The sequence below is a fragment of the Brassica napus genome, chromosome C2 (genome assembly GCF_020379485.1).
Source record: "Brassica napus cultivar Da-Ae chromosome C2, Da-Ae, whole genome shotgun sequence".
NCBI lineage: Eukaryota > Viridiplantae > Streptophyta > Magnoliopsida > Brassicales > Brassicaceae > Brassica > Brassica napus.
Genome location: NC_063445.1, coordinates 23,057,597 through 23,118,544, shown reverse-complemented (window position 1 = coordinate 23,118,544; position 60,948 = coordinate 23,057,597). Strand labels below are relative to the sequence as shown.

Here is a 60,948-nt window from a genome sequence, read left to right as displayed (position 1 = left end):
CTTAATCCGTTTGTCGAAACCTAAAACGACATTTATAATGAAACAGAGGGAGGGAGTAATAAACATGTACTATATGTTTATCAAATATTTTCAAATTCTTATTTTGACAAGTGGCATCTATGTAGACAAAACAAAATGTCATAGCTAGGAAAATACTATACATATAATGCAATAGTTTTTTGGGAGTTTTTTTCGGTTAATATAGACTAAATATAATATATTCTTCTTATATTATGTTATATATATATATATAGTTAGTGTTTTATTCGTGTGGGTAATTTATATTTTTGAGTTTTATAGAAATTAAACTTATGTACTAATCCAATATATATTATGTTAAATAAGTATTATTATCTCGTATGGTATATTATATTATATCATTCATGTTATCAATATTACTTAATACAATCTATTTTAAACTAAAAGATGTAATATTTGCCATAACAATAAATTAATTACTGTGCCAAAAAATATAGTTTTACAAAATTTATTTATGTAAATTTTTAAATCCGATTATAAAGATATAAAAGGAACAAAGGAAAAACAATGGCAAAAGAAGATACTACTAGTTTCGCCATTTATGTCCTCATCTCTCCTAGCTGTTATGCATCAATCGGTGGGTCATGCAATGCATCTATACGTTTCTCTATCTCACTCAATATATATACACGAACCTTCCTCGTTGTTTCCTCCCAAGAACATCTCAAAACATTTTCTATTCTTCATTCAATCTTAATTTTGACCCCCACACACTCATATAATCATATATATCCTCATAAACCCTAAACCCTACCTAGTTTCAACAACTCTCTTGTTCCAAATCCAAGAAAAAGGTTAGTTTCATAAGTAATTATGTCCAAAGTTGGGAAGCTGACAAAGCTCAAGTCGGTGATAAAGAAGTGGCCTTCCTTCGCCAAGAACCACCACCACTCATCCTCCTCGGCCGCTGTCTCCAATGAGCTCTCAGAGGACAACAATCTCCATGTTGTTTATGTTGGTCAGACTCGAAGACCTTACATGCTTAGACCCGACATCATCTCTCACCCACTCTTCCAAGAACTCGTGGATCGGTCGAGGTCCATGGAACAAGATCGTGAGATTGTTGTATCTTGTGAAGTTGTTTTGTTCGAGCACTTGTTGTGGATGCTCAAGACTGGTCAAGAAGGAGGATCCGTTGAAGAACTGGCTGAGTTCTATACTTATTGACATCGACCATTTGATTTCTACACATTTATTTTGTATAGTGTATACTATGTTTATTGGTCTTTTTGTTGTTGCTGCTGATTTGTAATTTGTTTCGATGCGGTGTGTGACTCAAGCGTGATCACGTAAATTTTATGATGATGATGAGCATATGTAGCTTCTTACTTTGTTACGACCAACAAATAATGATTTTTCTCTTCACAACAAATCTTTTTTTTTTGATAAAAAAAGGTTAAACCCGGATCTATTAAAAACACATACATACCCGGATAGAGGTACAGTCCACGGATAGACCCTCTACTGGACATTCAAATGAGCCGAAAGCAATAGCTCATATCCATGTGGCCAGCGGAATTCGAACCGGGGTTCGAACGAGGGTTCACCGTATTGGGTTTATTTCCTCAAGCGCCACTGGACTACAACCAGTGGTTAAATCTTTATATTTGCTTCTCAATATATATACTAATGTATATATCTCTTAATTGTTATAGACAACTGAACGAGGATGATAATTTTAGAGAAACTTAATCTATAAGGTCGCATTTGTGTATATTGTTTATTTTAGTGTCGCGGTTTTATAACTTGTGTTTCTATTTTTTTAACGGAATCTTTCTCCATGAGTCATGAGTCTCATGACAATAAAAAAGGACTGTAGCAATGCTTGAAATAGCTTGAATTAAAAAAAAATTAACAAAAAATTGGTTGAATGTGATGACTAGTCGAAATTAATTAGATTTTTTTTTAGCAACAATTAATTAGATTTTAAAGTCATATTTCTCTCTTTAAAAAATACTACTAAAAACATACAGATACATCAGCCTCAAAATGATTCAGAATTTTGAAAGATCCATTTTATATAAAAATCAATTTTAATGAATGCAAAAAGATACTAAAATACTTTGTGACTATTTAAAAGAAATACTATTGGTGTTTTTATAACGTTAATTAATAGTAAACCTCAATTTTTTTTTTATTTTTTTTAAAACGCTAAACTCCGCATATCTGAGACACGTTCCTCTGTGATATGTAATATGGTGTCCATTTCAAATATATATTTTTCTTTAACAAATAAACTAAGATTGTAATTTTTTTTATATTGGAAATGATAATGGTCGCTCTCATGACGCGTTGGTGACCTGGTCCCAATTTCATGGTCCTATTCTTCTTTCTAGTTTTCTATATTTTTTTCTGATAAATCCTATGGTCTCCGAGAAAAAATATTAGAGAATGAACCGGTTATCATAAAGTCTGACCCGAGTTTAGAATATCTTATGACTAATACTAGGAGTGGACTGATTTTTTTCTGTATTTAATGTTTATGAACTACCAGCCATATAAAACTTACTATTTATAAAAAAAAATAGTTTACTGATTAATTATTCAACATGACAACATGATAATATCATGGTTAATAATACTTGCTTACCATCAGTTTAACATACATTAGTACATGTATAAATTTTATAGCAAAAAAACTGTTAATTAAAAGCTGAATATGTCATGGACTCGTGACTATAATGGCGCACATAATATTATTAAAGAGTCTCGAAGACTTTATTTAAACAGAAAGCAATAAATAAGAGAAAATGATAAGTATATGTGCGTAAAACTTAGGATTGGAATCGGTTCTTATTTCATTAATTATAAAGTTTGCCTTTTATATAAAGAATTACAAGATAGATAAAAGGAAAAATTACAAATCATAAGGAAAAGGAAAAACAAAACACAAGGTAGCCGCCTCTCTCTCTTTGGCCACCTCTCTCTCCTCTCTCTCTCTCCTACGGATTGGGCCTCTAATGGATCAGGCCGGTTATGGACATCCATCACATGATTTATAACACTTTCCCTTGGATGTCATAACCATACAGAGTTCGTAATACACTTTGGATGCTGCCTCATTAAAACCTTATCAGGAAAATCCAGTGGGACAAAACCATGATAAAAGAAAAATAGTACAACACGTATTACTCCCCCTGATGTGAACCTCAGTGAAGGTCTTTCAGTTGACGCATCCCAATCTGATGCGTGAGCTTCCTGAATGTAGAAGTCGGGAGTGACTTAGTGAATAGGTCAGCTGAATTTTTGTTGGACTGTATCTGGACGACATGGACCTCGTCGGCTTTCTGAAGCTCGTGCGTGAAGAAGAACTTAGGCAATATGTGCTTCGTCATGTCTCCTTTGATGTAACCGTCTTTGAGCTGAGCAATGCACACATCATTGTCCTCATACATCACGGTTGGTTCCTTGCACTCGACCATCCCACAATCTGATCGGACATGTTGGGTCATCGACCTTAACCAGACAACCTCGCGGCTGGCCTCATGAATGGCCAATATTTCCGAGTGATTAGACGAAGTGGCCGCGATCGTCTGTTTCATGAAACGCCATGATATGGCCATACCTCCATGTGTAAAGACATATCATGTTTGTGATCGAACATTGTGTGGATCTGATAGATAGCCTGCATCAGCAAAGCCTACTAAACCATCTTTGTTATGGTTAGTATAAAATAGACCCAAGTCTTTCGTTCCTTGCAGGTAACGAAGAACATGTTTAATCATGTTCCAGTGCTTTTGGGTCGGACATGAGCTAAACCTAGATAGTAGGTTCACGGCAAAGCTTATATCAGGCCGTGTGTGAGTTTCCAATTACATTAAAGCTCCTATGGCACTGAGATATGACATTTCAGGACCTAGGACATCTTCATCGTCCATTTTGGGACGGAAGGGATCAGTGTCCAGGCCGAGTGACCTCACGACCATGGGGATGGACAAAGGGTGTGAGTCGGCCATGTTAAACCTCTTGAGTACTTTTTCTGTATATGACATTTGATACACAAGGATTCCATCATTTATGTACTCAAGTTGTAATCCCAAACAGAATTTCGTTTTCCCAAGATCTTTCATCTAGAATTCTTTCTTAAGGTATTCAACCGTTTGGAAAATCTCTCCAGAGGTTCCTAGGATATTCAGATCATCAACATATACTGCTATGATCATGAATCATTTGTTTTCGAATTTCTTAATGAAAATACATGGACTGATAGGGTCATTTCTATATCCCTTTTTCACTAGGTACTCACTTAGTCTATTGTACCACATTCGACTTGATTGTTTCAGTCCATAAAGAGATTTATTCAACTTAATACAATGTTGTTCTCGAGAACTCTCTTTGTTTTTCAATTCGATACCCTCTAGGACTTTCATGTAAATCTCATTATCCAGTGGACCATATAGGTATGCGGTTACAACATCCATTAACCGTAAATCTAGACCTTCTCTCACGGCCAGACTTATTAAAAATCTGAAGGTCGCAGCATCCACTACAGGGGAATATGTTTCCTCATAATCGATTCCTGGTCTCTGTGAGAATCCTTGTGCAACAAGCCGTGCCTTATATCTCACGACTTCACCATTTTCATTTCTTTTCCTCACAAAGACCCATTTGTATCCAACTGGTTTTACATCATATGGTGTTCGGATGATAGGGCCGAAAACACCTCTTTTTCTCAATGATTCTAACTCCACGTTTATGGCTTCTTTCCACTTAAGCCAATCTGGTCATTGCATGCATTCATATATAGACGTGGGTTCATGATCCTCATTATCCATAAGTTCAAGTGCTACTTCATAAGCAAATATATCATGCATGTCGACTTGTTTTCTGTTCCATCGTTTCCCATACAAGACATAGTTTATTGAGATCTCATTATTATCTGGACCATCAGTACCATGAAGCTTGGCGTCCCAAGCAACATTGTTAGGCACATCAGGGCCAGCCACATTAATGGAATCAGGTCCGGTTATGTCTAAACCCGGAGAGTCGGGTGCGGCCACATTACGGGCTGGATCGGCCGCGACCATGTCTGGTATCTTATCAACCTCGGTTTCATTTTCTGCACCTTTCTTTGTTTTCCGAGGGTTCTTATCTTTGGAACCTATTGGTCTACCACGTTTCACACGTTGTCTAGACACTGTAGCAACTTGATTGTATCCCTCTTGAGTATCAATTCTTATTGGTGCATTAGCAGCTGGTATGTATGACTTAGTCACACTTTTCGGGTCATCAAAGGAATCTGGCAATTGATTAGCTAGCTTTTGTAAAAGTATGATCTTTTGAACTTTTAGATCACATTCTTGAGTTCGAGGATCTTGCCAAGATATGGATGTTTGATTCCATGAAATTTGTTTTACCATTTTACTGCTATCTCCCCATAATGTTGGAAGTTCGGATTCATTGAAATGACAATCCGCGTATCTGGCCTTAAATAAATCACCCGTAGTTGGCTCAATATACTTTATAATGGTGGGAGAATCAAATCCAACATATATCCCCATCCTCCTTTGAGGTCCCATATTTGTTCTCTATGGTGGAGCAATTGGAACATAAACGGCACAGCCGAATGTCTTAACATGGGAAATGGCTGGCTCAAGACACGTAGGCAATTGTGATGGGGAATACTTATGTTCACTAGATGGCCTGATGCGTATGAGCTCGGCTGCGTGAAGGACGGCGTGTCCCCATGCAGAAACCAACAGCTTTGATTTCATAAGCAACGGTCTAGCAATGAGCTGTATGCGTTTTATAAATGATTCGGCTAAGCCGTTATGTGTATGTACATGTGCCACAGAGTGTTCCACAGTTACCCCCATGGACATACAGTAATCATTAAACGCTTGGAAAGTAAACTCACCAGCATTGTCAAGACGTATAGTTTTCAAAGGAAAATCTGGAAAATAAGCTCGTAATCGAATTATCTGAGCAAGTAACCTGGCAAATGCCAAGTTTCTGGTCGAGAGGAGACAGACATGCGACCATCTAGTGGACGCATCTATGAGGACCATGAAATATCGAAATGTCCCAGTAGGTGGGTGAATTGGTCCATAGATGTCTCCTTGAATTCTTTCCAGAAAGTATATCATTTCCTTAGTGACTTTAACTGGTGATGGCCTAGAAATGAGTTTCCCTTGGGAACAAGCAACACACGATAGGTGCTTAGGGATAATTCGTTTCTCTTTAAGGATATGGCCGTTAGTGTTCAGGATCAGTTTACGCATCATGGTCGAACCGGGATGACCAAGCCGGTCGTGCCATAAAGTGAAGTTGTCGATTGCCTCTTTATTAAAAGTGGCATTGGCCTCGATCATACTGACTTTAGCATGGTAAAGACCAGTAGATAGTGCGGGTATGGATTCTAAAACTTTCTTATTGCCATGGACAATTTCAATGATCTGAAGAGATTCTTTGTTTCCTTCGCCTGTGGTTTCAATATGAAAGTCATTCATTCGAATGTCTTTAAAGCTTAATAGAGTTCTCTTAGATTTGGGTGAATACAAGGCATCTGATATCTCAAGATGTGTACCCATAGGCAACAGGATGTTGGCCTGGCCGTGACCCTCTATGAGATTAGCTATACCCGCAATGGTGGAGATGTTGGCGTTTTTCAGAGTTAGGTTTATGAAGTATCTCTTGTCTTTTAAGATCGTGTGGCTTGACTCACTATCCACAACGAGTACATCCTTGTTCTCGTTCATTTCTAAAACAAGATTCAAAAGGATGTTACTTAGAGACTTCATATATAAAAACCATTCATTTATTATTAAGTTTTAAGTTCAAAGGAATGACAACATAGAAATGAAAAACACCAAATCAAAGAACACCAAAATTTAGATTACAAATGTCGAAATCAATCTTCAGTCTTTAAGACAATCTGAAGTTTCATAGTCCATAGGATCGTCTTTTTCATGATGTTCATCATCTTGATAGGTCATATGGGCTTCTGGATTCTTCCCTTTCAAACTCTCTTGATAGAGGTCAACTAGATGCTTGGGAGTCCTACAATTCTTAGCCCAATGATTACTCATTCCACACCTATGGCACACGGATTTATCTGATTTGGTCGAGTGTTGGGGTTTGAATGAAGATCCACGGCCGCGACCATGACCTCTTCCAAATGAGCCACGGTCACGCCCATGGTCTCTACCATGTTGATTCCCTCGCCCGCGGCCAAAGGAGCTTCGGCCACGTCCACGTCCGTTCCACTTTCCTCAACCACGGCCATGATGGCCTTTTCCTTGGACGTGGTTGGACTCTTTATTGTCCTCTGTCGTGTGTACTTCAGGTAGTGGAGCTGATCCAAGAGGTCTCATCTGACTGTTTCTCATCAATAATTCATTGTTCTGCTCAGCGAGCAAGAGACAAGAAATAAGATTAGCATAGGTCTTGAAACCTTTCTCACGGTATTGTTGTTGTAACATTACATTGCTTGCATGGAAAGAGGAAAATATTTTCTCAAGCATATCCTGATCCGTAATACTTTCACCACACAGTTTCAATTTAGAAACAATCTTAAACAGTGCAGAGTTATACTCGTCCACAGACTTATAGTCTTGGATCCTGAGATTCGTCTAATCAAACCGAGCTTTTGGTAAGATCACCGTTCTCTGGTGATCATATCTCGATTTGAATTCTGTCCAAAGATCTAGTGGATTCTTAATGGTTAGATACTGAACCTTGAGACTCTTAGCTAGATGATGACGAATGATCAAGATGGCTCTGTATCGATCTTTCTCATTAGCATTATTGTTCTTGGTGATACATTCACCGAGTCCCTTGGATTTCAGGATGATCTTAGCATCAAGCGCCCACTGAAGGTAATTATCTCTAGAGAGATTTAGGGCAGCAAAATCAAGGTTGTTGATTTTCGACATCTGAAATCATAGATTAATATTTTTTTAGGTCTTTTAGGAATAGTTTCAATGTTTTAAACGAACAGGTTTTAAGTTTAAACAATCAATCAAGTCTCACAGCCAAGATCTATGCCTTACGCCCAAGTTAAGCCACACGGCAATGGATGCAATCGGTTCAATCTTATACATTTAGTTTATCATGTAATTGCAATCCTAACATATATTGTTTCTATCAGTTCATACGATGCAATCAATACAAACAAAACTCCCAGCCAAGCAAAAGAACAAGCCACAAGGCTACTTGATTTTAATTCAATACCATTCCTAGAATAATGTTCTAAGTGTAATTTGCAATCAATCAATTGTGATCAATTAGGGTATGAATGCAACAAGGCCACACGGCCACGAGGTATGATCTAGAACAATTAACCTAGCATGTAGTTTCAGATTCGATTTTAAAACAATCTAGACTAGGTTATTAGGGTTTCAGTCTAAACAAGCCAAACAATCATAATTTATTCAGATTCGAGTTTAAACAATCTTTAGAAACAGTTCTAGGGGATCAAATCAATCAATCAATATTCAAATTTAAACAATCAAAACCAATTCTTTCAAATTAGGGTTTTAGGGTTTCGATTTGATCTTAGATCAAAGGGGTTTGATTTGAGATTCAAAACCATTAAAGCTTTGATTTTAATTAATCAATATATCAATCTCGATTTTAGGGTTTGGGATCAAACTTTTAGAGCTTCGATTTACTCATTAGGGTTTGATCTATTATCCTATGGCTTTTATCATAAAGATTATATTTTATGGTTTCATTCTTTATCAATCAACCCAATTCGATTCATATGTTCTTAGAATTCGAATTACCTTTAGCTTAGTTGTTTGATGAACCGGACCACCAAAGAATGAACCTCGAGCTGGACAGGAACGGGACGCGATCTGGCTGCTTCCTATTGAGTCGCGAACGGTATTGAGGCTGAGGTTGCGAGCGGCTGATCGGAGCGGCTCTGATGCGAACGGGACGCTTACTGTTCGGGATCGCGAGCTGTCCTGGTCAAGAGCTGAGGCTGAGTTCGTCTATGATCAGGAACGCCTTGGGGTTGGAGCTGATCGGATGAAGCTGAGACGGGAACGCTTGTAGGAACAAGAGACACGATCGGTTTAGGGTTAGACGCGATCGGATTAGGGTTCTTAGAATCGCCAGCTTAGGGTTAGGGTTTTTAGGGTTTATCGATTTTGGTTTTGGCTCAGGGTGTTTTAGAGTTTCGTGCTGATAACGTGTTATAAAACTTAGGGTTGGAATCAGTAAGTTCTTATTTCTTTAATTATAATGTGTGCCCTTTATATAGAGAATTACAAGATATATAAAAGGAAAAATTACAAATCATAAACACAAAAAGAAAAAGGAAAACACAAGGTAGCCGCCTCTCTCTTTTTGGCCGACTCTCTCCTCTCTCTCTCTCCTGCGGATTGGGCTTCTAATGGATCGGACCGATTATCGACATTCATCACATGATTTACAGCAGGATATGCTTTAAATCTATTATACAAGAGAAGTCTCGTTTATACAAGAGGAGAAGTTTGGTTGTTAAGTTTAATGAAGTTTATTAATTGCTTCCGACATGCTAATGATTGAGAAGTCAGTCGGTGTGTCCTTTCCGCAAACTTCATGGGGATTTCTACTTCTGTCTTGTTCGTTACATCTCTTCTGCTATATTTATGTCTATATCAGGTTGGTCTCTTTTTCTCAATAATTAGAAAGTGGACTGGGCCTAAATCTGATTAGTCGGCAAATATTTCATTCACTGAGTATGTTAACCAGTTTTAAACATAACATTACCCCTTAGTGGGCTAAACTAAACTATACTTGCTTACAATCAGTTTTGCTCAATTTTCCTTTGGGACTGTAGTCTTTGTTACCGGGTCTCTAAGTTGTGAGTATGATTTCATGATAAAATGTTAAAACTTCCAGCCATCGCATGACGTCTTATCAGCCTATTACTGTATAGGGAAATCATCTGAACAGTTAGTGCTACAAGAACATCAGAAGAATGTCACGGTTTAGACCATTGTGTCAAGCCTTGTGAATGGGTGATACATTGTATGAAAATCCAATAGTTAGAAGATAAATGAACCAAAAAAAGTTTTACAAATCTAGCATCAACAAAATCTCCAGATAGCATTACATATCAACAACCTAATAATAGCGGCTAGCATTTTCACTTGCAAAGCACAAAGGATTGTTTACTTTCTCTACAAGCACAAGCTTAATTAATTTATGTACACGCAAAACTTAAAACTGTGACACAAAAAACTTCAAATGCTTTGCCAGGTTCAATTACAACCCATGTTTTGAAGATAAAAGGGCTTTTCTTAAACTAATCATTATGTTTCTTGATTAGGGATTATTAGTACTAGCAGAGTTGTTCTTGGGACCTTGAAGCTCCATTGGGGAATTGGCGATGCTACCAACAGATCCATGTGTCTGAGAACTTAGCTGTGGACTTGCTGGACAAGCCTCCAGGTTGCTTGTGCTCATGGGGTGCATCGTACCCGAGCTTATCTGAGGACTCATAGGGGTTCTTTGACTCATTTGTTGCGGACTCATTGGAGTTCTTTGGTTCATTTGCTGGGGACTCATCGGAGTTCTCTGGCTCATTTGCTGGGGACTGGACTGTTGCAGCTGCTGCTGTGTAATTCCAGCTGATGGCGAACTTACTTGGGGTGGTGATAGCACAGACTGAAGAGGCGAGGCTGTTGCCTGTTGCTGCTGTTGCTGTTGTTGCTGAGGCAGCTCAAGTTGTTGTAGCTGCTGAGACTGAGCTTGCTGCTGAGACATAGGTTGCTGTAGCTGTTGCTGATGCTGCAACTGTTGCTGTTGGGGTTGCTGTTGATTCATGTAAGGATTCATTCCAGGCATCAGCTTAGGTGGGCCCATGTTACCCATAGCTCGCTGCAGGTTAGCTCGGTTTAATGTATTCGGATCCATCATAGATAGACCAGCAGAGCTGGGGTGCATCTGCCTGGCACCTGACACGCCACTCATCCCGGCTTGGGGAGCACCCATTACACCTCCTCGGTTCGCCAACCTAAGATTTGTAAACACATGTGGTGTTAAAGCACCAGATCGGAGTTGCTGGCTTATAACATTCAAATTTGACGCTGGATGATTCATTGGGTTCTGCCCCATGTTATTGATGCCAGGAAGAGACATTGACGATGTGATTCCGGTTCCTCCAAGCCCTCTTCCCGCCATATTCATTTGGTTGCCAAAAGCCCCAAGCGCAGCAATACTGTTGCCCATGCTTCCCATTCCCATATTCATGGCTACACCTGACCCCTGCTGCCCCATCATCATCTTCCTCTGAATCGCCGCGTGGTGCTGTAACATCTGCAGTTGATGAGGCGAATGGTTGTTGGTCATCTGACCACCCAGCGGCATGCCAGAGCTCTGGCTCATCGAGTTGATCGCTGATAGAGGATTTGTAGGCAACATCATAGATGCCGCTCTCTGCATTTGTGGATGCTGCTGCTGTGTAAACATGGACTGTTGATTTCTCTGTTGTAGCTGTGATAGCGGCGACTGTTGTGGGTCATGCTGTTGTGGTTGCATAGGCATGGAGACACCAGACAACAGTCCTTGAGACATTTGCAAGGCCTGAGAATTTGTCGGAGGAAGCATCCTTGCATTTGCAAGAACATTCTGGGTTGAGTTCATAGGTGCACTTCCAGCATTCCCTTGTTTCGATGCCTCATTGGGCGCTTGTCCAGCAACTGCATCCCCATACTGTTGCATTTCATTTGCAGAGTTGCCTCTTGGAACACCACCCGCAGAATTCTGTTGACTGCTGCTTAGACCAGCATCCCCGCGACTTGGCTTCTCCTGAATATGTTCATCTATGCGGTATCCTTCACGGACCATCTGCATAGGCATATATATCAATCTGTAAGTAGCTTTCCTCTTCGAACCAAGATCTTGACATAATCGATTCAGGATTCGAGAATTACCAGTGATTTAAATTGAGCAGCAAGTAGATCGGCGATGTGCTGTAACAAAGTGAGGAAAAATAAAGAAGTCGGCATAAGAGAAGAATTAATCATCCTTTGTCTACCCCCTTTTGATTATGGAAGATAAGTAGAAACAAACAGAAGCAACTAACAAGAGAGATGCATCCATAAACCAACCATGTTCAAAATTACACAAAGCGTTCAATGACCCAACAACCAATAAACAATGATGAATGTAATGTCAGCATTACATTTATTGTTAGTGCATGCAAGTTGAAGATATACTGCTGATCGGGAAAAAAATGCAGTGGGTGTCAAGTTTCCAGTGAACTTACAGTATTGGGCAATGCTAACATATGATCTTCAGCCGGAAAACCATCACCATCATCTATTTCCCCTTGATACCATGCTACTGTCCCGTCGATGGGCTTCTCTGACATCACCAGTCTTGTTACTATTTTAGGGACGGCGGCAGGCACATTACCTGAAAAGATGGAGTCGAGAGTCAATAAAAAAAAGAAAAAAGTATCAATCGCCAGGTATCTGGTTAGAGCAGAAAACCGACCTTGCATCACACGCTCCATCCGAAGGAAGTTTATGACTCTTGTCTTGCATGTATTCATGCTGCCACCAAGAATAGATTTTGACAAGGCTTTCTCTTCGTCTTTGAAGTCCTCGTTGTTAGACAAGCCCGAAAAACAAACCATCAGACGCTGAGGAACGTAAGAGCGAGGTCTTCGCGAGTACTCATCCACCTTATGCTTTTTGCAGTTTAGTTGGTACCTAGAAATAGACAAAAAAAAGTTCATAACATACGGCATTAAAAACTTGTTCATTCAGTAACAGTTCTTAATTTATATGGATGTATGTAATGAGATAAGGATGGTGGGACAATGCCGACAATGGTCTAATGTAAAGCCAAAATCAGAAGGAAAAGTATGATTATAAAAGGCTATTATTTCTATTACTTGTTTCTCAATCATAGCTGGCATATAGTTCAAAGCAAACCACTAGCCACATGAAGAAGAATTTAATGGGTATAACCTCAACAAAACAGGTTTTATAAGATTCATACCTTGCAGCAACTCGTTCAATCTTTGAGAATCTGTCGAGGATTGCGTGATCGCCAGTAGTTTGGTTTCCCACTGGAGGACCAACAGCATTGGCACTCACAGTATTGACACTAACAGGAGAACCAACAGTGTTTATAGCTTGTGTCATAGGATGAGAATTTGTCCTCCGTTTTGCAACCATTTGGTGTTGCCTTTGCTGCATAGCATCATTAGGACTAGAACCCACTGACTGAGTAGCACCAATAGCAGGAATAGAAGTAACAGCCTTGTCCTTTTGAGCTGCTGCAACTGCTCCATAGTGGTTTCCCATTGAACCACCAGAAAACTCACCAGACTTCGATGAAAGTGGCGACTGTGGCTGAGCGCCTGCTGATAAACGAGGACTTTGAGCCGATATCCTTCTACTGAACTGTTCTTCTTTTCTCAGATCTTTTTCAATCTTCTGGCCTGGGTTCACGTTCCAGGATGCTTGAGAGAAATTCGATCTTAACAATCCATTATGGGGCATCCTTGACTGCATACGCGGATCCACATTATTTGCATCGCTTCCCACCCCAGGCATATCATTTCTGATACTTCCATCAATTTTACTCTCAAATGGCTCCTCTTTCGAAGTGTAACGCATTGTCCCCTGTTGTGAAGCTGGAAACTGCATGGGACCACCTTCCTGATTCATTACTCCTTCAATTTGCTGTGGTGAAAACCTCTGAAGACTTGGATTTGGATATTGACTACTTCTGCCTAGTATATCTTGTTGTAGAACCGCATTTTTCCAATTTGTATCGGTTCCCTGAATGCCATCCATGCGTTGCCCCGGCTGTTGCTGTGGAACCCCATGAGGACCCATGTGTGAAACCCTTGTCCGCTTATTCGAACCAGGCATAGAAGACTCTTGCGCTTCTTGACTTTGTCTCTTTCTTTGGAAAGATGCACCTGGGTTCATACTATCAGAGCCATAAGGCAACATTGCATCTAAACCTCCAGAGACACTAGCAGAATTTGATCCTTGATCTTGCACGTTTCTAATATGTCCAGTTCCCAGGTACCTTTGTTGCTGAGGTGCTACCAAAGGCAGTGAGGAAGTTGACGCATCTTGCAAGGTCTGATTTCTTAATCCCACCAGCATATTAGTACCCGGATTTTGAATAGCCTGGTTGTTATGGGTTTGATGCATTAACAAATGTCCGGGCATATTTACACGCTCTGAACTTTCCGGAAGCCGATCAATGCAAACCTTTTTCCCATGACTCTTGTTCAGAAACATGACAGTCGCTTCTGTCATTTGCATCAGTCTCTTTCTCCGCAAAGTAGAAAGAGACAAATCAAGCTATGGAGCATAAACAAAACCTTTTTAGACATTATAAAAGCAAATGATAAGGGAAAGCACACGTAGAAATTTTAATGAGCTATTACCTTGGCGGTCTCAGGTTTTTTACTCAGCCTATCAAGTCTGGGTACAGGATCCAAACAAAGTTCAGGTTGTATGGCTTTTAATATTCTTGATTCCACTTCCTACAGTTAATGAAAGGATTAGTACAGAATAGTTTCAGTGCTCAGATATTCGACTTGTAATCCAAGAGTGACCGTGGTTACCATGAGATCACCATATGTCCATGAGCTGTCCGACATTGATGGAATATCTTTTACCACATTTTCAAGTGACATCTTAAGGCGTACTTTATTTATCACAGGAGAGGCTTGCTCTGGGGTACGTTTCCGATAGTCATGCACCTACAATATCATGTACCCAAATGTTTTTTTTTTAAAACATAATTTTATGTAAGATGACACTTCAGCAATGGAACAGAGATATGATAAAACTCATTTTATGTTTTCTTCTGATTCCAATTACTCCAGCGTGTTTCCAAAGCTCATATTAAACATAATAGGAGCAATCAACAGACAATCAAATAGCTGATCTGCCTCGAAAGGAAAAAAGAAGAAGGAAAGAATGAGTTTGGAAGTCAAACTCGCATGCACTTATAAATTTCTAGGCCTAACGTTCACTACAAAAAAAATATTTTATTTTATTTTTATCTCGATTAGTCAGAGATTAATAAAAGCCTTAGGAACCATGGTGATTGCAATTAATTTTAAACCTCAGGAAAAATTTCTTAGTTTTTGGGACGAAAATTTGGGACTTCTAATATACTTGGACTAGATGGCAGGCCAGGGAAGGCTTAGGTTCTATCCAAATAAATGACTGAAGATAACTCACCTCACATATGACTGCTCCATCCACAAATTTGCAAGGTATATCTTCCAAAATGTCAGTAGGAAGTCTGCCAGCCTCAATAGCCTATAAAAAGCAACCAGAGGAAGTAAAAACACTTACCCAGTAGAATGAGAACTTGAAAATGTATTTAACGAGAGCAAGTAGGGCGGCGAGATCAAAGTAGAGAAAATAAACATCAACCTCACTTATTCTAATTTACTACAGAAATTAGCATTCAGTGGCATAACATACCAACTGTTAGTGTTACAACTCCAAAATAAATTTTTGGAAACCGACGGGGCCATAATAGAGACTTGAGAAACTTTTGGAGCAAAACCTCAGCTCAACACTAAGAATACAGATCTAGTGGCTCCATTCAACAATAAAAATACAAAAAATATTATTTTCAAAAGTACTTTGAAGTCATTCACCGAAAGAGTAAGCAAGATTTTCGAATCAGGTAAAAATAATACTCTTCTTAATTCATACATGTGAAATACTTACTGAAAGTAGAGTCTCTGCTGCCCTACCATACGGATGTAAGGCCTTTGGAGCATCTCGAAAAGATGTCTGTTGCGCAACCTGGTTCTCAGAAACCAACAAAATTGTTAGATCGCTCGCTTATGTAACCATAAGAAAGGATATAAACTCAAATGCAAGAAACCACAAGAATAAAAAAAAACTGACATAGACTCTCAGCGCATACCTCAGAGGGGTTTCCTATAGAGTACCCATTGGGATAAAGGCTCAATACGAAGGAAACTTCATGATCTGCAAAGAGAAAGAAAATGCACTCAATTCAACAAAGCTCACAGGAGACTTATGCTTAGATGCTAACCTGGAGATATATCAGGCAAAGATGGCTGCACAGCATCAATGGCCTGAAGCAAGAATAAAAAAAAAAAAAAAAAAAAAGAAGAAAGAATAAAATTTACCTCAAGCGCTCAAAATTTAGAAACTTTTCTCAGTAGAAAGTACCTTTGATTTGCCTGATAGAATCGGATTCAGAGGCCCTGGAGAGTCAGGAGCAGGCGTTTCAGTAGAAACCCTCTGCCGGAACTTTCTACCGATCTTCGAAATCTTAAACGTGACACCCATGGATCAAGCTCAACCCGTCCGTCTGAGTGCTGCCAAAAAAGAACTATGAGAGACCCAGAATTGAAGAAACGTAGGAAACATTTCGCATCGGAGTGTGAAATTGAAACCTTATGAGCTCGTTCCGGAGAAGATCGGAAAACAACTCGATCGGAGAGAAAGGGAGAGGAATCGAAGACCTACAGGTCGGCGAATTCAGAAACGGCGATGGACTTTCAAGCACAGTAGAGGAGATCGGAAGAGAAAGGGTAGAGAAATCATTAGGGTTCTAACAACGTCTGCAGGAAGAAAACAAAAATAAAAAAACGAAGTCTGATATAGGGAGATCTTTTGCTGACAAGTTTATTATGCACACTTGGAGTTCGGTTTAACCGGAAACTGAACCAGTAATTTTTGGTTAAGTTCGTTTTAATTAATTCCCGGTTTGTGTTAATTAAAGGTCGAGGGTAAAATGGGCTTTTAACGCATTAGGGTTTTGGTTGAGATATATTGGTGTCTCCCTCCCTCGCGGCTCCCTATTGGCCTCTCTCTCGTGTGATTTGATTTATAAAACTGCAAAAGCTTATCTCGGCGGTTAGGTCTCTGAGAGAATGGCGACTAACGGATCTGCTACCACGGGACAGCTTTCCCAGAAGGAAGCTGACATCAAGATGATGTGTGCTGCTGAAGTTCACCTCGGAACCAAGAACTGTAACTACCAAATGGAACGTTACGTCTTCAAGAGACGCAACGACGGTAACACTCTCTCCTCTTCTAAATGTTCACTTTATGTCCTTGTATATAGATGATTCTGTGTTGGCATGCTCCATTTATGAGTCGTTTATTTCTTAACGTAGAGCTTACCCGCCACCATGGATCTAAAGTAGTAGCTATTTCTATCATCGTTTCTTGTAATATTAAGTCTATAAGATCAACAACAAAAGTTCTGTTCTTTTGTGTGTTTCTGTCTGTCTGTATGAAGTAACGAGTTGGACATTGGTTTCATTTCTTAAATAAGATTCTAAGCTTATGAATTGGAAAATTGTGTCTCAACGGAAGCTAGCCCTGTTTGACTTCTTCAACTGATGTTTTGTTTTAAAAAAAAAAATATTTTTGAAGTAATTTTCTTACTTCTGTTTGTTTTAATTTGCTATGAACTATTAAACATAGCTTTGCATTCTTAAACTTGATTTTTTTTTTCCCTCTTGTCAGGTATTTACATCTTTAACCTGGGAAAAACATGGGAGAAGCTGCAAATGGCTGCACGAGTTATTGTTGCTATTGAGAACCCACAGGATATCATTGTCCAGTCAGCTAGGCCCTATGGTCAGAGAGCTGTCCTCAAGTTCGCTCAGTACACTGGAGCCAACGCCATTGCTGGAAGGCACACTCCTGGTACCTTCACCAATCAGATGCAGACCTCGTTCAGCGAGCCCAGGCTGTTGATTCTTACCGATCCACGTACCGACCACCAGGTAAAATTCTTTTATGAAAAAATTGTATTAACTGATGGTGTTTGTCTGAACATGGATCTTGTGCGTATGTGTGTTGCAGCCCATCAAGGAAGGTGCTTTGGGAAACATTCCAATCATCGCCTTCTGTGACACTGACTCTCCCATGAGGTTTGTTGACATTGGTATCCCCGCCAACAACAAGGGAAAGCACAGCATTGGTTGTCTTTTCTGGCTTCTTGCTCGCATGGTCCTTCAGATGCGTGGAACCATCCGCCCTGCTCAGAAGTGGGATGTCATGGTAAGAGAATTAACATCTGTAATTTCATTTCTTCTGTTCTTGTTTGGTGTTTCACTTGTTTTATATGTTGTGTTGTACACAGGTTGACCTGTTCTTCTACAGGGAGCCTGAAGAGGCTAAGCCAGACGATGAGGATGAAGTTGCCCCTCAGGCGGAGTTTGGACTACCTGCTCCTGAGTATGGAGGTGGTGATCAGTGGACCACTGCTGCCATCCCTGATGCTGCATGGCCTGGAGAAGCCCAGGCACCAATCGCTGCTGCTCCTGCCGGTGCTTCATGGAACGAATCCGGTGGTGAGTAGTGACAGATACAACCTGAAACCATATTTTGGGTCTCTCTGGATGTTTATTTTCTTAATGGTTTGTTATTTTTGGTTTTCTTTCCAGCGGTTCCAGCAGCAGAAGGTGGATGGGACACGGCTGTGCCACCCACAAATGCTGCAGTTGGCGGTTGGGAGTAAAGTTGAGAAGCCTTTACAATGGTTATAGACGTTGTTTTTAGTTACTGTTGAGATTGAAGAGTTCTCAAACCGCAATTGTTTCTCTTTTTGCACTCTTTTCTTTCAAGACAAAAACACTTAGATTGGTTCTGTTTTGCGCTTTTTGTTTTGAATGAAATTTCTACTATATCTATCTCGTTGTCTTAATTCAGCTTCTGGTTCGTTTTATCAACATTTATAATTTATAATTTATTTAAAACATTGAAGCCGAGAAAAAGGGATTTAACCTTGCGGATCTATGATTTTCCATTGTTCCAGTAGCTATGGAGGGCAGAAACGGACTAGTTTAGGTGTTACTAGTTATGTCCTCCAAATGGTGTGATGGTAGATAGAGAGTTTACATGCTGTTTTTCCATTCCTTAAGATCATCACCTTGGAAGATGAGAGACTTCGAAGCTCTTTCCTTGGATGCTTTGGCTGCCGGCTATGGAAAACGAGAAATGAGCTCATCTAAAATGGCATGCAGTTTCTGCATGTGTAACAAATGAGAAGGCCGTGGAGCATATGGAATCATGAACAGCAAGCTCAGTGCGCCAGAAGGATCATGTGAATGTTCCTCTGCCCTAACCTTGGTTAACTAGTCTCCTCACACAGGTGATTGGTTGAGATGCAATGTTGTTGGGTCATGGAGAGATGTGCCACTCCCAAATCTAGAAACTGTCACTGACAAGAGAGAAGAACAACAGTTCAAGAGTAAAGACATTCGGTACACACAAGCAGAACGAGAACTCATTTGTACAAATAGAGCACCAAAGACTAGTTGTTAACCTCATACTGTAGGGTATGTCGTAGTTAGCTATGGCAATTAACTTTGAAACCACAAGTTGTCTTTAATACTGACTAATTGACCCAAGGTGTTCTCCACTGATCATTTTTCAAATCTAAATTGATCCATCAACCTTGCTTTTTTTTTGAGTGGTTAATTAATGGAGAACTTAACTGATATACTGAGCGAGGAAATTTAATTAAAACATAAATGAATTGAAATATGTGGATGAACCTTTCATTTGGACTCCCCTTTGTAATAAATGTTGATATGCATATATTCGATTGATTATATAGCATATGCATCATCTTTAATTAATTTTTTTTTTTTCTAAACAAACGGGCAAAATAGAATGTGGTAAGTATATCTCGTAAATCAGGGAAACTATATCACAAACTTAGATTAACAAAAAGCTAACTTTTGGTTTATATGAAAATATCCCATAATCAAGTTAAATTATTGAGACGTGCATTTAATATCACAAATAACATATACTCCCTCCGTTTCAAAATGTTACATATTTTAAACTTTTTACACATTTTAATAAAACACATTAAAAATCTAATAAGTGCAGTTAAGTTTTTTGAAGTTTACAATTAGTTAATAAAACATGCATTGAAAATGCAAAAATAGATCTTTTTGAAACAATTTTTTTCTCTAGAATATGTAACTTTACGAAATGGAGGAGTTATATGAAGTAGACTGAACTCCTCAAAGAAATTTTTTGATTTCATAATCATCTCTCATCATTCTTGTCGCAAAATATGCATGACGGAGAAGCCACACTGACAGCTTGCTTGCTTGCAACGGAATCAAAACCCATGAAAAACTTCAAGTTGACGGTGAAGCAACAGAAATAGAAAAAAATTGCAAAACCCTAAAACCATCAAAAGTCGACAGAAGATAGAGATCAAGGAGATCAAAAAGGAGAACCGAAGACAAGTAACATTTTCGAAACGCCGAACTGGTCTTTTCAAAAAGCGGCTGAACTAAGCGTCTTCTGCGCGCACTGATTGGTATAATAACGTTTTCACATTGCGATAGGGTCTACTCGTTTGGTAGCATGGACACACTAATCGAGAAGTACTTGCGTAAGGCTCCAGTGACACTAAGGTCACAATACAATAGTGATGATGTGGCAACCGGAGGAGGAGAGGAGAATGGTTCCATGTGTTGGGAGAAGGCGGTGGAGAGTGTACCGGAGGAAGATATGGAAGAGTACATTAAGGGATTGAGTGGTTTAAGGGATAATTTGTGGACGAGGATCTGTGAGTTGGGTGGTGATCCGACGGTGCAGATGAATGCGCTGGCGTTTCCAAGTCTGATGGCTCCGGTTGACTGGAAAATTATGGATGAAAATTTGACGATTAGGATCGATCAAGATGAAGCAGGTAACGGTGGATATGTGGACTTTGCGGTGATTCTGTTTCTGTCTCAAAACCGTAGGCAGTAAAGTGTTTTCCTTAATATATTTACACTTCGGTGTTATATATCTGTATGTTTATCTAAATTATTTACATTGGTTTAGCTAAACTAATTCATGGTTTTTTCACATTTAAGCTTTTAACATTGACTTATTATTTTATTCTATTACAAATATCTAGAAATGTTACATAAACAATTATACAATCGACAATTATAGTTGTCTTATGACGATTCATGTATAACGGTTCTACTTATAACATGCTCAATATCTCATGTAAACATTTCTCTTCACTAATTTGCATAATTGTATTATATATCGCTTTTTCTAGACTGAAAATTTGAATTTGTTGGTGTATTTATTGCTGAATTATTAGTCAAACTACTATACAAATTTGTTTTGATGGGCATTGAATCGATGTGGTTCTTATATATCTAGTACAAATTTATTAATCGTTATGAACAATGATTCTGAAATGTTGCCTTTAGTTTTCTTGTAAGTGCCACTATTAGATCAGAACATTAACTTTGAAAGGAATAAAGGTTAAAGTGGAAGCAAAATCCAAAAGTTATTGAAAAGATGTTAAAGCTTAAAGATAAGAGTTGAATAAGCTCATCACTAACTACAGAAAGAGAGAGAACACCAAGGTCAGTGAAGAGGAGTGTCAGTCTCGAGCCGACTTTTCTATTTCCACCTTTACCAGATCTTTACACAAACTATGGATGATGTGTCGTTTTGGTCGTGGGCTTAAAGAATATAAGTTGTCCCAAGACTAAGCCCGCAAGCTTATGAGCTCGTGCTGAGCTGGAAGAGAGGTTATTACGGTGGGTCCCGTTCGTAACAAACTTCGTCGTCCTTAATAAAGAAACAGAGGATTACAGAGAAGAGTCAGAGAACGTTAATTTGAGTTTACAGAGAGAGAGAGAGAGAGAGAGAGAGAGAAGATATCAAAGCGGAAATAGAAAGCCGATCGAGACTAGAGAGATCCAGTAGTGATCAGAGCTCTTGAGATCAAGGTGTTTTCTCCAGTTCATTCTGCATAGCCTCGTCGTCTGAGTTATCAGAGGCTGATAGAGAGTCATCTTCATCGCAATCACTTTGATAGTCTTCTCCAAACAACTCGCGGTATATTCTCTTGTAATACCTGCTTAAAACGATCAAGTGAGATCGATTATTATTGTATCAATCAGATCAATAGTGAAGGCATGAGAGTTTATTTCTCTCCCCAGTCAGTACGAAACGAAGACTGGGTAAACATTTCAAGTGTGTTCATTATTGCTTTAGATCGAACACTGACCAAATCGAATCAAGCGTAAACGAATTGAACTAGAAAGCTTAGATTCGATCGGAATTGAATCTCGGTTCTTAACAAGTGGTATCAGAGCCAGGTTGTCGGCTCTGGGATTTTGGATCTGATCTGTGGTGTTCTAGTTGTTTCCTGCGTGTGAGGTGTTGTGATTGTTGACAGATCGCAATGGAGTCAGATCGTACGAGATTCGAGATGGAGAAGTTCGATGGATCTGGTGATTTCGGGATGTGGAAGTTTAAGATGCTGATGCAACTTGAGCTTCAAGGTCTTGGTAACGTTATACACGAAGAAGTTATCATGGATACTAAGGTTGAAGAAGACTCGAGCTCTAAGACTGAAGAAGTGGCTAAGAAAGTTCCTCTTGCCAAGGAGAAGAATACTCGAGCTAGGAACTTGATATGTGCAAGCTTAACCAATATGGTTTTGTGAAAAGTCATGAAGGAAACAACAACTTTGGGAGTTTGGAAAGCTCTAGAAGGAGATTATCAAACGAAGACTCTACCTAACCGGATCTATTTGAAGCAAAGTTTTGCAAGTTATAAAATGGTGGAGAGTAAGAGTATTGAAGAAAATCTAGACACATTCCTAAAGCTGGTTGATGATCTTGCAAGCTTGAACATTCAGGTTTCCGATGAGGATCAAGCTATACAGATTCTTACGAGTCTTCCTCCACAATATGATTCTCATGTCCATACACTGAAGTATGGCAATGGAAAGGAGACATTAACAGTCAAAGAAGTGACTACGTCTGCTTATGCTAAAGAAGCCGAGTTGAAAGAGAAAGGCTTAACTGGGAGATCAAAATCAAACAGAGAAGGTCTGGTAGTTACTAGAGGAAGAAATGATAAACGTGGAAATAATGGAGGTTATGGAAATGGACGATCTAAGAGTAAAGATCACCGGTCAAAGTCAAGACCAAAGAACTCCGCAAAGGCCAAAGAATGCTAGATATATGGTAAAGAAGGACACTTCAAGCGTGATTGTCCAAACAGGAAAGACAAATCTTATGAGACAGCTAACGTTGCTCATGAGAAGGAACATCCTGTGATTTTTACTGCTAGCGTTCAAGAAACTAAAGAAGAGTGGGTCTTGGATTCAGGGTGTTCTTTTCATATCACTCCAAACAAGCACGTATTGTTTGATCTTGAAGAGTTGGAAGGAGGAAAAGTTCTTATGGGAAACAACACTACCAGTGAGGTCAAGGAATAGGAAAGCTCAAGATAGTAAACCCTGATCAGTCTACTGTGATCTTGACAGACGTCAGTTATATGCCTACTATGGGGAGAAATCTAATTTCCTATGGACAGCTAGAGAAGCATGGATGCAAATATGAAGGAAGTGGTTACAAGGTTACCTTCTTCAAACAAGGAAAGAAAGTTTTATCTGGTTGCTATAAAGATGGTTTATACTATCTTCAGGGAGTTGTTGTTAGTACTGAAGCTTCAGTAGCAAGAGCAGAAATAGATATGACAAATATCTGGCATTCAAGACTCGGGCATATGAGTTTAAAGAATATGAACTTGCTGGTTAAGAAGGGTTATCTTGATACAAAGGAAGTGCATACGTTAAGTTTTTGTGAAGAATGTGTTCTAGGGAAAGCTCATCGACAACCATTCCCTACCGCCAAACACAACTCAGAGTCCATTCTAGATTACGTTCACTCGGATCTTTGGGGATCACCTACAAATGAAGATAGTTTATCAGGTTGCAGATATTTCTTGACATTGATTGATGATTTCTCGAAGAAAATTGTGACAACCCGCCCCGTGGGAACTACCTGCCCCGTGGGCCCCAAGCTCACAGCGCTGCAGCGCACCGACCCCCAACCCCTCCATTATGAGTTTTTCTCTAACTCCATAATTAGGTTGTTGGTGAGCCTCGAACCCAAGACCTCACCCTTTAACAGCATTCCCATAGGACAAGCTGTCACCAATTGAACTGCAGATCAATTGGTGACACCTTGTCCTGTGGGAATGCTGTTAAAGGGTGAGGTCCTGGGTTCGAGGTTCACCAACAACCTAATTATGGAGTTAGAGAGAACTCATAATGGAGGGGTTGGGGTCGGTGCGCTGCAGCGCTGTGAGCCTGGGGCCCACGGGACAGGTAGTTCCCACGGGGCGGGTTGTCACAAAAATCTGGATAAGGTTCTTACGTACCAAAGATGAAGTATATGCGAATGTTGTTGAATGGAAAGCTCTAGTTGAGAATCAGACAGGCAAGAAGATTAAGTGTTTACGCATATATGTTGATGGACAAGTTGTGTAAAGAGTCTGGCATTAAGCGACACAAAACCTGTACCTATACCCCACAACAGAACAGTGTTGCAGAGAGAATGAATAGAACCATTGTAGATAAGATCAGGTGTATGCTTGCTGAATCAGGTTTGGAGAAGAAGTTTGGGCTGAAGCAGCTTCTACTGCAGTCTACTTAATCAACAGAACTCCTAGTTCGTCTATAGAGTTCAAGATACCAGAAAAAGTGTGGTCAGGAAGTAAAGTGAATTATAGCCATCTAAGAAGGTTTGGTTGTGTGACGTATGTGCATACAGTTCAAGACAAGATGAGTCCTAGAGCAGTGAGAGGTATTTTCATGGGTTATCCGCAAGACACAAAAGGTTATCGTGTGTGGCTTCTAGAAACAGGACAGTCAACAATCAGCAGAAACGTGGTGTTTGATGAAGACAAGCTTTATCAGAAATCGAAAGAAGAAAAACTGAAGGGTAAAAAGAAAGTTACGTTTAGTTCTGATTTGATTCAAGGACCTTCGAGCTCAGCTGAAGGTGGAGCTTCTTCATCATCCACAGAGTTTAGTGACAGTTCAGATTCTGAGTCTGAACAAGAGGTTGAGAAACATGAAGGTTCTTCATCTATTGAAAGTCTTGATGGATATCTTCTAGCACGTGACATAGTTAGAAGAACTTCCAAACTACCATCAATCTTTAAAAGTGGAGATTTTGTTGCTTATGCTTTAATTTGTGCTAAGGACATTGAAGTTACTGAGCCAAAGACTTACGCATAAGCTAGAATGAGCAAAGATTGGGATAAATGAATGCATCTATGGGAGATGAGAAGACTTCTTTGGATAAGAATGGTACGTGGGATGTTGTAGATCGACCTCAGAGACAGCGAGTAATTGGTTCCAAATGGGTTTATAAATACAATGAAGGAATCCCAGGGGTTGAAGATCCTAGATATAAATCTAGACTAGTTGCTAAAGGATTCACACAAGTGGAAGGTGTTGACTACAATGAGATCTTTGCTCCAATGGTTAAGCATGTATCCATTCGGATATTATTGTCGTTTGTTGTGAACTTTGACACTAAGCTAGAGCAAATGGATGTTAAGACAACGTTCTTACACAGAACTCTAGATGAAACTATCTACATGGAACAGCCAGAGGGATTCATAAAGAAGGGAGATGAGGAGAAGTTTGTCTGATGAAAAAGTGTCTTTATGGGTTGAAGCAGTCTCCTCGTCAATGGAATTTGAGGTTTGATGCTTTCATCAGAGATAAAAGTTTTACGAGGTGCATAAAGGATCCTTGTGTTTGTCTGAAAGGAAAAGGAGCTGAAGAAAGTATATATCTACTGCTTTATGTGGATGATATGCTTATCGCAGCTAAAGATAAGAAAAAAGTATCAAAGCTCAAGGATATTTTGAAGAAAGAATTTGAGATGAAGGAATTGGGACCAGCCACTCGGATACTAGGAATGGATATCACTAGAGACAGAGTAAAAGGAACTCTAAAGCTATCTCAAGAAAGGTACATTAAACAAGTTCTGAAGAGTTTTGGAATGGAAGAGAGCAAACCGGTGATAACACCAGTTGGAGCTCATTTCAAATTGAAGAGTCTGACACCAGAAGAGTGGGAAAACCAGAAACATTTAATGGATACAACTCCTTATGCAAGTGCAGTTGGGAGCTTGATGTATGCTATGATCGGAACTAGACCAGATTTGGGATTCACAGTTGGGCTAGTGAGCAGGTTTATGTCTAAGCCAAGTCGTGAGCATTGGGAGGCTGTTAAATGGGTTATGTGGTATCTTCAAGGAGCTTCAGAAGTTTGTCTACATTTCACTAAGAGTGATCAGTTTGAGGTGGAGGGCTTTTGTGATTATGATTATGCTACAGATCGTGATAAGAGAAGGTCAGTGACGGGCTATGTGTTTCAAGTTGGTGGTAATACCGTGAGATGGAGATCAGTACTGCAACATGTAGTAGCGCTTTCTACTACAGAGGCTGAGTACATGGCTTTATCTGAAGCTACTAGAGAGGGTTTGTGGTTGAGGGAATTTTGTTGTGAATTGGGGTTTAATTCTCAGTTCTTTAGGCTACATTGTGACTCACAAAGTGCAATATGTCTAGCTAAGAATGCAGTTCATCATGAGAGGACTAAACATGTCGCAAACAAAATTCATTTCATCAGAGACATAGTGGATTTCGGCCTAGTCAAGATTCACAAGATTCATACTACTCTAAATCCAGCTGATATGTTAACTAAAGGGTTACCTGGAAACGCGTTCGAGAAGTACCTCGAAACGTTGGGGTCACTGCCTGATCGTTCCAGAACGTACTTCGAGATGGTTCTGTTGTTTAAATCATCTCATCAGAGGAGTACATACATACACAGAGAGCAAAAGAGTTAGTATTTTGTTCCTGTATAAACAACAACCTAACTAACGAGTATGAAGAAGATGGGAGACTTACGTAGGGGTTACTGGCGTGTCTCCGAAAAGGTTCATGTGTTCGTTATGTGAAGACAAGTAACAGTGTCAGGTTCTTTGGCAATTTTCTCACAAGATTTGAGTAAATTGAAGAAGGTGGCTTACAGATTTCAAGAGGAGTATGTTGCTGTTGAGGTTCAACAAGATTCTCTGATAAGGTGTTTGTTTGATTCGGTTCGGTGGTACTTTGAGGAACAACTGGAGGATCTGGAAACTTAAAATTTTCAGGGAGAGTCAGAGTTGGAGATTGTGGCACATTAGGGTTGAAGATGAGAAGATCTGGACTGGGAAGTCGAGCTGGTTCAGGACTTGGGGATTTCAGTGGAGGAGGTAATGGTTCTTCGCTGGATCCGCATTGGCCAGTGGAGGTGTTGGAACTGTTTGATGGTGCTTTAGACATGATTCCGGGTTCTCGGAGCTACAGAGCTTTCGGCGGGATTCTTTGCATTTGACCTAAAACGTCAAGGTGGAGAATTGTGGATGCTGTGTCATTTTGGCCGTGGACTTAAAGAATATAAGTTGGCCCAAGACTAAGCCCGCAAGCTTATGAGCTCGTGCTGAGCTGGAAGAGAGGTTGTTACGATGGGTCCCGATTGTAACAACTTTCGTCATCCTTAATAAAGAAACAGAGGATCACAGAGAAGAGTCAGAGAGCATTAATCTGAGTTTACAGAGATTCGTTCAGAGAGAGAGAGAAGATATCAAAGCGGAAGGAGAAAGCCGATCGAGACTAGAGAGATCCAGTAGTGATTAGAGCTCTTGAGATCAAGGTGTTTTCTCCGGTTCACTATGTGTAGCCTCGTCGTCTGAGGTATCAGAGGCTGATAGAGAGTCATCTTCATCGCAGTCACTTTGATAGTCTTCTCCGAACAACTCGCGGTATATTCTCTTGTAATACCTGCGTAAAACGATCAAGTGAGATCGATTACGATCTGAGTGAAGGCATGAGAGTTTAGTTCTCTCCTCATTCAGTAGGAAACGAAGATTGGGTAAACATTTCAAATGTGTTCATTATTGCTTTAGATCGAACACTGACCAAATCGAATCAAGCGTAAACGAATTGAACTAGAAAGGTTAGATTCGATCGGAATTGAATCTCGGTTCTTAACAGAAACTCGATCAGTCTGTCCTTTAATTTGGTCTAAGGGTAAAGTTCTGATTGACTGGAAAATGATGGATGGAAATCTGATGGCTAGGAACGATCAAGGTCAAAACGGTAGACAACTGAAATGAAATGTTTTCTTTAATATATTTACACTTCAGTGTGTTATATATGTAAGTGTTATCTAAATTGGTTACATCCGTTCAGCTACATTAACTCATGGTTTTCATCTTTAAGATTGATACAAATGTGTTTTTGGGGAACACTGAATAGATATAAGTATGGTTCAAATTTATTAGTTATGAATTATGATACTGAAATGTTTTCTTAATTTTATTGGATGTGTGGAAACCATTTTAATTAATTTCAATGGTTTGATTGATAATTCATTAAAGTTTTTATATATCAATCTGATTTAATTTTTTGAAAAACAATATTACTAATAATTATGTAAATTAGAAATCATATATAAAATTTTGTAGTTTTTTTTTCCAATTCGAACCGTCAAACATAAAATTTTGATCTCTAGGTACAAATAAAACCCATCAAGCCTAGATCTTCATACAACAAATAGAATAATTTATTACAAACTACAAAAAAAGAACTCGTTGCATCACATGCCTGCCCCTTAAAGACCAAATAAGTGACACAAGAACGACCCAGGAACAAAAACAAATATGCCACATGTGTACCATTGTCAATCCAAAAACAAAAATAACGTTAATAGATCAAAACTTGAACTTTGAAAAGAACACAATCTAAGTGGAAGCAAAATAAAAAACTAATTAGGATGTTAAAACTTAGAGATAGAGTTGAATAAGCTCATCACTAACAACAGAGGGAGAGAGAACACCAAGGTCCGTGAAGAGTAGCGTTAAGTACTGAGGAGGAGTATAGTCTCGAGCCGACCTTTCTACTTCCACCTTTGCCGGAATCTTTACACCAAACTCGATCGGTCTCAGCGCCGGAGCCATGTCCTTTTGGTCTAACGGATAAAGCCTAGCAAACTGCAAATACGGAACAACAACTTCGTATCGTTAGTCATTAACTTGGATCTTTAAAAAGAGTTTTGGTTACCTTGTAACTCTCTGCGGCTACATAGACCGGTTTGTTCATGCTGTGAGCAACTAGTGCGATCTGGTAAGTACCCATCATGTTGATAATACCTCCACTTTCCACAACTCCATCTGCTCCCACAAACACCATGTCCACCTCGTCCATGCTATACGCCACAGCTGAATCAAGTAGCAGCTTCACCGGGATATCGAGCTTTGATAGCTCATTCGATAACAAAACACCTGTTCCATCCGGCCTTCCCTCTGTAATGTTTTCATTCAAAAAGGGTTCAGCAAGATGCTAATTAATGAGAACATTAGTAGGAACAAGAGAAGGCACCTGTGCAGAGAACTCGAAAGAGCTTGTTGTTTTGTGCAGCGGTCTTGAGTACTTCGAGAACAACTCTAGAGAGTCCATGAACCAATACGGTACAACCATCGAATATAAAGTCTTGACTAAGCATTGCGATTATCTTACGAGCCTGTGACAAAAGTGAACATTTTTTAGATCTTCTTCTATGTAGATGGATTTTCATGTAAGCGAGGGAGGACTCACAAACCTTGCAAGAGATTTCACCAAACTTCTCAGCACGTTCAAGGAGACGAGACTTAGCTGAATTGAAATCCTCGTATTCCAAAGCAGACGTTCTCGTCACGTATCTGATGAACAGATCGCATCCAGCAGTCAAGGAGATTGATGTTTTGTCCCATGACTGACATTACAACAAAACCTAAACAGAACGCACAAGTTAGTTTTCGTCACCAGAGAATGAATAGATGATAAAAGATATTAGATAGCATCTTTCCTACACTGAAGTCTTATGTTGCAAAGTTAGTTACAGTTTTGTCCCATGACTGAAACAGAACACACAAGTTATGTCCCTTTCCATCACTAGAGAATGAAGAGATGATAAAAGATTCAATCTTTTCTACACTGAAGTCTAAAATGGAAGTTAGTTACAGTTGTGTCCCATGACTGATAACAAAACCAAACCAAAACAGAACACACAAGTTTTGCCTTTTTTTCCATGAATAGATGATAAAAGATACAATCTATTCTACAGTGGTGTCTTAAGTTGCAAAGTTAGTTTCAGTCTTGTCCCATGACTGACAGCCAAACCAAAACAGAACACACAAAGTTTTGTCTTTTTTCCATTACCAGAGAACGAAGAGATGATGAAAGATACAATTTTTAGTACAGTGAGGTCTTAAGTTGGAAAGCTAGTTTCAGTTTTGTCCCAAGACTGACAACAACGCCGAAACAGAACATACAAGTTATCTTTTTTTTTTCCAATCACTAGAGCATGAGAATAGATGATAAAGATTCAATCTTTTCTTAACCTTGAGTGTATCAGAAGCCTTCTTAAGCTCAATCTCAAGCTCCATCATGGTGGTAGCCTCGCTTGCACGAATAACAGCAGCCATAGCTCGGATAGCTGCCACGGCTTCAGCCAAATCCGGCTGTTTTCTCCATCCGTTGAACTCATCGATCACATTAAACGACCTCTCAGCCCCGAGATCAGAGACTGATGAGTCAGGCTGCTCCACGGCGGCTTGAGCCTGGGCTAGCCAGTCGCTTGTGATGACGCCGTGATGCGCCGCTCGGGTTTGGTAGTAGGCGGAGATGGCGTCAGGGTTTTGAAAGGGGGTTTGAGTGGTGTCGGCCATGGGAGGTGAATTCGAGCTTCGGTCGAGGATAAACGACGCTGACCTTCGCCACATTGATTTTAGATTTTTTTTTCTTTTCAGTTGCTTTCTCGAGAAAATTCTTCGAAGATGAGTTTCCGTCGCTCTCTCGAGAAAATCCATGAGGCCCGTTAATAAGCCCAGTAAGCTCCTACTCAACCGCGAGGTCAGTGTGCGTGTAGCGGTCGTACGTAACGGTAATCTAACAGACCGCTAGACCCCTCAGAGCAAGTGCATCAATAGGACTTTTAGAATGGTCCTTAGAGTATTTAATTAGTTAATGTAGTTTAGGACTTTGGTTAAGAAATTTTGTTAAAATGTTGATTATGGGTGAGACTTTTGTTAAAATGTTGATTATGGGTGTCTAAAATGGCCAGCTTCGAGAACCTTTCCTTCTTCGCCAAATCCTCCATCTTGAGCTCATGGACGCTCTTAAAGTCCTCGACAGCCATCCCCTTCCTAGAATTCCTTCTTGCTTTCGCAGCTTTGATACCTTCGGGACGGGGTTCTTCCTCACCAACGTTACTGCTTGATGCTTGGGAACCAACCTCACCAGTCTTTCTCTTCTCACCGCCAGACTTTGGAGTGTTCAGGCTCAGCCACTTTTGTTCGTATCTCAGAAGACACCATGCATGGTCCAAGGTGAACTTGGAGCCGTGATCCGCAAAGTAGATCTCATGAGCTTTCTTCACTAAGTCGTTGTCATTCTGACCGCTACTTTGAAGCCTTTCCGCAGCTGCGTATGCTGCACAATACTTGTTTGTATCCCCATTGAGTTTATGCCATCTATGCTTACAATGCTCGACATCTCTCTTCTCATGATGAGCTGCTGAAAAGTAATCTCCTACGCGTTTCCAGAAATTCCGGCACTTCTGTTCAGTGCCGACAACAACATCTTTTGATGTGTTTAGCCAGGCACTGATCAGGACCTCGTCATCAACAGGATTCCATTTCTTTCTCACCATCCGCTCCACTGGTGTCTCCACTGGTGGGTTATCAGGCTAGGATGGAGCTTCAGTCTGTTGTGAACTGAAAGAGGGAATTTGAGAGGCTCCAAGGTTGAGACTATAAGGAAAACTTTTATAAGAAAAGTTTCCCTGAGCATTATTTCCTGAAACGCTATGAAGGAAATCTACATAACCAGGATACTGGCTACCTGGATTCATGGCAACAAGGACAGAGAAGAGACTGATACTACCACAGAGATTTTTTTTCGGAAAAAATTAAGAAAGAAGATTTGGAGATACTAAAGCTCAACCATATTCTATCTGATTAAATAGGACAAACATAACCAGGTAATAACTCCATAACACCTAACCATTATCTACCTAAGTCTAATCAACACTTATTACAAAACTACAAGTACATAGCTATTAACTCTAGTTCACAATGTCGAAATCAAGTTTCGTTAACTACACTACAAGCAGACCACGATATTTTAAAAGTTACTTCCTAACAGAACTACAAAACTATCAAGTTTCGTTAATGTTTTTATCAGAAATATAATACTTACTTCCTAACTGACCTAGAATATTGTTTTGAGACAAGTACAACCTATCAAGTTTGATGAGAAGCAATAAATGATAGCATCGTTCTCTAATGGCACACAAGAAACCATAGCATCACAATCTATCAACGAAACTATAGCAAGTAAAACAATGCAAAGGAACATTCAACTTAACCCACATTCGATACTTCATATTGACGATTCTTTGTTTCTCAAGAAACTATAGCAACTAAACACACATTCGATACTATATTGACGATTCTTTGTTCACAACACAGATTCAGAGGAGATACAACACGAAAACAAAACCCAATCATCCAAACAAAATCGATTGTTGGTCTAAACTAAACCCAGATTGTTGGTCTAAACTAAACCCAGATTTCGATTCAGACGGTTAGGTTCAGAGGAGGTACTAAACGAAATCAGGACTGATTTAATCTAACATGCAGATTCGATTGTTGGTCTAAACTAAACCCAGATTTTGATTCAGATATAAACTATAAACAGATTCGATTTAAGGATTACACACAACACAGATTCGAAATCGGGATCCTAACGAAGAAGATACATACCTTCTTCAAATGAATCTACGGAGAATCCGATGATATCGAAGCTGAACAGAGATTGGGGAGAGATTAGGGAGATATATAGAGAGATTCCGAGAGAAGTCGCCGTGATTGGAGAGAGATGTGCGACGAACCCTATCTCCAAATAAATCGTCGTCGAGAGAGGATCGGGAGAGGAAGAGCTCAGGTGTGTTGAAGAATATCGTGTTTTGCCCTAACCGTCTCGGACCCTTCTCACCGCGACACGTGCCACTAAGGACGCCCATCGAACAGATCTAAGTTAACATCCGTTTGTTTTGATTTTGGGCTTTTTGATTTATTTTTAAACCCAAAAACACTAAGGACGTCCAATAAGGACGTCGATGCTGATGCTCTAACATAAATGGTTCTCCACTTAAATAGACCCGACCCGAACATAAATCCGAAAACCCGACGCGGGGCACGACTTTCCCTCTCTCCCTCGTGTAAGATCACACCATGAGGATCACCATCTTCACACCACTCACACGCAAACACTCAAAATCTTCAATTCTTAACCAAATTTCGTCATTCTTCTTGTAATTGTCGGGTTTCTTGAGCTATATCATTATTTGCAATCTATTTTCCATATCATTAACCCAAGGAATGATTCTCAATCTCTTGAGTTTGGAAAAAAAAATTGAGTTTTTTTTTTTTTTTTTTTGTAACAATTGAGTTTTCTTTAAATTATAATTTTTTTTATTGAAACTTGTTACTAATGATACTCATGCTTACTAAGTTGATAATTTGTTGAAAACCAAGTGTAATTCGTCTTTGAGAATTGGAAACTTTCAAAAAAATTCAAGAAACTTGAAATTACTTGCATGAATGGATGTTATTCAGTGTCTTGATGATTCTTGCAAGAGACTACATGATTTGGAATACTTTCGCTTTGTAAAATTTTGAAAATCATGTCTGATTTCTAATGCTTTTTGAGATGAACTTTGATGACGAATTAATGATGGTTGAGTAAAGTTTTTTGTATTTCTTGGTTGATTATGTGTTAAACAATATGATACATGCTTAATTTCAACTTCTTGAATTAACTTTAAAATGCTTGTTTAGTCTCTTGAAAACAATTGTTGTGCTGAGGTCAATTCAAGAAGTGATCAAGTTGAAATTAAGCATGTATCATATTGTATAACATATAATCAACCAAGAATGCACAACAAGCTTCATTCAACCATCATCTATTCATCATCAATGTTTATGTGAAAAAAACTTTAAAACTTCATGGTTTTCAAAAAATTGTTAAGTGAAAGTGTGTCAAATCATGTAATCTTTTTCAAAAATTATCAATACACTCAGTAGCATCTATTCATGCAAGCTATTTCAAATTTATTGAAAAATTTCAGAAATCCTCAATTCTCAAGAACCATAATTTTTGAAAATTTCAATTCAATGACCTCAAGGGTGAATTTGATAACGATGAAACCGTTGCTATGATCGAATTGCCGTTCGTAAAACAGAAATCAGTAACTCAAACATAGAAGATCTTTTATAAATCCTCAAACGATATGAAGTGGAGTACAAATCGTAACCCAGAACAAAGTTAACATTATATTTTTCTGAATGAATTGAAAAGAAGTTGCAAAAGCTGTATTTAAACTCGTCGTCTCTCTTGTTCCTCAACTCACTGAGCTAACGTCTTGAGTCGACTCGTTTGTTACCCTCTTGCCAACTGTCTCCTTTTGATTGGCCATCCTTTATTCCCGTAACAACCAAATGCATACCTCCAACACCCACTCTCCTTATTCCACGTGTCTCTCACGCGTTTACTATATCAAATCTTCCCTCCAATGAAAACCTTGACCACAAGGTTTATGTTTGAAAATCTGGAAACTTCAGCTGAATATCGTATAAAAACTCCCAAGTGGCCTCATCTTCAGACTGATTCTTCCATTTTATCAACACCATCGTAGCTGCTCTATCTTGGCGCTTCACCATCTTGCGACCTAAGATACACTCTGGTAGTTTCTCCACTTCATCATCCAATACCGAAGGAAGCTGAGTACTAACTCCCGTAGAACCCACCAACTTCTTTAACCGAGACACATGAAACACTGGATGCACTTGTGAAGTTGCTGGTAACTCCAAACGGTAAGCGACCTTGCCATGCTTTTCGAGAATCTTATAAGGCCCATAGTACTTTGGTGCGATCTTTTGATTCCCTCGACGCACCACAGACTGTTGCCTATAAGGCTGTAACTTCACAAATACGTAATCTCCAATAGAAAATTCCCTCTCACTCCTATGTAAATCAGCCTGCTGCTTCATCATGTGTTGAGCTCGCATCAGATAGAACTTCAACAACAACAACATCTTCTCTCTATCCTCCAAACATTTCGCCACCACCTGCACCTTAGACTCCCCGGGTAAGTAAGGAAGATGCACAGGAGCTGGTTGACCATACACAATTTCATAGGGAGTTGATTGTGTCGCCGTATGGAAGTTGGTATTGTACCAGTACTCTGCTAGAGGAAGCCATTTACTCCACAAGTATGGCTTATCTCCTGTCATACACCGCAAATAAGTCTCAACACATCAGTTCACCACTTATGTCTGACCATCACTATGAGGGTGGTAAGCGGTTGACATGTTGAGTGAACAGCCCTGCAGTGAAAATAGCTCCTTCTAAAACTCGCTGTGGAAAACAACGTCTCTATCACTCACGATTGACATTGGAAATCCATGAAGCTTATAGACATTATCAAGAAAAGCCTGAGCCACTGATGCGGCTGTATAAGGGTGAGCCAGAGAGATGAAATGTGCCGCTTTACTCAGTCTATCAACCACAACCAAGATCACGGTTTTTCCATAAGACTTAGGCAATCCATCAATAAAGTCCATGGAAATATCGATCCAAACTGCTTCAGGAATGGGTAAAGGTTGAAGAAGGCCCGGTGAAGCAGCAGTATCATACTTACATCTTTGACAAACAGAACAACTGCGTAGATAATATTGAATGTCTTTAATCATCCTTTTCCAATAGAACAACCCTTTTACTCTCTGCATAGTCACATCTCTACCAGAATGGCCTCCTTGTCCCGAACAATGCAACCACTCTAACACTTTATCCTTCAAAGAGACCACATTAGGAACAACAATTTTACTCTTGCGTCTCAGAACACCTTGTACCCAAGATTAATGTTTAGTACCATTTGGTTTAAGAGTGAGGTCAGCAATTAACGTCTTACAACGATCATCAGTCTGATAAGCCTCTTTGATCAGTTGCATAAGATCACAGTCCAAGACTGTCATAGCCATATGCAAAATCTCAGATCCTTCCACTCTGGATAAGGCATCCACAGCGACGTTATCTTTGCCTTGACGGTACTGAATCTCATAATCAAACTCCAACAGCTTTGTAAGCCATTGTTGTTGGATTGGAGTATTCATTGTTCCAAAAGATAGTTCAAGCTCCTCTGATCTGCCTTTATGATGAAGTGACTTGTGAGTAAGTAATGTCGCCATTTCTGTACTGGAAAGACAACTGCAAGGAGTTCTTTCTCATAAATCGACAGATGCAGTTGTCTCCCCTTCAAATGATGGCTAATATAAGCTATAGGATGACCTTCCTGCATCAGTACTGCCCCAATGCCTTGCCCTGACGTATCAGTTTCAACTACAAACCCTTTATCAAAACGAGGTAAGGCCAAGACAGGTGTTGTACATAAAGCATGTTTCAACATCTTAAAGGCTCTTTGTGCTTCCTCATGCCAACATAATGAATCCTTCTTTGTTAAAGCCGTTAATGGACGAGCAATAGATCCAAAGCTTTTGACAAAACGTCTGTAATAACCTGAAATGCCCAAGAACCCTCTTAAAGCTTTCAAACTCTTCGGTTGTGGCCACTCTTGAATAGCTTTCACCTTCGCAGGGTCCGTAGAAACACATGCAGCTTCAATAAAATTCCCCAAGTATTCAACTTTACTTGTGGCAAAAACACATTTACTGCGTTTAGCGAATACGTTGTTCTCCTTCATCAACTCAAGCACCAATCTGAGGTGAACCAAATGCTCTTCCATTGAGGCGCTATAAACCAGAATATCATCGAAGAAGATGAGGACAAACTTCCAAAGATACTTCTGAAACACTGAATTCATAAGCCCTTGAAACGTTGTTGGCGCATTGGTTAGCCCAAATGGCATGACCAAATACTCAAAATGCTCGCTATGTGTTCGGAACGCAGTCTTATGTATATCAGTTGGCTCCATTCGTACCTGATGATATCCTGCCCGTAAATCAATCTTGGAATACACGACAGAACCTCCCAATTCATCCATTAGATCCTCAATTAAGGGTATAGGAAAGCGATCCTTAACAGTCATAGTATTAAGCTTGTGATAATCCACACAGAGACGCCATGAGTTATCTTTCTTCTTAACCAAGACTTCTGGAGAAGCATAAGGACTCGCGCTTGCCTGTATTGTTCCTGCAGCAAGTAACTCTTTAACCATCTTGTCTATTTCATTCTTTTGATGAACAGTGTAACGGTCAGGTTTCTGGTTCACAGGATTAGCTCCATCAACCAACTGAATATGATGGTTATGGTTGACTCGGAAAGGAGGCAGTTGTGTCAGCTCATCAAACACTGCTTTGAACTCCTCAAGTAACCCCTCAACTGGTTCACAACTTTGATCATTCTCCTGCACTTCAATCGCCTTCAACATCACTTCGTCAGACTCCTCTGCCTCATAAGCAAAAATCATGTGAAGTTAAATATCATTATCCTTCATATTCTCCAATCTTTTACCTTTAACTTCTCTAACAGAACCCTGCTTCAACCCATGGAGAGTGATATTCTTGTTATCCCATTTGAACTTCATCTCTAGCTTCTGAAAATCCCAAGTAATGGGTCCAAACTTCTTAAGTCACTGTACTCCCAAAACTATATCATGGCCCCCCAATGGAATAACCATCAAATCATCCTGAAACGCATGTTGCTGAAAATACCACTCAAATCCTTCAATTCTGCCCTCAATATCAATTTTACTTCCATCAGCGACAGAGACTTTAGAACGTTTAGATTGTTAAACTCGACATCCCAATAGCTTTGCAATCCTCTGGTCCATGAAGTTATGAGTGGACCCTGTATCTATCAGAATATATAATGATCTCTTCCCATGTGTTCCTCGAACTCGCATGGTAGTGTAATTAGTACTACCAGCCACTGCATTCATCGATATCTGCGCAATAGATGTAGTATCCAACACTTCATCAGTCAACTCCTCTATCAACTCCATTTGCTCGTCTTCCATCTCATCATACTCAAGTAAAAAAAGTTGAGTCTTCTTGTGCTTGAGATAATGCTCAGGTGTATAATTCTCATCACAATAATAGCATAATCCTTTAGCTCTCCTATCACTCATCTCTGCGCTTGTCAGAAACTTGCGCAAGGGTTGACTATTCTCCTTCTGTTTAATCACTCCTTGGTTATATATCTCCGTCTTTAGTTACTGAAGCAAAACCTTTAGTTACATGATTCCCTCCTTGATTCATTGCTCCAGACCAACCACTCGTAACCATTTTCCGAGGATGAGCTTGTTCATACAATCTTCCCAACACCAAGCACTGCCTTGTAGTCTGAGGACGGAACATACGGATATGCATCTGCGTGTCTAACCGCAACTCAGCTAGATAAGCACTCAGCAAATACTCCTCAGACATTTGTATTCTCGCACAAATCAGCTCAAACTTCGCATGATACTCCTTAATACCTTCAGTCTCCTTAAGATTTTTCAATTCTGCGATTGGATCGTCTAAGACTTCCTCAAAACGTTCAGTGATGAGTATCTTATAGATCTGCCAATTCCGCAACATTCCTCTACCTTCTTCTCCCTTAACCAAAGCTTGATGCCAAGCTGACGCCAAACCATCAAGGTGAAGAAACACTATTCCAACTTTCGATATCAATTTGAAAGAACTGCTCAGCCTTACTCAACCATTCTTCACCTTCTCACCATTGAATCGAGGAAAATCTATCCTAGATAGTATTGATCTACCATTATAATGATGATTTGTACCCGCGTGGTAAGGATGATGATGTTCTCGTTGAATATCCTGAGTCGACGCATGAATCGGTGAGCTTGTATCACGGATCTGTTCACCACTCGTCGTCGCTTCCATCACATCTTTGCCGTTAGACATCTTTTTCATGAACGCAAAGATCTCGGTGATATTGCTATCGATCTTCGCAACTTAAACTTCGAGAGCTTGAGTTCGCTACGTCACTTGCTTGAATCGAGTACTCAAAGCTTCCTCCGTCTCGCGAGCTACGCCTTTCAGTAACGCCTGCGCTCTCGTCTCCGCCATTGAATCCGGTAACCAAGGAATCGTCGAGCTCTGATACCACTGATAACGATGAAACCGTCGCTATGATCGAATTGCCGTTCGTAAAACAACAATCCGTAACTCAAACGTAGAAGATCTTTTATAAATCCTCAAACGATATGAATCGAAGTACAAATCGTAACCCAGAACAAAGTTAACAGAATATTTTTCTGAATGAATTGAAAAGAAGATGCAAAAGCTGTATTTAAACTCGTCGTCTCTCTCGTTCCTTAACTCACTGAGCTAACGTCTTGAGTCGACTCGTTTATTACCCTCTTGCCAGCTGTCTCCTTCTGATTAGCTATCCTTTATTCCCGTAACAACCAAATGTATACCTCCAACACCCACTTTCCTTATTCCACGTGTCTCTCACGCGTTTACTATATCAGAATTTCACTTGGTTCTAAACAATCTATCAATATTACAAGGTTTAGTACCAATATGAACAAGATTCAATTAAGAAATCCGAGTTTTAAAGAAATTCAAAATTTATCGAAACTCATGAAGTTGAAAAGTATACCTTGGGTTGATAAAATGGAAAACAGATTGGAAATAATGGTAGATAAAAAAAAACCTTTGCAAGAAGAATCACGAAGGTTCTGACTGAGTTGTTTATACTATAATAGTGGAGGTAACTAAGTTTAACCTCTGAGGCTCTGACTGAGTTGTTTATTATACTAAAATTGTGGTACATTGCAAATAACAACGGTTTATCCATGCAGTAATTATAGTGTTTACTTTCATTGGTTTTTACTTCCATGTTACGCTATTCATGCGCGTTCATAGTATCCCAACATTTGCTAAATTCTCAGGATCTACAGCCATACATAACAAGCTTAACTTTTATGAAAGCTGAGCATACGATTAAACAGCAAAAGATTCCAACGGAGGAAGTGTCATCGAGGCCTTTCTTACCTCAAATGCTGCTACAAAACAGAAGCGCCGACTAATTATAAAGTATGCATTGCGTCTTTATGTTATTTGTTTACTTGAGAATGTTAGGAAATATGCGGTCAAATTTTGCGGAAAACCGAATTTATGGGAGCGGGAAAAACACACACAAAATTGTTAACGGAGTTCGGCCAATGTTGTCTACGTCTCCGGACCTGCTACAGATCTTTTACTATCAACCCGGAAAATTTTTACAAGCTCTCAACTCACTCCCCAATCCCAAATACACTCAAAAATTACTCGTATTTTCTTAAAGAAGATTTTTTGTAAAAAAAAAAAAAAAAATTCTTCTTCTTCGATCTCTCTTTGTTCTCTCTCTGTGTTTTCTTGTTTTGGGATGGTTTGCTCTTCACCTTAAGTTGAGTATTTATAGAAGAAGCTTGAGGAGTAGGTGGGCGTAATTATTGACAAAAGACACAAGTAAGCACCTCTTTCAGCGTCCAACTTCACCGTCCATCACCGGTAACGTGTTCTTTAACTTACAATCTCCCACTTGAAGACTGATTTCAATCTGTCTTCACACCTTGATCAATGTAGTAGGTCTTCTCAGCTTGTTACTCCAACAAGCCAACTGAGGTTGCACCCAACCTTAGCTTATCATATGGCACGACTTTCGTTAACATGTCTGCCGGATTCTTGCTTCCTGGGATCTTCTCAAGCACCAACATTTCATTTTCCAACGCTGATCTGATGAAATGATACCGATGATGTATGTGCTTCGTCCGAGCATGGTAAACCGGATTCTTTGCCAAATCGATAGCACTTTTACTATCACAGTACAACACATTTTCCCTTGGTCATGGCCTATCTCTTCTAGAAAAGACTGTAGCCATATCATCTCTTTTGTTGCCTCTGTTACCGCAACATACTCAGCTTCACAGCTTGATAGAGATACGATTTTCTGCAACTTTGAATCCCAACAAATTGCAGTACCGCCAAAGGTGTAGACATACCCGGTTGTACTCTTCGTGTTGTCAACGTCACCTCCATTGTCAGCATCAACATATCCCTGCAATCCTATCTTAGACTTCGTGAAACATAGCGATAAACTTGGATTTACTTTTAGATATCTGAAAATCCACTTAACGGCTTTCCAATGTTCCTTTCCTGGATTGCTCATAAATCTACTGACGACTCCCACTGCATGTGAAATGTCTGGCCTTGTACATATCATTGCGTACATTAGGCTGCCTATAGCAGAAGCATATGGAACTTTATCCATATATGCCATATCTTCTTCTGTCTTTGGAGACTGTTCTCTGGGTAACCGAAAGTGACTTGCCAGGGGAGTACTAACTGGCTTCGCGTCATCCATGTTAAACCTCTTGAGGACTTTCTTCACATACTCCTCTTGTGATAACTTAAGACCTTCCTTGCCTCTACTGATTCTCATTCCTAGAATCTGTATTGTTTCTCCAAGGTCTTTCATTGCAAACTCTTCTGAGAGTTTCGTCTTCATGCTATTGATCTCGTGCAAGTCTGTTCCTACTATCAGCATGTCATCGACATATATGAGCAATATCAAGTATGACTCTTCAAGCCTCTTGAAGTAACAACAGTGGTCAGCTTCACACCTCAAGAAACCGACACCTTTAATAAAGTTGTCGAACCGTTTATACCACTGTCTTGGAGCTTGTTTTAAGCCGTACAAACTCCTTTTCATCTTGCAAACAAGGCTTTCCTTCCCTTTGATCTCAAAGCCTTCGGGTTGCTTCATATAAATTTCCTCATCGAAATCACCGTGAAGAAATGTCGTCTTCACATCCATCTGTTGAAGATGCAGATCTTCTTGTGCTACCAGCCCAAGAACCGTTCTGATGGTCACCATCATGAATACAGGAGAGAAGATTTCGGTGTAGCAACGCCTTCTTTTTGTTGGAATCCCTTCACAACAAGCCTCGCTTTATAGCGCTTACTCCCATCAGGTTCTTCTTTTATTCGGTAAACCCACTTGTTATGCAATGCCTTTTTCTCCTTAGGCAAATCTGCTAATTCCCACGTGTGATTGGATAACAACGAGTCCATCTCGTCGTTCATTGCAAGCTCCCACTTGATCGACTCATCAACTTGCATAGCTTCCTTCATAACATTCAGGCTCGCCTTGGTCTGTGAGCAGAATGTAGTTGAGTGATGGAGAAAATCTTACTGGCTTTATGATGATTCTGCTTGACCATCGTAGCTCCGTGACTGGTGTATATGGGACCACTTCAGAATCATCACTTTCTTCAGCTTCACCACTCTCGTCTTGAGAAATTTCTTCTTCTGCTGTTGTGGTATCCTGTGGCAACTCCGGTGTCAGGATATCTTCTAAGTCAACAGCTCCAGGCTCTTTCCTCTCCGAGCCTTATCCTAGCTTATCCTTGTACAACACTTCTTCGTTGAACACAACATTCTTGCTGCGGATGATCTTTCAATTTTCATCATCCCAAAATCGGTATCCAAACTCCGCGTTACCATAGCCGATGAAGTAACACTTCTTAGACTTTGAGTCAAGTTTACTTCTTGCAGCATCATCATTATGGACATAAGCTAAGCATCCGAGCACCTTTAGATAAGAAAGATTTACTTTCTTTCCGCTCCAAACTTTTTCAGGAATCTTAAATCCCAACGGTACAGACGGTCCTCTGTTTATTAAGAAGGCTGCGGTAATGATTGCATCTGCCCAAAACTTCTTTGGCAATCCACAGTGCAATCTCATGCTCCTTGCACGCTCATTCAAGGTTTGGTTCATCCATTCCGCTATTCCATTCTGTTGAGGCGTTCCAGGAATAGTCTTCTCCATCTTGATCCCATTATCAGCGCAATATCTCTTAAACTCGTCGCAGATGTACTCTCCGCCATTATCAGACCTTAAACACTTCAACTTGAGATTCGTCTCAATCTCAACCATGGCTTTCCATATTTTGAAAACTGAAAACACTTCATGCTTGTTCTTCATGAAGTAAACCCACACTTTTCTTGTGGAGTCGTCGATAAAGGTCACATAGTAGTATGAACCTTCCAGCGATGCGATAGGAGCGGGTCCCCACACGTCAGTGTGCACCAGCTCTAACTTCTCAGATTTTGGCTCTCTTCCTCCTTTAGAGAAACTAACCCGTTTCTGTTTTCCAAGGATGCAGCTTTCACACATCTGATGATCCACCGTCTTCAGATCCGGAAGGGCGCCATTTTCCACCATGAGTTTCATTCCTTTCTCACTCATGTGCCCCAACCTACAATGCCACAACTTGGTCTGTTTGGCATTCTCGACAACAGCAACAGTGTCTTGATAACTCGTCGTCATATAAAGAGTGCCTCTTTTATGACCTCTAGCCACCACCATGGAACCTTTCTTGACTCTCCAGGCTCTACCACCAAAATTAACATCGTGCCCCGTATAATCAAGTTGACCTACTGAGATCAGATTTCGCATCAACTTTGGCACATGTCTGACCTTCGTAATCTTCCACACACGCCCGTCTGACATCTTCAGGTTGATATCTCTAATACCAATTATGTCCAAAGGTAATCCATCAGCAAGATATTCCTTCCCGTAATTTCCCGCAACATAATTTTCCATGATGTTATGGTGCGGTGTGGTGTGGAATGATGCTCCTGAGTCAAGCACCCATGAATCGACTAGGCTATCGACATAGGAGATTGACGCTTTGGTGGTATTTGCAGTTGCATCACGAGCTTCAATTTTTCTCGGGGAATCAACAGACACTACCAATGCATCAGCGATTTCACGTGTCACTGCATTGGCTCTGCCTCTAGTGTTGTCTTCCTTCTTCGGTGGTGCTCGGCAATTCTTCTTAATGTGACCTGTCTTTCCATAATTCAAGCACTTTGCAGGCTGCCTGAACTTGGACTGACCCCGTCCATTCCTTGACTTTGATCTGCCATTACTCCGGTTAGTTCTATCTGGGTTTCTCCCTCTGTTTTCCACATTGAAAGCAGAGCTCGTTGATGCTTCCCCAGAGTCTATCCTTCGAACTTCCTCAGAAAGGATACGATCTGTAACATCATTGAACTTAAGCTTCTGAGTACCCACAGAATTACTAACCGCTGCCCTCATCGGCTCCCAACTATTTGGCAGAGAGGCCAATAGAATCAGTGCTCGCACTTCAGCGTCAAACTCGATTTCAACTGATGACAGTTGGTTGACAATCGTGTTGAACTCGTTCATATGTGCGGCAACCAGGCCACCTTCTTCCATCTTCAAATGAAAGAGTTTCTTCATGAGAAACACCTTATTGTTTGCCGAAGGTTTCTCATACATATCCGAGAGAACTTTCATTAGTCCTTCTGTGGTCTTCTCCTTCGCAACGTTGTGAGCAACGTTTTTCGACAGTGTTAACCTTATAACACCCAGAATTTGTCTGTCAAGGAGCTCCCACTCATCCTGATCCATCTTCTCAGGCTTCTTGCTCAATGGTTAATGAAGCTTCTTTCCGTACAGATAATCTTCAATTTGCATTCTCCAAAATGCATAATCTGTACCATCAAATTTCCCGATACTGTGCGCCGAACCATCTTCGCCTCCCATCGTTTCTGGAACCACCGTGTATTAGAACACCTTTGTCGACAAACCAATGTTACCGATAAAATTCACTATTCACGAATTACTGGTCACGTGAATAGTAACTCCGCAAAAAATTTGACCGATCACCGTAACTCAAGCTCTGATACCAGTTGTTAGGAAATATGCGGTCAAATTTTGCGGAAAACCGAATTTATGGGAGCGGGAAAAACACACACAAAATTGTTAACGGAGTTCGGCCAATGTTGCCTACGTCTCCGGACCTGCTATAGATCTTTTATTATCAACCCGGAAAATTTTTACAAGCTCTCAACTCATACCCCGATCCCAAATACACTCAAAAATTACTCGTATTTTCTTAAAGAAGATTTTTTGTAGAAAAAAATATATATATTTTTTTTCTTCTTCTTCGATCTCTCTTTGTTCTCTCTCTGTGTTTTCTTGTTTTGGGATGATTTGCTCTTCACCTTACGTTGAGTATTTATAGAAGAAGCTTGAGGAGTAGGTGGACGTAATTGTTGACAAAAAATACAAGTAAGCACCTCTTTCACCGTCCAACTTCACCGTCCATCAGCGGCCAACACAAAAAACGTGTTCTTTGACTTACAGAGAACGGAAGATTCCACATTGTAGCTTTGTTTATATGATTTACAATACACAAAACTGAAGCATATGGAGTATTGGGGATGTTAGAATCTTCTTGTATTATGTTTTTGCTTCTGTGTGTTTAGAATCCTCTTGTATTTTGTTTTTTTCTTTATTCAGTCTCTTGGTAACTTTTCAGTTTTCTTCAAGCAGTTGTTTCTTTTCACCGATGACTTCCTGGCAGGTTAGGTGGACATTTTGGCGAGCTCTCATTACCCACATCTGACTTATATACCGTTGAGAAGTGCTTTGATGCTTGTAACTTGAAACTAAGGGAAGCCATAGGAAATGAATTGTTGGATGTGAAAGCTGATCTTTCGTAAACAAAGCAAGGGTCTTTTCTGCTTAGGAAACTAGATACCGATGGGTAAGATCTTATTCACAAAACTTACTTTGGGATCTAATCACGTGATCCATCTAATCTTTTCTTGCTTGATCTTCCCTCACAAGAATGCTAATTAAAACAGTCTTTTCAATATTACGTACCAAAAAAACTTGTAGAGATCTAAGCCTGCTCTAGAGATTGTTAACAGTACAAAGCTTATAAGAAACTTTCTTATACTTCATTTACATTACATCATCCACTATTAAGTGTAAATACCCTATAGTACAGTACAAACAAAAAATTATAAAGATTCACGAGGGAAAAAAAAGTTATTACTATGGTTCTCTTGCGGCTATCTGCTGTTTTCTACTTCCTAAGGGACGTAGCTGGTACAAAAAATACAAAATCTTGGTGTCAATCATAAACTCTAGCAGAGGGATATATGAAAAGTGAAAACCATTTGAATAAAGATTGAAAATTGATGGGTGTGGTTTGTCTTTTACCTGTTGTGTATAGGGCTGGAGCCACTCCTTGGGATTCTTCTGAAGCTATTTTTTTCACCTGTTAGTGACTCCTCCTTCATCTCCTTGCTTATCTGCAAACCTCTCACTGCTTTACTTGAAGCTGGCGCCATGTGACGACCCTCTACATTATTCTTGCTGATATACAAAGCTAGAAGCAACAGAATCAGAGCGGCTAAGATCGACTCCCATGTATGGAATCTCTTCATTGTGAGTCCTCTTTTCTTATTTTGGAGCTCTTAGGTTCTTCTGTTCTTGAGACTGCAACTGAGAATTTTTTTTGAGTAGCTAGCTATGTTTGAGTTAAGAAGGAAGAAAGAGAGATTGGAACTCTTGCTGCTTTGTGGATTTTATTGTTGTCCTAAGTTACATTTTGGGATCTAATCACGTGATCTGGTTTGACTCATGTGCCAATAATGTTACCTTTTCCCAATTGTGTTTCAGATGGTGAGTGAGGATGTTTATCTTGGATCTGATGATTCCAGACCGTTCACTGATGATTGATTAGTCCTCACATATACATATTAGTTATTAATATAAGCATACTACATTTGTTTACACGTATTAGCCAAGAGAGTATATGTCATTGAGATGAGGATCATGTGAAAAGGCACGTGGTTACTGATGCTGTTTCTACTAGTATCAGTTAAGTCCACCTTCATGAGACTGCAGGTTAATAGAACATGTCTTTATAATAATCACCTACTGTGGTGTTCAAAAAAAAAAAAAAAATCACCTACTGTATTTTTTTAAAAATAAATTACAAGCTTTGATTCGTCTTTAACCAGCCGGTTGCTAGTTCTCCTGTCTCATTCATGGTAAGCTCATTGTTGGAGTTAATAATCTTTGAGCAACGTCTCATTTCATGCCTTGTTTTAGCTTAAGATCATATTGTTTTACATTAAAATATCTTTTGTTAGTGTAGTGTAGCTTCCTGCAATCATTTGATGACTACTAATCTCAGGAGTTAATTACAGAACAAAAGCTTTGGATATTTGGAATAGATACATGATATAACTTGGATAACAAAGAAAGGTCTCTCAAACACAAAGCCAAGCCCAGACCACTACACAGTTTGACATATACAGGCAATTTTTTTTTAACTCAACTCAGCTAATATAATCATAATCTTCAAGGATCAACAGAAAATGCAGCAGCATTGGAGCTGCCACTAGTGCTACTATTGCTGCAAGAGACTCTCTTGTCTCTGCTCAGATACCTCCTTAAAGACCTCAACCTCGTTGTCATTGGAGATTTTGGTTCTTCCTCTTCAACAATAAACCTCATTGATGATGATGATGATGATGTTGAAGACGGTACATTATGAGTACTAATTGTAGAATCATTGATATCCAGAACAACATCATCTTGACTCTGTGAAGCAGCATTACCAGTAGTACCATCTTCTTGAGACCCAACATTGGTGGTTCTGGTACTTACCTGGTCCTGACGACCCCATACCAAGACATTGGTGGGGAACTCGGGAGAAGAACTTGAAACAGAATTTGAAATTTGAGACAAGGCATCTACTGCATTGTCAGAAACTAGTTGGATTTGCTTTGAGATAGGTTGCTCAAGAGCAAGAACAGCGTTTCTACAAATGGGACAAGTTGAGTGAGACTGAAACCACATGTCAATACACTCAACGTGGAAGCTATGGTTACACTTTGGAAGCAGTCTGGCTTTGTCTCCTTTGACAAGACCAGACAAGCAGATAGCGCACTCCAAACCATCTTGTCTGAAAAAGACAATCGGTAATGAACTGAGCTCAAAAGGGGTAAGACCAGTGTTGGACAGAGAATCTTGCCCTGGAACGAAGATGAAACGGCGTCGTTGGCGGTGAGTGGTTACAGTTGGAGCTATGGAAGATTGGTCATCTTGTTCTTGTTCTTGTTCTTGCTGCTGTTGCTGTTGGAGCTGGTCTACTCGCCACCAGTAGAGTTTGGCGTAGAGATGGAGAACAAGAACGACAAGAACCGCCATGAAGAGAACAATGATTGCGGTGAGAATAACCTTGCTTGTGACCTCTTCGGTGGATAAGTTTCCGAACAGTGAGCTATGAGCAGATCCATCATCATCCATGGTTTCTTGAAAAGATCAAAGCTAAAGAGATGAGTTAAATGCAAGAGAAGAAAAGATCTGGTGTGTTGCAGTGGTCATGGTTATGGAAGGAAGAAGAAGGCAAGTGAATTAAAGTAAAAGAGGAAGATGACGTCGAGGAGTAGGGGCCCCATAGAAGCTCATGGGGTTGGGGCAGCTACTCTTCCTATAAAATCTCTCTACTCCACAGTTAATGGTTTCTTAATTCCTCCACTTAACTCGTTTTTTCAGGTATTCTTTTCTCCATTACAAATTACTTAAATTATTTATTCTTGTTTTATTATAGAAAACTAGACTTTTTACTAGCGCTAGCTTTAATAATTTAATTTAATTTTGCCAATTTAATTTTAATAATTTAGGTTAACTATTTTAATATTAATTATATATTTTATTTTTATGTATATGCTATTTTATGTTTTGACATACTTAATGAATTTTTTTAATAAATTTTAGTGTTATGTTTTAAGATAGTTAGCATATATATATCAAGTTAGTTAATTTTAGTTGATATTTTGAGTTTAATTTATAGATTTATTTTAGAAATATTAAGATTTATAAGGATATTAAACTATGATACTGATTTGAAATATTTTTTCGTATTTTTATTTATATATGAATATTTTTAATAATATATAGCCCTTATCGTAATAATGGCTGTGGACATAATTTTTTTTTCTTGTTAAACTCTTTTTATTTTAAGTTTTCAAGAATTTAGTATAAATACCAATCTAATTTTTAAGATAATTAATACATTAGTTAATTTATCATTTTTGTAGTTTTGTATTTATTTTTATTTTACTTTCACATACATGATTATTAGAACATTTTTTAATATTGATTTCTTTTTTTAAATGTTATTTTTGTTCGAAAAAAATTTATTTTTAATTTTTAAATATTTATATAAAAATAAAGTTAATTATTTCTAGTAAAAATATTTTTAACTTATTTAATTTTATTTTGAGAAAAATAAAATATCTGAAATTTTATATTTAAGAATATCAAATTAACATTTTGAGAATACATATTATTAATAATATTTTTAGCTTCTATTTGACCACTTTAAATAACATATAGCCTCAATTTTAAAATCATTTGTGCTTTAGATTCATATTTTCTTTATTATTTAAAATTCTTCTATTTTTTAATATTATATTTGGTATGTAAAATTTATGTTATTCTTCCAAATATTTAGTTTATATATCAATACGATTCCTTTAATGATTTTGGCTTTTTCTAAATTTTACATTGATTTCCTTTTTATTTTGAAAGAAACAAATTTTGAAAGTTCTATAAGTAATGTATTAAGTGGTGATTAACATATTTTTCTTGGTGCTTCAAGATAATATATGGATATTCTCAATAATTTACGGCATCAAATTATATATAGTATATATTATTTGTGAATATTTTTAGTTATTTCTGATTTTTTAAAGCATATTGTCCATATCATATTAAATGTTACAGACATAATTATATTTTTATTAATAATATGAGATCAATACCAATTCCTATAAGGTACGTGAACAATCTCTTATTATATTAAATTTTCAATAATTAGCTACAAATATCAATCTAACTTTAAAGATAAGTTTTACAAATCTAATTCATCTTTTTATAGTTTTGTGCTGATTTTTATTTATTTTTACATAAGTGATTATTTATAAATATGTTTTTTAAAACTTTATTTCTTTTTGAATATTTTTAGTTTTGTTAATTTTTGTTTAATTTCAAATATATACTTATTTTATATATCAAGTTGATTATTTTTAATAAAATAATATTTTTATATACTTTATCAAATTAAGATGCTGATTTTTATATTATTCTAATGATATTTTTAAATTCTATGTGAACACTTAAATAATATATATCCTCAATTTTGAAATCGTATGTTATTTAGATTCATATGTAATGAAAAATGATTTAGATTTACATTGTCTTTATTATTTGAAATCCTTATATTTTTAAGATTATTTTTGTTACTTAATTTTATGTTGATCTTCCAAACATTTATTTTTTTATAATAAACTGATTCTTTTAGTTATTTTGCAATTTTGTTTACTAAATTTATTATTGATATTTTTTTGAAAGAAATAGCTTCCATTTTGAAATCATATTTTGTTAGATTCATATGTAATGAAAAGTGCTTTAGATTCATATTGTTTTTATTATTTTAAATTCTTGTATTCTTTTAAAAAAATTTTGTTAGTTAATTTTATGTTAGTCTTTCAAAGGTTTACTTTATATATCAAATTGATTCATTTAATAATTTTGCATTTTCATTAAATTCAATAGTAGTTTCTTTTTTATTTTGAAATAAACATTTTTTTCAACAATTTGAAAATTTTAAAATAATAATTAAAATGGTATTTTGACGTATTTTGGTGCTTTAAAATAATATGTGGATATTCTCAATGTTTTATTGCATCAAATTACATATAGTACATATTTTTGTTGAATATTTTCAGCAGTATATAACCTAAATTTTGTAAATCATATGTTTTAGATTTATAAAGTTATAATTGTTTGAAAGTATTGCATTTTTAAATTAACTATTATATTTGTTTTTTTTTTATGTTAATTTTCGAAACTTTATTTTATATAGTATAGATTTGTACATGATGTTTTTAATTTTGTAAGTTTAACTTATTTGATAATTATTTATATTTTATTTTGAAATAAAAATATTTTGTAATATTAACATTTTTAGAAATACCAAATTAAAAAAAAACGATTTGGTATATTTTTGGTGCTTTAAAATAATATGTGAACATTCTCAATGATTTATAATATCAACTTATATATAGTATATGTTATTTTGAATATTTTCAATAGTATATAACCTAAACTTTGAAAATCATGAGTTTAAATTTAGATTTATATAGTTATACTTGTTTGAAAGTCTTGTATTTTTAAATTAATTATTCTTTTCGTTATTTATTTTTTAATTTTTGAAAAATATTAAACATTATGTTAACTTAATATAGTATTTATATCTTTGTAAATTTACCTTATTTGATATTTATTTATATTCTAGTTTGAAATAAATATTGTTTTGGTAATATTAACATTTTTAAAAATAGTAAACTTAAATAATGATTTGTCATACTATAATTGGTGGTTTTAAATCATACGTGGACGCTCTCAATGGCTTATAGCCTCAACTTTTATATTGTATAGACTAGATTTTCAACTCGCGCTACGCGCGAGTTTATTTTAATAATAAATTTAATTTCAAAATAACATATATATGGTTTATTTACATTTTATGTGCAATTGTATACAAAATATGCTTTATTATTTTGAGGAATTGTTTAAACTACTACATTTTTAATACTATTTTCATATTTACTTTAATCTCATTTACCTTTAGTTTTAAAAAAGTAACACTTATATCAGTGGCGGAACTACACCTAGGGTAGGAGGGGCTGCCCTCCATGAATTTTTCAAATCAATTTATTTTTGCACTGATTTTTTGCAATGCCCCTGTTGATAATTCAAATTTATAGAAGTATTAAACTGTATTTTATATTTCTGCCCCGGATAATAAATATTTCTAGATCTGCTACTGAATTATATCCCTAGGGTTAACTAATATAGATTTAAGGTTTAGATTTGAGAGATGGGGTTTTGGAGGGTGGGGTTTAAGATTTTTTTTTTAAATAAATACTTAAAATTTAAAATATTTTTTTAAATAGTTAACAAAATAATTTTCCAATTTCAAAATAAATATTCAAAAAACAATCGAGAAAACAAATTTGAAACATTTTTATAAGAAGGTTAGAATCTAAAAACGTATAATTCTATCATTTTTTTAATGACATAAAGGATTAATCTATATGCACAATGTCGATTTTTTTCATTGAATTTACTAAATATTACAATGAAATTATAATTATTATATACTTATTGTATATATATATATATATATATATATATTAGAAATACTCTTATTTAATTGTTTAAAATTCATATCTAATATTATAATATTTAGATTTAGGTTTTGATCATAATAACAATTTTGATGATATTTAAACAATATTAAATATATTTTTTAGATATAAGAAAAGAGGAAATAAATATATAGAATTTTAAACTAACATTAATTAATGTTTTATTTATTAAAATATATAAAATATTAGATATATCTTCTACTTGATCTAGTTAGAGTATAAATTAATCTCGGGGCTATGATATTTTATTAGTTCACATGTATTTTTCTAATATTTAGAGGTTTGTCAAAAATTCCTTGTTTCTAATTTATTGATTAATATTTCTTAGATAATATAATTTTCACTGACGAATATATAATGAATATACCCCATATTTATTATTTTTCTTGTCGCTGAAACTATACTCTAATTTCAATATTATTTGTAAATAATATTATAAATTTCAACTAATTTATTTGGTGAACCTCTTTAGATTTTATTATGTTTCCTATATTTTATTAATTCTTCAAATATATTTCTTTGATAAACTCGTTTGAAATTATTTTTAACTGTATATGTTTTGTTGATTAATTTAATAAAGTTTCATATGTAACTTTTACTGATGAATTACATTAAATACTTATGAAAAATCACCATGTACTTTGTTTTATTATTAATGACCATATCCTAAAAATATTTGTAGATTAAAAATATCTTTAGGTTTATTTTTAAAAAAATATTTGAATAGATTAATGAAGTTGTATTATAATTTTCTAAAAAACGTTGTTCCAAAAAATAATATAGTAGTGTTATTATAGTTTTAACTGTTGATGAGTAAATAACTATATTAATTCATTTGATAAATGGCAGTTTGAAAATATATAGATAAATGAGCCAGTTAGCAATATGTTTCTTACACAATTAAAATACTTTTATCATCATTTATCTATAATAAAACTTTGTATACTTATTATAATAAAAAATGAATTGTCTCAGTAAGAAAAATACCAAAATCAACCATTATTTTTTTAAAAAAACTTGTGTAACTAAGTATAAACTTATACTTATTTTTAAATCGATACCTATATAATTAAGATTATTTTAACTATCTATTTTATTTTGATGTATATGCTATTTGTATGACTTGAAAAAATTTATGATATAATTTTTATCTATATTTTTGAGAGACTTAGCTTATATATCAAGTTAGTATTTTTTCTCTTTTTGTTTTTTATCTTAATTGATATTTTAAGTTTATTTAATAGATATTTTTATAGAAGTTTCAGATTTATAAACATATTAAACTATGATTCTAATTTGGCATGTTTTTGATAATTTTAAATTATATCCTCATAAAAAGACATAATTTTGTTTTTTCTTGTTAAAATCTTTTATATTGAATATTACATAATTTAATATAAATATTAATCTAACTTTTAAGATAATTTTTACATTTTTAGTTTATAGTTTTGTAGTTTTGTATTAATTTTAATTTTTCATACATGAATATTTGTTTTGTTTTATAAAAACTTGATTTGTTTTTGAAAATTGTTCTTTTTGGTTAGTTAGAATCTTATGTTTAATTTAAAACATTTATTTTATATTTCAAGTAAATTATTTTGATAAATGATTTTTTAACTTATTCTATTTTCATTTTATTTTGAAAGAAATAGTTTTCTGATTTTTTCTATTAAAAAATATCAAATTAAGATGTTGATTTGGTATATTTTCAATGATTTGTAAATTTTATATGAACACATCAAATAATATGTAGTCTAAATTTTGAAATAATATGCGCTTTTTAGTATTATAAATTCTTGGACTTTTTAAAATTAATATTTGTTAGTTAATTTACGGTCATCTTTCAAAGATTTAGTTTATATAGTAAATAATATGTGAACATTCATTGATTTACAGAGTTAACTTATAGATAATATATCCTATTTTTGAATATTTTCAATAGCATATAACCTAAACTTTAAAAATTGCATCAACTTGTATATAGTATATGTTATTTGTTATTTTCAATATCATATAATTTAAACTTTAAAATCGTGTGTTTTGAATTTATATAGTTATTTTTATGTTAATTTTCACAAATCAATTAAACATTAAGTAACTTATATATAGTTTTTTTTACCTTTTAAGTTGAACTTATTATATTGATTTATATTTTGCTTTGAAATAAACAATTTTTGGTAATATTAACATTTTTAGAAGAAAAAAATTATTTGGCATATTTTTAATGCTTTAAAATAATATTTAGACATTATCAATAATTTATAACATCAACTTATATATAATATATGTTATTCGTGAATATTTTCAATGACATATAACCTAAAATTTGAAACCACATGTTTTAAGCCTATATAGTTATAATTGTTTGAAAGTCTTGCATTTTTATATTTTTTTTTTAAATTTCAAAAATATTATAAATATTAAGTTAATTTAATATAATGTTTTACTTTTGTTAACTTACTTTTACAAAAATCAGTTTAAGATTAAGTACTTGTATTTAATGTTTTAAATTTTGTAAGTTTAAATTTTTATATTGATTTATATTTTATTTTGAAATAAACATTTTTGGTAATATTGACTTTTTAGAAATAACCAAAGAAATAATTATTTCAGAATCAAGCATTTTAAATTTTATATTAAATTTCGAAAATATTATATATATTAATTTAATTTTATTTAATTTTAATTTTGTTAAATTATCTTATTTGATATTGATTTCTATTTTATTGTTTGAAAGTACTTCAATTTTTATTTAATAATTATCTTTGTTAGTTATTTTTATGTTAAATTAAAAAAAAATTAGTTTAAGATTAAGAAACTTATATATAATGTTTTAAATTTTGTAAGTTTAACTTTTTATATTGATTCATATAAAAGTTGACTTATCTTCTTATCTTAATATAAAAGTTGCTAAGATAAGTTTTATTGTTTAAACAATTAACTTTTATTGAGGCTATAATGTTATTTTGGTGTTTAATACAACTTTTATAATGTATAATATGTTAGTTATAAGTCAACTTTAAAGCAACTTCAGAAGTTATATGTGCTTTAAAGTTGTATAAATATGGGTTAATTATACAACTTTCTTTTCTTCTATGTGGTTGTTATTTTAATACTATTATTTTATTTTGTGTTCTTGCAAGTTAAAAATCGTGTATTCTTTATATTTTATTTTAGTTAATTTTTTTTGTTAAATTTTCAATTATTTAGTATACATATAATTTATTTCCATTTTAATGATTTATTTATTAGTTTGCCTTATTTGATGTTGAATTCTATTTTGTATTGAAATAATTAGTTTTGGAAATTTTAACATTTTTAAAAATAGTAAACTATAATTATGATTTTTTATATTTTGATTGGTCTTTTATAATCCTATGTGTATACTCTTAGTGACTTATAGTCTCAAATTTTATATAGTAAATAAATAATATTTCACATATTTTTGGTGTTTTAAAAAATATTATGTGAAAATTTTCAATTATTTAAACCTTCAACTTATACATAATACATGTTATATGTGAATATTTAAATTATCATATAGCCTAAAATTTGAAAATCATGAATTAAATTTATTTACTTATAATTTTTTTAAAGTCCTGCATTTTTAAATTAATTATTATTTTGTATTTATATTTTTATGTTAAATTTTGAATAATATTTTATATATTAAGTTAACTTATTTATAATGTTCTAATTTTGTTAACTTAACTAATTTGATATTGGTTTATGTTCTATTTTGAAATGAATAATTTTTGGAAATATTTACATTTTTAAAAATAATAAATGAAAACAAATGATTTGTCAAAATATATATGGCTGTTTAAAATCATACGTGGACGCTCTCAATGGCTATATTTAGTAAATTTAAATTGATTTATATTTTATTATGAAATAAACGATTTTTGGTAAAATTGACATTTTTAAAAATAGCAAACTAAAATGTTGATGTGTCATAATAAGATTGGTGATTTTAAAAATCACGTGTTTTTAAATTTCATGGTTCTAATTTTTTAAATATCTTGCATTTTTAAGTTTATTATTATATTTGTAAGATATTTTATGTTGATTTTTGAAAATATATTATATATTAAGTTAACATATATATAATTCTTTGACTTTTGTAAATTTACTATATCTAAATTTATTTCTATTCCATTATGAAATAAATCGTTTTTTGGAAACACTGACATATTTAAAAATAAAAAATTAAAATGTCGATTTGTCATAATATGATTGGTCGTTTAACATCTTACGTGGATGCTCTCGATGGCTTATAGCCTCAACTTTTATATAGTATAGATTGGAAGCGAGCTTTATTTATTTATTTTGACAATGCTTTTCTTAGAAACATCTCTTTCTTATTAATAAAGAAGCATTTTTGGAGAGTAACTTTTATTTTGTATTTTATTTACAAGTTTGCCATTATGATTTAGGTGTCATCGCCATAGCTCTTCTCAGCTTCTATTTCTAATAACCCTTTAGTTACTAGAGAAATTACAATATACGCCATTGGTATTCATATAATATAATGGGCTTAAATTAATAAAGAGATTGCACATATATTTTCTTCTCTCATACCAATTTAATAAAATGAGTTTTGTTCTTCTGTGAGATTAGGTCATCGATGATGTCGGGTATCTTGGGAGATATCTGATTTTGACGACAAGTTTAGAGCTCTAAGGTTGGAGAGTAGAGCAATCGAAGTGGGTAATCATCCTTTTATTAGATTATTTTATAAATCGAGAATGTGAGGTTTGAGTGGAACTTTTTTGGGATGTTACCAGAAAGGTTCGTGTGGGAGATGGTGAGAGAGACGATTTCATGATGTTTTCGAGGATGTCAAAGAGACAGGAGGTTAAAATTATCAAATCGAGTTCTGGCATTGCAAAGATGGGTTCATTCGAGTTATACATAAAAATATGTTATAAAACATGGCTTCTTTTTCTTCATGACATGTATTGATTATATTATAAAACGTGGTTCTATATAATGCTTCTTAATTATGAGATCAGTGCTTTACAGATTGATTATTTTCTATATTCTAATTTCTAAAAAAGTTCAAAAGGAAAGTTGTGAGTCAAATCACTGTGAATCAGGAGTAAACCAGCAGTGATACACACATACATACCATTTTCATCTCATATATATTAGGCCTAATAGATATGTTAATTTATACAATTTTGAAAATGATGTTTGGTATATAAGGATGTGACTTTTTGGTAACATACGTCAGTATATGTATTGGTTAATTATGCTTAATGTTATGGAAATATTAAATTGTGTTCAAAGTGAATATCTCTTTAATATATGAGAGATGAATACCATTAAATTGTCATTATTTCTAGGTATATTCTAAAAAAAAATATGGTGAACAAAAGGAAAAAAATTCTAAAACAAAACATGGTATTTTATTAAAAAGTTGTCATCTGCCCGGCAAATCCCGCTTGCATATTTATGGTTTAAACTAGGTGTTTTTCTGCACCATGTGCAGTAAAGAATTTTTTTAATCTAACTTATATTTAAAAATAAATTTTATTAAATATTATAGATTTTACTATTTTTTTACTAATATTTAATATAGATTTGATATATATTAAATCGATTTGTATAAAACTAAAAAAATGATAAAAAATTGTATAATTATCAAAAATTTAGCCTAAACAATATTTATAAAATTTATAGGTATATAAAAAACTAATGATCTTACGATTAAATATTTAAAATTTTAAAAAATTGTACGAATTTTTGAAAGCTTTAGTAATACAAATTGGATAATTATACAAAAATAATAATATTTCGAAATTTGAAATTTTATATATGAATATATTTATTTTATAGATGATGTATGAGTTATTATCATATTTAAAAAAAAGTTTACCAAAAAGAAATATCAATATTAAATGTAATATATGAATTATTACCATTTTCTAATAAGTTTGCCAAAAATATAAATCAACATTAAATGAAATTATCCATGTCATATTTTTACGGAAGTCATGTCATCAATTTCAGTAGCCATGTCATTTTTGTTTTGTGAAATTGATTGTAAAGAGGACATGTGGCAAAATCACTTCACAAATATAGTCTAGGGGATACCGTAACATATAGTTTTTTTTTTCAAAGTTGACAAAAAGGACCGGACCTGGACCATTCTAAGTGAAACATTTATTACATGCTCCATTTTTTTTTGAAAAAAAATTACATTGACATGAGTTCATGAAAATAATTTCCAGATCCCCAAATTTGTACTTCTTTTACATAGACATAGTTATAGACCCCCAAAATCTCAGGACCTGCCCTGTTGACAAATAGTTTTTAGTAATTTGATCATGTATTCCAATTTTTACACATTGGCCTTGATTAGTAACTTGTGGAATGACATCTTAAACAATATTCTGTAAATATTTTACCAATCAACAAAAGTTGCAGAATGAAAAAAAACGTATACTTGCGTTTTTTATGAAAAAAATACAAAGAAAAATTTCATTAAATAAAAAAGTGAATTTTAGTTGATTGTTTACGGAACCAACGCTTTCATATTGTTAAGTTATATGATAACACCATTTTAAATCTTAAACAAATATCAATACTTTTTTAATGATAAATAGTTATGTTGTAAATAAAGTTAATTATACTATAATTTGTTCAAAATATTATAAAATGTTAATCTATTATTAAAATATATTGCAATAAGCTAATTTTTTATAATAAGAGCTAAAGTATTAATAAATTTTAGTTATTTTAACATTTTTGTAATAATCAGTGTAATTATTGATATTTGTCTTTTCTTACAACAGAGTGTATAATACCATATAAATATTTAATCAATTTATGTATTCCATCATTCTCCAAATTTTAAATTTTTTCTAGATCTTAATAAATGTTTTCGTAAGTTAATTATTTTTCTGCGATTAAGCGATGGTTAACAATTAAGTATCTATATCGATGTATAATATTGTAAGTTTTTGGCATTAATTCATAGCGTGATTCTTACATGCTATATGAGCATGCAAGTTATGCAATGCACCTTCCTTTTGTCTCATTTTATTGTACATTAGTTTTACATGTTATCAATAATGTATTCTGCAAAGTTGTAAACTATGTATAAATATGTAATATGTACGTTATATTATTTTACAGTAGTTTCTACCTAGTTGTAAAGTAAAGTGCTAAATTTTAGTAAACAAAGAAACTTTAAGTAAAATGCAGATTTTTTTTAATTTTCTTTTTACTAATCTATGAAGAAATACTAGAAAGACCATTTTGCATCTTGCTAATGTGAATCCGTTAATTAATACTTGTGCGGTTGTACCAATCACTACATTGCCTTTTTGAGCTGAGTCCATTTAGTGTTCTCTATTTTTTTCAAATTTAAGTAAAACATGAGATTATTTTTATAGAGTAATAACATTATTTTACATATTATTTTAAAATGAAATAAGATTAGTGAAATTCAGTTCAGCTCTATTATGGAATTGTTCCATTTTGAAAAGAAAAAAAAAAGAGAGTTATATACTGGAAATTCTCTAAGTCTATTTATGTTTGAACATGCAAATTGAGTATTAGTACATACCATAGTTTTCTAATTAATTACAGCTTATGGATGACATTAGGTCAAGTTGTTGTTAAACAAACATGAATGTAAACTGTTTTATTCCTAAAGAAGAAAATAATCTAAGAATAGGGAGTGCATTATAAGGTAATATGATGGTGTGCACTGATTCACACATCTTTTTAATACTCTTTAGTCTTTCCAAGATATCGGTAATCCTCCACTACTTTTACTTTTTTTCTGCGTTAAAATTTTGAATAAGCAAGCAAAGTAGTCAAATGTGAATATATCATGCACTAACTTTATATAATTAGATGATTAAATCACATATTATATCTACATATTTTGAGCTAATGAGGGACATTTTTATTCTTTCAAGATCAAGAGATATGGAAAACAATCCTCTTGCTCGAGTACTATGTTCAAAGATCTTGTATTTTCATGAAGTGGAACCTTAAAGTTATCTGCAGCTTTTTCTTCTAAGAAATGGTGTAATACTAAAATAACAACATCAAATATATAATCAGCCTAAGTTTGAATCTTAGATTTTTTTTTTGATAAGTATGTGTGAATTTTCATTATCAAATAATGACACAAGGGATAAAATTAATCTTTGAAATATCAAATCTTAATGCATCTAATAAGGTAACGAAAGCAGAGGTCTTAAAGACCCCGCCAAAAAAGATAAAAAAGACTCTCTAAGATTGAGAAAGGTTTAATCAAACCCCTAAAGTTTTGATTAAAGCTTTGTTAATAAACCATGATTCCATAAACAACCATTTGAGTTCCAGTAGATCCATGATTTGACTGATTGCCGGAACATACAACGAGGACAAGGATCATAAGAGAAATACCAGCCAGAGAACAATCTGAAGAACCACAAATTATCCCAAAGGCGACTCCCAAAGGATGAGAGGCGAAGCAAGGTTGACAAAGTCTTGGTCCGGCCATCACACGGGAAATACCAGCTTTGGTGGGTACTAGCAAGAGCAAGGAGAGGTTTAGTGGTTCGACTCCGGTCCCTCCTAGCGAGCAGAGCACAAAAAGATTCTAGCTTCAAAACATTGAAACAGCAAGAGAAGGTGGTAGCCATCACCCTTCTGGAACTTTAAGAGACTGAGGAGAACGAGGCTCTCATCAACAAGCGCTAGAGTTGGAAGGACCTAGCTCTGGAGCGAAGAAGAAAGCGCATGGCAACAACACAAAACCCTTTGAAAGAGTCAAAGCACCGAAACAGATCCGTAAGTAACAAAAGGCCATGGTAGTTTGTTGGGAAAACATGACGAGAAAGAAGCCCTCAGCGACAGTCCTTATCGTCGCTTGTATAGTACATTCATGTAATTAACTTTGTATAAAAAGGTATCTCAGT

General features: G+C 36.1%; 6 protein-coding genes and 1 pseudogene across 8 annotated transcripts; 3 read left to right on the top strand and 4 right to left on the bottom strand.

The window, feature by feature from the left end:
- Positions 1-550: 550 nt before the first annotated feature.
- BNAC02G21400D (auxin-responsive protein SAUR78) lies at positions 551-1,367 on the top strand. Its single transcript, XM_013873890.3, has one exon. It carries the CDS (start codon positions 853-855, stop codon positions 1,204-1,206), a length of 354 nt encoding a protein of 117 aa, XP_013729344.1. The 5' UTR covers positions 551-852; the 3' UTR covers positions 1,207-1,367.
- Positions 1,368-10,028: 8,661 nt separating this feature from the next.
- Positions 10,029-16,612, bottom strand: LOC106433048 (protein PHYTOCHROME-DEPENDENT LATE-FLOWERING-like). Of its 3 annotated transcripts, none has more exons than XM_048748571.1 (13): positions 16,400-16,612; positions 16,173-16,321; positions 16,033-16,075; positions 15,901-15,965; positions 15,684-15,776; positions 15,198-15,278; positions 14,573-14,710; positions 14,393-14,491; positions 12,982-14,306; positions 12,472-12,689; positions 12,242-12,390; positions 11,907-11,945; positions 10,029-11,820 (listed from the first exon to the last, which is right to left on the bottom strand). In XM_048748571.1, exons 2-13 carry the CDS (start codon positions 16,290-16,292, stop codon positions 10,297-10,299), a joined length of 3,894 nt encoding a protein of 1,297 aa, XP_048604528.1. In that variant the 5' UTR covers positions 16,293-16,321; positions 16,400-16,612; the 3' UTR covers positions 10,029-10,296. The 3 variants fall into 3 exon arrangements, with proteins under 3 accessions (XP_048604528.1, XP_048604530.1, XP_048604529.1); XM_048748573.1 differs by having other exon boundaries at positions 15,699-15,776; XM_048748572.1 differs by having other exon boundaries at positions 16,173-16,314; positions 16,400-16,606.
- A 148-nt stretch (positions 16,613-16,760) lies between these two features.
- Positions 16,761-18,650, top strand: LOC106433052 (40S ribosomal protein SA-like). The gene is made up of 5 exons (XM_013873897.3): positions 16,761-17,024; positions 17,481-17,743; positions 17,823-18,020; positions 18,103-18,313; positions 18,407-18,650. The coding sequence occupies exons 1-5, from the start codon at positions 16,880-16,882 to the stop codon at positions 18,478-18,480; spliced, it is 891 nt and encodes a 296-aa protein (XP_013729351.1). The 5' UTR covers positions 16,761-16,879; the 3' UTR covers positions 18,481-18,650.
- Positions 18,651-18,794: 144 nt separating this feature from the next.
- On the top strand, positions 18,795-21,295 carry LOC125582079 (annotated as a pseudogene).
- A 7,083-nt stretch (positions 21,296-28,378) lies between these two features.
- Positions 28,379-30,721, bottom strand: LOC106433050 (translation initiation factor eIF-2B subunit alpha). The gene is made up of 5 exons (XM_013873894.3): positions 30,239-30,721; positions 29,458-29,610; positions 29,238-29,379; positions 28,920-29,161; positions 28,379-28,849 (listed from the first exon to the last, which is right to left on the bottom strand). Exons 1-5 carry the CDS (start codon positions 30,704-30,706, stop codon positions 28,643-28,645), a joined length of 1,212 nt encoding a protein of 403 aa, XP_013729348.2. The 5' UTR covers positions 30,707-30,721; the 3' UTR covers positions 28,379-28,642.
- Positions 30,722-30,882: 161 nt separating this feature from the next.
- Positions 30,883-31,548, bottom strand: LOC106433043 (glutathione S-transferase T3-like). Its single transcript, XM_013873888.2, has one exon. The coding sequence runs from the start codon at positions 31,546-31,548 to the stop codon at positions 30,883-30,885; it is 666 nt and encodes a 221-aa protein (XP_013729342.1).
- Positions 31,549-46,942: 15,394 nt separating this feature from the next.
- On the bottom strand, positions 46,943-48,251 carry LOC106433039 (RING-H2 finger protein ATL3). Its single transcript, XM_013873886.3, has one exon. It carries the CDS (start codon positions 48,051-48,053, stop codon positions 47,103-47,105), a length of 951 nt encoding a protein of 316 aa, XP_013729340.1. The 5' UTR covers positions 48,054-48,251; the 3' UTR covers positions 46,943-47,102.
- Between the last annotated feature and the right edge of the window lie 12,697 nt (positions 48,252-60,948).

Coding starts and splice junctions, on each gene's coding strand:
- LOC106433048 (XM_048748571.1), bottom strand. CDS start 16,292: ATGGGTGTCACGTTTAAGATTTCGAAGATCGGTAGAAAGTTCCGGCAG. Junction 15,777..15,900: donor CTATAGGAAACCCCTCTGAG/GTATGCGCTGAG, acceptor TCTGAGAACCAG/GTTGCGCAACAGACATCTTT. Junction 14,711..15,197: donor ATGGAGCAGTCATATGTGAG/GTGAGTTATCTT, acceptor ATGATATTGTAG/GTGCATGACTATCGGAAACG.
- LOC106433050 (XM_013873894.3), bottom strand. CDS start 30,706: ATGGATTTTCTCGAGAGAGCGACGGAAACTCATCTTCGAAGAATTTTC. Junction 29,611..30,238: donor AGGCTTCTGATACACTCAAG/GTTAAGAAAAGA, acceptor TTGTAATGTCAG/TCATGGGACAAAACATCAAT. Junction 28,850..28,919: donor TAGCCGCAGAGAGTTACAAG/GTAACCAAAACT, acceptor CCGTATTTGCAG/TTTGCTAGGCTTTATCCGTT.
- LOC106433043 (XM_013873888.2), bottom strand. CDS start 31,548: ATGGTGAGAAAGAAATGGAATCCTGTTGATGACGAGGTCCTGATCAGT.
- BNAC02G21400D (XM_013873890.3), top strand. CDS start 853: ATGTCCAAAGTTGGGAAGCTGACAAAGCTCAAGTCGGTGATAAAGAAG.
- LOC106433039 (XM_013873886.3), bottom strand. CDS start 48,053: ATGGATGATGATGGATCTGCTCATAGCTCACTGTTCGGAAACTTATCC.
- LOC106433052 (XM_013873897.3), top strand. CDS start 16,880: ATGGCGACTAACGGATCTGCTACCACGGGACAGCTTTCCCAGAAGGAA. Junction 17,025..17,480: donor CTTCAAGAGACGCAACGACG/GTAACACTCTCT, acceptor CCCTCTTGTCAG/GTATTTACATCTTTAACCTG. Junction 17,744..17,822: donor ATCCACGTACCGACCACCAG/GTAAAATTCTTT, acceptor TGTGTGTTGCAG/CCCATCAAGGAAGGTGCTTT.